This window comes from Bufo gargarizans, chromosome 2 (assembly GCF_014858855.1).
Source record: "Bufo gargarizans isolate SCDJY-AF-19 chromosome 2, ASM1485885v1, whole genome shotgun sequence".
NCBI lineage: Eukaryota > Metazoa > Chordata > Amphibia > Anura > Bufonidae > Bufo > Bufo gargarizans.
In genome coordinates, this window is record NC_058081.1 from 362262797 (window position 1) to 362334885 (window position 72089).

The 72089-nt window shown below is 42.9% G+C and overlaps 1 protein-coding gene across 1 annotated transcript; it reads right to left on the bottom strand.

The window, feature by feature from the left end:
- Positions 1-29741: 29741 nt before the first annotated feature.
- On the bottom strand, positions 29742-49349 carry STC2 (stanniocalcin 2). The gene is made up of 4 exons (XM_044277515.1): positions 49066-49349; positions 37775-37917; positions 35108-35319; positions 29742-31453 (listed from the first exon to the last, which is right to left on the bottom strand). Exons 1-4 carry the CDS (start codon positions 49220-49222, stop codon positions 31057-31059), a joined length of 909 nt encoding a protein of 302 aa, XP_044133450.1. The 5' UTR covers positions 49223-49349; the 3' UTR covers positions 29742-31056.
- Positions 49350-72089: the final 22740 nt, after the last annotated feature.

The window sequence follows — 72089 nt, forward strand, 5'->3', positions numbered from 1 at the left end:
TATTTCCTGATCAAGCAGGTTTTGAAAGGATACAGGCGAGGTAATTGTTTTCCTGATAATAGATGCCCTATTTCACCAGTATTGTTGGAGGCTTTGTGTCACGCTACTTCTAGGGTTTGCGTGGATGATTTTGAAGCATTGCTTTTTTCCACAGCGTTTTGTTGTATGTTTTTTGGTGCATTTAGAATTGGGGAGTTGTTTCCCAAGAATGGAAGGTCAGGTTTGGGCTTAGAGGCTCAGCACGTTAATATTCATGTTAATTATGTTTTAATTTTTCTTCCATCATCCAAAGTAGATCAATTGGGTAAGGGTACCTGGATTCGTATGGACAAGATCAGGTCGGTTTCTATTTGTCCGGTGAGTATGTTATCTCGGTATGGGCATGTCAGACCGGTGGGTGGTAGCAGGTTTTTTATTCATGCGAATGCTTCTCCAGTGACTCAGTATCAGTTCAGGTCTGTTCTTTCAAAATGCTTAAGGGATTTGGGACTTGAGAGTTTCCGCCTCACATCGCATTCCTTTCGGATCGGTGCTGCCACGTCGGCAGCGGAGTCTGGTTTGAGTACGTCCATAATAAAGAATATCGGTAGATGGTCATCTAATCGTTTTAAGCTATATGTGCGTCCTGATTTTATCATTGTTTAATGTGTTTTTGTTTATAGCTTTTACAGGACTGACCGTATGGATCGTCGGCCATTCGTTCGTGCATTGGGCACATAGAAGAGCTTTGGAAAGGTCATACGGTGACAACCTGTCCTGGTCTACAGACATCGTTAGAGTGTATTGGAACGGGGTCAGGGCTTGCGTTGGGATGGTTTGTTGGATGTAGTTTTGGAAATGTGTTCTTTATACCCTGATCCTGATGTTATTATTTTTCATGCGGGAGGCAATGATGTGGGAAAGTTCAGTACTATTGAATTGGCCTTCTGCATGAAAAGTACTATGGTCAGAACAAGACGGTTGTTTCCTGACGCCCGTCTTGTTTTTTTCTGAAATGATTCCTCGTTTGCTATGGTTGTCTTGTCCAAATTTTAAGTATTTGGATAAGATCAGAATTAGGATTAATCGGATCATGGCTCGTTTTATGCCGCTAGTATGGGGATTTTCCTTTCGCCATGTGGACCTTGAAGGTGGTTTGCCCGGCCTCTATTTTTCGGATAGAATCCATTTGTCAGCAATTGGTTTGGATATTTTCAACCTAAACTTGCAGGCGATGATTGAATTAGCAGTTGGTGGGGTGGGGCCCATGCCGCCTGTTTAGTCGGCATGCTCCGGTGGGTAAAAGTCGCTCACTGATAAGGTGAGCGGACGAGTTGAGTCAGTAGTTTAGGCCGAGCTTATGGCTGGTCTAATGATTGGTTTGTTAATAAGATATTGATGATGAGTTAATTCATTGGTAATTTATTTTATGATGATTTATTGTTAATTAAATTTTAAGCTAATCTTTAATAAAGTGGCCGTGGCCTTATTTATTCCACCCATTCAAGGTGTCCGCGTGTATTTTGTATTATTTAAGGTATTGTATAGCTTGTTTTAGGTTCTGGGTATGATTTGTAATCCCATGTTGGGATCCCGAAAATGAAATATGGAGGGATCCTCATGGGATTATAATCATCCCAGAGGTTTTACTTAGGTGATTTTGGCGGGAAGTTTTCCCGCCGAAAAGATAAGGTTTATGGCTAAGAATAGGAAGGTTGCTGGGCAGAGTATGGGAGGTCAGTGATTGGGTCAGGAAGGGACCTATGGGATTGGTTGCTGGGCAGAATTGTGTAGGGATACCCAGCAACAGATTCGGGATTGGGTGGAAGTTTTGGGGCTGGGACCAGGTTGGGGTGATAAAAAGAGGAGTTGGACAGCTGAGGGCTGTCAGAACAAGTACCTGAGGGAAGTTTTGCTGCCCCACCCGCCCTTCCCTCTTTTATTTTGTTTTCTGTCACGGCCGCTTTGTTAGAAGGAGGGTAAAAGTCGCTCACTGATAAGGTGAGCGGACGAGTTGAGTCAGTAGTTTAGGCCGAGCTTATGGCTGGTCTAATGATTGGTTTGTTAATAAGATATTGATGATGAGTTAATTCATTGGTAATTTATTTTATGATGATTTATTGTTAATTAAATTTTAAGCTAATCTTTAATAAAGTGGCCGTGGCCTTATTTATTCCACCCATTCAAGGTGTCCGCGTGTATTTTGTATTATTTAAGGTATTGTATAGCTTGTTTTAGGTTCTGGGTATGATTTGTAATCCCATGGTTGATTACAAAGGGTAAGACTGTTCCTGTTATTAACTATGTGGCAGACCCAGTGACAGTGAGCCGGCGGCAGGGGATATCTGCTGGGCCGGTAGGTGATAAGTCACACAGAGAAAAGACTGTGTCTGAACAGGCGGATAAGCCTGCTGTGATGGCTCCCTCGCAGAAACCCGCAGGGGAGAAGGTTTCTGGGTTTCCTCAGTTGCCCATGACCAAAGCTAGTTTTGGGATGACAAGGATCCGGGATCCCATGCTAGCCCGGGTAAGAGGTAGCACAATATTGAAACCAGAGACTGATAAAATAATAAAGGTGCTGGACAGTCGTGCGGATAAGGACTATCCACTGATTTTCACTGAGCGTGAGACTCCAATGAGAACAGAGACTGATGAACTTGATGTTACAGATACACTCATGCATGAGGGAGTGTTGGGCCGTGATATCTGTTTATTGCTGTGGGGTAAGGTAGACACTTCTGCAGATAGTGACGAAACTCCTGCAGAACCTGTACCTGTCCCTTTTAGTGAGGATCTAAGGGAGCTGCACTTTGACCTGCATGGGGAAAGAATATTGACCATTGGAAACAATGGTGCTGGTCAAGTGCAAGGTGATGGTGACAAAAGTGCGGAAATGCATAAGGAAAATATGATGTCATATGAAATATGTGGTGACAGTGATATAACTTTTCCGTTGCAGGTTGTGGTCAGGGGAGAAGCGCCCCCTGGTGGTAAAAATGTAAATGATGATGAAACTTTATTTTCTGCATCTGCTATGTTTCATGAAGCGCGATATGACGTAATCAAAAGGTTTGAAGACATGCATATAAGTAGTGTGGAGCAAAGCCCAGCTCCAGCTCAGTGTTTGAAGGTGCAGGAAAATATGATCGGGTTAGAGGGTGTACCGCACGTACCAGAGGTGGAAATGCAGTCTCCACAATGTTGGTCAATTACTAAGGAAGTGTCCCAGGTGGGGATTAGCTCATCGGTGCCCCTAGAGGTCAGAATTAATAATGACACGAGCGGTATAGGTGACGTATGTGCTGTGACCGACTCAGAGAGTGAAGCTACCATGTCAAGGTCCTGCGAAACAAAGGTGGTTACTAGTAGCGACCAGACAGTTATATCTGACGAGATGGGAATTAAGTCGGGTGACATCAGCCTAGGTTCTGAAGCCCATATCCAGACAGTTGTAGGTGACCTGACACGACAGTACAGCTGCAAACAGGAGGATGATCTCTCTCTCTCCTCACGCTACCTAGAAACGTTAGAGACGGGACTAGCTGTCTTCACAGAGCAACTGAAGAAAATTTCAGAAAGGGCAAAGAAAGAGAATGGTGATACTCCTACATCTGCTGCAGCAGAGCCAAGCAAGGAGCAGCTGGAACCGGAGGCCAAAAAGCGGGGCACTTCCCACAAGCTTGTGCAAAAAGCTGAAAAGAAACTGCTGAAAAACATGGAGTTGGTGGTTCAGCGCCTGGAGAAACAGGGTGTGACTTACAAAAAGGTGGAGAAAACAAAGAACAAACTTCAGCGAGGATTGGGTGATCTGATGGTGGACCTGGACCACCAGAAGCAAGTTATGTCTAATCCAGCGAATAAACAGGAGAAGTGTGACTGGCTCCTAGCTGAAGAGAAATGCATCTCTGCTCGATATGGTGAAAAAAGTGACCAGAGACTGATGCTTGGGAAAAGGAGACCAAGGCCCTCTCCTTGGCTAAAGCCCTGGAAGAAGCGCTTGAGGAGCATGCTGAATTGGAGAGGCGGAACAAGCAACTCAGAGCAGAGAATGAAAATCTCATGAGCTTAAAAGATGAGTTGGAGAAATCTAAGTGTGCTCTCGAGCAGCAGGTAGAAGGTGAGAAACCTGAAGAGGAGAGTTCTCTGGAAGACGTCAAGAAGCCAGAGCCTGTTAAAAATGGGACTGGAGAGGGTGGCACTGTGGTGCTGGCTGTGGCAGAGAAGATGGAAGATGCTTCTGCTAAACCAGTTGATGGGGCTGATGTGGATGCCGAAGACCACAGACCCGTGGTAGCGTGTAGCCTAGGCCTGGAAGATGTCCCCTCTGCATACAAGGTCTTCCAAATAGCCAGCAGGCTGCTGGGGAAGAAGTACAAGGAGGTGAACGATCAGTTTTTGGATCCAGGCTATTACAATGGCCTGTATCTCCTGACTCCTCCACAAAATGAGAACAGGGTCCTGGGTGAGCCTCTGGAGAAAATAAAAGAAGACGAGGAGTCTGCTGAAGACCCTGGTGCCTCCTGCCTCAATAAGAAAGAGGGGGAGGGGTTAACAGGGCAAGTGTATGGTGCCATGTCCGAGAAGGATGAGAAGGCGGTCAAAGAGACTGGAGACTTCAAGAAGACAAAGACTGAAAAAGTTAAGGCCGATATGTTGGTTGATATGAAGTCCCCAGGTTCTACAGAGGACAAAGTTAAGCCAAAAGAAGCAGAGGTCTCTAAAAATGCCATAGTAGCTGGGGTAACTACTGTTGGAAAGAAGGAAGAAGTGACCCAGATGCAGTTAAAAGAAGCGAGTAGGGGCAAGCATGCTCTGCTGAAGGAGCCCTGCAAAGCAAAGGAGAAAGTCTCGGGATATGACCATGACTGGGAACAGTTCAGGCAAGAGCTGCAGCAGTCCTAGAAAGGATGTGAGGCGCATGTACAGGAGCCAGAGGATCTAAAAAGAGAGAGAGAGATCAAAATATACGACAGCGCATCATCACTCAGGAAAGAGTAAGAAAAGAGTATCTGGCCATGAGATGGGCACATGAGGCCTTTAGGCAGTTTCGGTTAGGCAAGATGTTGGTTTTGGTGATAAACCAAGCTCTGATGGCGTGGGTCTGGCAGAACAAAGGGAAGGTACGTGTCACCGAGGTTCCTGGCCTCGGTGAAATAAGAACCGGTAATTTTCTGTGTCAGCGGCAGCTAGTGCTCGCTGAAACTGGGTTACTTAGTGTGGCTGTAAAGCCAATCTGGGCCGGTTCTTATTGGGAGCAGCCAAAGAGCAGGGTGGGTGGCTATTCCCCACGTCCAGGCCAGGTCGATACCCTCTCACCAGCCTCCCGTGGTTATGCAGGTGTTCACCCTCACGGGCTTGAACAAAGGGGGGGGGGATATGTGAGACGGTGACAGGTCTCACTCAGGTTAGAGGCAAGGAAGGGGTGGATAGTTCGGTCCACACCCCTGTTCCACCACAGGTGAGAGAAGCTGGAGGTAATCAGCCTAGCACAAAGCACCTCCCAGTGTCAGAAAGGGGGGAGTGTGGTACCTGTGGACAGAGGCCTGGAGGCTCTGTCTGTGTGGTCTCAGCTGGGCAAGGCTGAGGGACCACCAAAGCTGGGCGATAGCCTGGAGTTGGGGGATGCAGCGACGCCTGGGAGGGTCGCAGGGCCATAGTCAGGCAGACTACTGAGCCCCAATCCCCCACAAGAAATACTGAACTGGAGACAGTGGGCGTACTGTGCTCTGTACAGCCAGGAGGCTGTGGGACATTGGCTGACAAAGCCGCACGAGTTCACAGGGTGTGAACTGGGCCCTAGGTGAGTCAGGAAACTTTATGTTTAGTTAGAGCCTGGACGAGCGAGTGTTTATTATTTTGTCATTTTATTGTTGCTGGTGTTGAACAATAAATACACTGTTTGGACCTGAAACTTGGTGTCCTAAAGGCGTATCTGTGAGAATGACCCCCGGAGAAGAGCTAACCCCCCACAATATATATATATATAGAATATCACAGGCAAGGATAAATGGGATAGATCAGGAATTAAGTCCAAAGACTGATCTATCCCATTTATCCTTTCCTGTGATATTCTCTCTCTCTCTCTCTCTCTCTCTATATCTATATATCTATCTATATATATATATATATATATATATATATTTCTATCTTTTTAACCCTATATTCATTTCTGATAAAGGAGAAATAGACAAAGATATAGTACATGTGCATAATTAGAGAAAAAACAAACATAATGATCCACACACAAGTCCAAAGACATGCGCAGAAAGCAGGCAAGTAAATATAACAAAGATCTAATAAATGTGCTGAAGCACAGCAAGAATCCCGTCTTCAAAGTTGTAACGCAAGCGCAAGGTAGATAAAGCTGATAGGCTTGGAACATAGAAACTTGCGCTTCTGATAGGAGCACAGACATAGCAAGCTGTCTCTGATAGGCTTTGCATCACAGTCAATATAAACCTCCTCTATAAAGATCTGAGAATTTGAGCACTCTTGTTAGATGCTCCTAACCCCTGAAAATTCCACACAGGTGGGAGCCCCTATTTTGCTGTTTTAAATAAAAAGCACGTGAGTGATTTACAATGGAACGGACTGCAGACGCCCCCTTAAAGAGGATTGATAGAATATGAGACTAACTAAGGAAACAGAGACAGTGAATGCTGTTAGAAGTCCTGTTGAGCAAGTGATATTACTTCACAATAGATACATTGGTACTAACTTATGATCCAGGAAGTGTTTATTTGCATCAGATACTAATGTTGCAAATGAAAATGAACAAGGTGATATGATTAAGAAAGAAAACTAAGACTACTTTCACACTAGCATTTTGCTGGAGCCGGCAGGGTCCAGCAAAAACTCTTCCGTTACTGATAATACAACCATCTGCATCCGTTATGAACGGATACGGTTGTATTATCTTTATCATAGCCAAGACGGATCCATCAATAACTCCATTGAAAGTCAATGGGGGACGGATCCATTTTCTATTGTGGCAGAATTAATATAGACTCTGGCTATTGAAATATGATGACATATTACTGGGGGGCACAATGTAGGCATATTACTGGGGGCACAGCTGGGCATATTATTGGGGGCACAGCTGGGCATATTATTGGGGGCACAGCTGGGCCCAATTCTGTGAAGACACAATGTGGGCATAAATACTGTGCAGTGGCATGAAGGGGGAATAATTACTATGTGGGGGCATAAAGTGGACTGGGTGGGATTAGGTGTATAGTTATGTTTTGGGTGGAGTTAGAGGCGTAGCCTAGTGTGGAAAAAATTTGCTGCGGGACGCTTTGCACGCCGCACTATATGTCCATCTTTATTCGTTTACAAAGTGGGAAGGTATCTAGCTACTGATAATTGGACACTATCATGAGGATATCCTTGGGACACTTTAAAGACAGGATCCACACTTTTTTTTAAATGTAATTTTACTTGGCACCCCCGCCCCTTCCCCCAGGAGATTGTGTTACTTGTTTCATATCAAAGAATCACAGAAGTAAAGTACCCATTTATTTCTCTTGTTGGTCTGCGGTGGAGTAGCGTTATGTGTACAACATAGATGGCTCATTTACTACATTTCCCTTGATCTGGACACTATCGCACAGCATATCTTATTTGATAGTGTTGTCTATAGTCAGCCACTGTATGTTTTGCACAGGTGTATATGTATGGAGATGGATACACTGTCCCTCTAGTTGTTACCAGTGCTCTGATTAATCTGAAGTAGTGTGGAAACCCATTGGGACAGTTACAGTAATGATATGATACATAATACTATCTTCCCCTGGTGAATTGCATATTTGTTGGGGCATCTTGTTCTATAACTAATGTTCAATGTACAAGGTGGCCCACAAACAAGTACATGACAAGATGAACGAGCAATTAGATTTTTTTTTTAATTACCCACAAGTTACAAAAGTTGGTAAAAGTGGTCTCAATTCACATCTATGCATCTTTGGGCACGTCGGATTATGTTGGCTGATACTGCTAGTAGCTCTTCAGCAGTGATGCTGCGGATAGTGTCTGTGATGTTTTCCTTGAGTTCATCCAGGGGATGTGGATTATTAGCAGAAACTTTCTGTTTTAAATTTCCACACAGATAAAAATCGCATAGGGACAAGTATGGGGAATGTGGTGGCCATAACCTCTTGGTCACAGTTCGCTCCTCTGTAAAGAGTTCATGAACCCGTGCCAGTGAGTTCTGTGAGGTGTGGCATGTTGCCCCATCTTGTTGGAAAGAACAGGACCTTTTTTCTTCTGCTGTTAGTTGATTGCAAAACTGTTCAAAGATGTCCAGGTGAATTGCGGTATTCACAGTTGATCTGAAGAAAATTGGGCCCACTATTTGTGTTCCTGCACCAAACACCAATTTTCTGGTCATGAAGTGGTGTTTCGTGAGTCCAATGGAAATTTTCAGCAGACCAGTACCTCATATTCTAGGAATTTACATGACCTGATAAATAAACCAAGCTCCGTCCGTCATGAAGTACAGCAATGGGTCCAAATGTCTGTCAGCATATTCAGCAACCAAGTCCAGTAATTTACGTATTTAGCTTTGTCAGACTCTTTGAGTTCCTCTACACACGTTATTCGTTATGGTTTCAGGTGCAGGATACAAGACCGTTCTTTTTTTTTTCAAACGTATACATAAAACGGAGGCATAAAATGTGATGTGAACCCACCCTTAGTTGCCTTTAGCAACCAACCAAAGCTCAGCTTTCAGTTCCTACAGGGCTCTCGAAAAATGAAAGCTGAGCTCCGATTGGTTGCTATGATCAACTAAGGCTACTTTCACACTAGCGTTCGGGGCTCCGCTTGTGAGTTCCGTTTGAAGGTTCTCACGCATCCGTACGGCCCCAATGCATTCTGAGTGGATGCCAATGTAACACAATATGGCTCAATTTCAAACGGCTCCATCCCACATTGACTTTCAATGTAAAGTCTGGACGGATCCGTCTGACTAACTTTCACACTCAGACGGATCCTTTCTGAACGGATCCCATCGTCTGCATTATAGGAGCGGATCCCTCTGTGCAGACACCAGACGGATCCGCTCCGAACACAAGTGTGAAAGTAGCCTTAACACCACCCTGAATAATAATAATAATAATCATAATAATGATCATTTATAGAGCGCCAACATATTTGTAGATTGTAAACTCTTGCCAGTCTGTTAATACTTGTATTTTTATATTTGTGTAACGCCGCCTGTATGCACAATGCCATGGAATTAATGGCGCTTTCAAATAAATAATAATAATATTCTGCAATAATATTCTTTACAATCAGGAGGTTCACGTTCAAACAGTCATAACATAACAACAAACAAGTTAACAATTAAACAAGAGAAATGTTGGTCCTGCTAGCAAGAGCTTACAATCTGTGCTGCAAATTATGACAAATGTAGCTATTTATACCATATTGTACGTACAATATGAGGTAGAGTATATGTGTGTATTTTAGCTTTGTTCTGACCACTTGGTGGCAGGTGTATATTGTCTCATTGTAAATGTATCTGTGCATATTGGATCTATACTGACTCCATAGATGACCAAGATCAAACCTTTTTTCAGGGTGCCCATTCTGTCCAACATAGGGTTGAGAGTAGAGTACATTAGGATCAGTACATATGGACTTGTCACATAATTATATTTTGTTATACATTGTAATTTAATAAAATACAATTTTTTATGGGTACTTTGTGAGCTTTATTTTTTGTTTTTGTTGTTTGGTATACGTGGGAGTTTGTACCAGGTTAGTTGAATTTTTTAATCCCTTTACCAGCCACAGCAATTCGTTGATACACTAGGCTTTGGCAATACGGACATCTATGGTCGTTTTATGCTATTGATTTACATAATCATCACACTGGACATGTTTCTTCATTATTAATGGCATTGTGGGTTTTTAACATTGGTATGTCATATTTTCATATAGGTATTTTGTAGTACTCAATTACTCTATGGGTATTTTAAGGATCAATTAAAAGTGAAGTTTTAATGTTAAGTGATTAGTTTAGAATAATTTGATACATGTGTCTCAGTGATATACAGTATGTGTTTCTACTTCAATGGTATTGATCTTGTAAGATTCCTTTTTATGCCACTGTAGCTGGATGGATGATAGGTAAGTTTGTTAGATCCCTTACACTTTTGACAGAGGACAGTTATGAAAGAGAAAGGGTACAATCAAATTTGCATTAGACTGCCAGCTTTTTTCAGTTTATGGTTTACATTTAGTTTCAAACTAAGTCCCAGCATCAAACCAACAGAGTTAACAGAGCTTTTGATTTGTAAATCACTTCTGCAGATGACACTTTTCATTGGTGGCTTAATAGAAGCCAAAGACCTTTATAACAGGTCATACCCTTGAAGTAGCAATGCCTGCATTATAAACACTTCTGTTGGCTGAATTTACAGTACGTACTAAATATCTTCCCTAAGGAGGAGAGGTTACTGTTTAGTAATTGGTAACGTCAATCTCTTCTGACTTGCCAAATTGTGAATCACATACTAAAGTATCTGGTGTATCTATTGCATCATTAGGAGATGTTTCTCATATGTTGTTCAAGGCGTACTTATTCCTTCCATAATTTACTTTCAAACAACACTGCAGTTACCTTGAAAATCAATGATTAATTTCTGTTAACCTTAGTGAACAGTCAGGTATTTACTTTCACTGTGTATTATACTAAAGAAAAAAAAAAAGCCATGGTGCAGTGATTATATACAATGCATTTGGAAAGTCTTCAGACCCTTTCACTTTTTTCACACTTTTCACATTTGTTTTAAAAAAATAAAAAAATAAGTATCCCCCCTTCAATCTAGACTCAATACCCCATAATTAGGGATGAGCGAACTCGAACTGTATAGTTCGGGTTCGTACCGAATTTTGGGGTGTCCGTGACACGGACCCGAACCCGGACATTTTCGTAAAAGTCCGGGTTCGGGTTCGGTGTTCGTCGCTTTCTTCGCGCTTTTGTGACGCTTTCTTGGCGCTTTTTGAAAGGCTGCAAAGCAGCCAATCAACAAGCGTCATACTACTTGCCCCAAGAGGCCATCACAGCCATGCCTACTATTGGCATGGCTGTGATTGGCCAGAGCACCATGTGACCCAGCCTCTATTTAAGCTGGAGTCACATAGCGCCGCCCGTCACTCTGCTCTGATTAGCGTAGGGAGAGGTTGCGGCTGCGACAGTAGGGCGAGATTAGGCAGATTAACTCCTCCAAAGGACTTGATTAACTGATCGATCTGCAGCTGTGGATCATTGAGCTGCTGATCCTCAATTGCTCACTGTTTTTAGGCTGCCCAGACCGTTTGTCAGTCACATTTTTCTGGGGTGATCGGCGGCCATTTTGTGTCTTGTGGTGCGCCAGCACAAGCTGCGACCAAGTGCATTTAACCCTCAATGGTGTGGTTGTTTTTTGGCTAAAGCCTACATCAGGGTGAAGCTGTCACACCAAGTGCATTTAACCAGCAATAGTCTGTTTATTTTTTGGCCATATACTACATCAGGGGCAAGCTGCGCCTGTCACCAAGTGCATTTAACCCTCAATGGTGCGTTTGTTTTTTGGCTAAAGCCTACATCAGGGTGAAGCTGTCACACCAAGTGCATTTAACCAGCAATAGTCTGTTAATTTTTTGGCCATATACTACATCAGGGGCAAGCTGCGCCCGTCACCAAGTGCATTTAACCCTCAGTAGTGTGGTTGGTCAAGCTATCACACCAAGTGCATTTAACCAGCAATAGTCTGTTCATTTTTTGGCCATATACTAAATCAGGGGCAAGCTGCGCCCGTCACCAAGTGCATTTAACCAGCAATAGTCTGTTCATTTTTTGGCCATATACTACATCAGGGGCAAGCTGCGCCCATCACCAAGTGCATTTAACCAGCAATAGTGTGGTTATTTTTTGGCCATATCCCAGTCTAATTCTGTCACTAAATCCATACCGGTCACCCAGCGCCTAAATACTAGGCCTCAAATTTATATCCCGCTAAATCTCTCGTTACCCCTGTCCTGTTGTGGCTGGGAAAGTTATTTAGTGTCCGTCAAAGCACATTTTTTGTTCTGGGTTGAAATACAATTCCCAATTTAGCAATTTAAAAATTTAGTGGTTTCTGCTGTATCAGAGCTATTTGAAATCTATCCCTAAAAGGGTATATAATATTCAAGGTGCACATAGGGTCATTCAGAATAACTTCACACACCCGCTACTGTGCATTTCCAAGTCTAATTCTGTCACTAAACCCATACCTGTCACCCAGCGCCTAAATACTAGGCCTCAAATTTATATCCAGCTAAATCTGTCCTTAGTGCTGTAGCTGGGCGAGTTATTTAGTGTCCGTTCAAGCACATTTCTTGTTCTGGGTTGAAATACAATTCCCAATTTAGCAATTTCATAATTTAGTGGTTTCTGCTATATCAGAGCTATTTGAAATCTATCCCTAAAAGGGTAGATCATATTGAAGGTGCACATAGGGACATTCAGAATAACTTCACACACCCGCTACTGTGCATTTCCAAGTCTAATTCTGTCACTAAACCCATACCTGTCACCCAGCGCCTAAATACTAGGCCTCAAATTTATATCCAGCTAAATCTGTCCTTAGTGCTGTAGCTGGGCGAGTTATTTAGTGTCCGTTCAAGCACATTTCTTGTTCTGGGTTGAAATACAATTCCCAATTTAGCAATTTCATAATTTAGTGGTTTCTGCTATATCAGAGCTATTTGAAATCTATCCCTAAAAGGGTATATAATATTCAAGGTGCACATTGGGTCATTCAGAATAACTTCACAAACACCCGCTACTGTGTATTTCCAAGTCTAATTCTGTCACTAAATCCATACCGGTCACCCAGCGCCTAAATACTAGGCCTCAAATTTATATCCAGCTAAATCTGTCCTTAGTGCTGTAGCTGGGCGAGTTATTTAGTGTCCGTTCAAGCACATTTCTTGTTCTGGGTTGAAATACAATTCCCAATTTAGCAATTTCATAATTTAGTGGTTTCTGCTATATCAGAGCTATTTGAAATCTATCCCTAAAAGGGTATATAATATTCAAGGTGCACATTGGGTCATTCAGAATAACTTCACACACACCCGCTACTGTGTATTTCCAAGTCTAATTCTGTCACTAAACCCATACCTGTCACCCAGCGCCTAAATACTAGGCCTCAAATTTATATCCTGCTAAATCTCTCGTTAACGCTGTCCTGTTGTGGCTGGGAAAGTTATTTAGTGTCCGTCAAAGCACATTTTTTGTTCTGGGTTGAAATACAATTCCCAATTTAGCAATTTCATAATTTAGTGGTTTCTGCTATATCAGAGCTATTTGAAATCTATCCCTAAAAGGGTAGATCATATTGAAGGTGCACATAGGGACATTCAGAATAACTTCACACACCCGCTACTGTGCATTTCCAAGTCTAATTCTGTCACTAAACCCATACCTGTCACCCAGCGCCTAAATACTAGGCCTCAAATTTATATCCAGCTAAATCTGTCCTTAGTGCTGTAGCTGGGCGAGTTATTTAGTGTCCGTTCAAGCACATTTCTTGTTCTGGGTTGAAATACAATTCCCAATTTAGCAATTTCATAATTTAGTGGTTTCTGCTATATCAGAGCTATTTGAAATCTATCCCTAAAAGGGTATATAATATTCAAGGTGCACATTGGGTCATTCAGAATAACTTCACACACACACGCTTCTGTGCATTTCCAAGTCTAATTCTGTCACTAAATCCATACCGGTCACCCAGCGCCTAAATACTAGGCCTCAAATTTATATCCCGCTGAATTTGAATACAATACATTGGGCCAAAAAATATTTTTGTTGTTGTGGTGAACCATAACAATGAGAAAAACATCTAGTAAGGGACGCGGACGTGGACATGGTCGTGGTGGTGTTAGTGGACCCTCTGGTGCTGGGAGAGGACGTGGCCGTTCTGCCACATCCACACGTCCTAGTGTACCAACTACCTCAGGTCCCAGTAGCCGCCAGAATTTACAGCGATATATGGTGGGGCCCAATGCCGTTCTAAGGATGGTAAGGCCTGAGCAGGTACAGGCATTAGTCAATTGGGTGGCCGACAGTGGATCCAGCACGTTCACATTATCTCCCACCCAGTCTTCTGCAGAAAGCGCACAGATGGCGCCTGAAAACCAACCCCATCAGTCTGTCACATCACCCCCATGCATACCAGGGAAACTGTCTCAGCCTCAAGTTATGCAGCAGTCTCTTATGCTGTTTGAAGACTCCGCTGGCAGGGTTTCCCAAGGGCATCCACCTAGCCCTTCCCCAGCGGTGAAAGACATAGAATGCACTGACGCACAACCACTTATGTTTCCTGATGATGAGGACATGGGAATACCACCTCAGCATGTCTCTGATGATGACGAAACACAGGTGCCAACTGCTGCGTCTTTCTGCAGTGTGCAGACTGAACAGGAGGTCAGGGATCAAGACTGGGTGGAAGACGATGCAGGGGACGATGAGGTCCTAGACCCCACATGGAATGAAGGTCGTGCCACTGACTTTCACAGTTCGGAGGAAGAGGCAGTGGTGAGACCGAGCCAACAGCGTAGCAAAAGAGGGAGCAGTGGGCAAAAGCAGAACACCCGCCGCCAAGAGACTCCGCCTGCTACTGACCGCCGCCATCTGGGACCGAGCACCCCAAAGGCAGCTTCAAGGAGTTCCCTGGCATGGCACTTCTTCAAACAATGTGCTGACGACAAGACCCGAGTGGTTTGCACGCTGTGCCATCAGAGCCTGAAGCGAGGCATTAACGTTCTGAACCTGAGCACAACCTGCATGACCAGGCACCTGCATGCAAAGCATGAACTGCAGTGGAGTAAACACCTTAAAACCAAGGAAGTCACTCAGGCTCCCCCTGCTACCTCTTCTGCTGCTGCCGCCTTGGCCTTTTCTGCTGCTGCCGCCTCGGCCTCTTCCTCCGCCTCTGGAGGAACGTTGGCACCTGCCGCCCAGCAAACAGGGGATGTACCACCAACACCACCACCACCACCTCCGTCACCAAGCGTCTCAACCATGTCACACGCCAGCGTTCAGCTCTCCATCTCACAAACATTTGATAGAAAGCGTAAATTCCCACCTAGCCACCCTCGATCCCTGGCCCTGAATGCCAGCATTTCTAAACTACTGGCCTATGAAATGCTGTCATTTAGGCTGGTGGACACAGACAGCTTCAAACAGCTCATGTCGCTTGCTGTCCCACAGTATGTTGTTCCCAGCCGGCACTACTTCTCCAAGAGAGCCGTGCCTTCCCTGCACAACCAAGTATCCGATAAAATCAAGTGTGCACTGCGCAACGCCATCTGTGGCAAGGTCCACCTAACCACAGATACGTGGACCAGTAAGCACGGCCAGGGACGCTATATCTCCCTAACTGCACACTGGGTAAATGTAGTGGCAGCTGGGCCCCAGGCGGAGAGCTGTTTGGCGCACGTCCTTCCGCCGCCAAGGATCGCAGGGCAACATTCTTTGCCTCCTGTTGCCACCTCCTCCTTCTCGGCTTCCTCCTCCTCTTCTTCCACCTGCTCATCCAGTCAGCCACACACCTTCACCACCAACTTCAGCACAGCCCGGGGTAAACGTCAGCAGGCCATTCTGAAACTCATATGTTTGGGGGACAGGCCCCACACCGCACAGGAGTTGTGGCGGGGTATTGAACAACAGACCGACGAGTGGTTGCTGCCGGTGAGCCTCAAGCCCGGCCTGGTGGTGTGTGATAATGGGCGAAATCTCGTTGCAGCTCTGGGACTAGCCAATTTGACGCACATCCCTTGCTTGGCGCATGTGCTGAATTTGGTGGTGCAGAAGTTCATTCACAACTACCCCGACATGTCAGAGCTGCTGCATAAAGTGCGGGCCGTCTGTTCGCGCTTCCGGCGTTCACATCCTGCTGCTGCTCGCCTGTCTGCGCTACAGCGTAACTTCGGCCTTCCCGCTCACCGCCTCATATGCGACGTGCCCACCAGGTGGAACTCCACCTTGCACATGCTGGACAGACTGTGCGAGCAGCAGCAGGCCATAGTGGAGTTTCAGCTGCAGCACGCACGGGTCAGTCGCACTACAGAACAGCACCACTTCACCACCAATGACTGGGCCTCCATGCGAGACCTGTGTGCCCTGTTGCGCTGTTTCGAGTACTCCACCAACATGGCCAGTGGCGATGACACCGTTATCAGCGTTACAATACCACTTCTATGTCTCCTTGAGAAAACACTTAGGGCGATGATGGAAGAGGAGGTGGCCCAGGAGGAGGAGGAGGAGGAGGAGGAAGAGGGGTCATTTTTAGCACTTTCAGGCCAGTCTCTTCGAAGTGACTCAGAGGGAGGTTTTTGGCAACAGCAGAGGCCAGGTACAAATGTGGCCAGCCAGGGCCCACTACTGGAGGACGAGGAGGACGAGGATGAGGAGGAGGTGGAGGAGGATGAGGATGAAGCATGGTCACAGCGGGGTGGCACCCAACGCAGCTCGGGTCCATCACTGGTGCGTGGCTGGGGGGAAAGGCAGGACGATGACGATACGCCTCCCACAGAGGACAGCTTGTCCTTATCCCTGGGCAGCCTGGCACACATGAGCGACTACATGCTGCAGTGCCTGCGCAACGACAGCAGAGTTGCCCACATTTTAACCTGTGCGGACTACTGGGTTGCCACCCTGCTGGATCCACGCTACAAAGACAATGTGCCCACCTTACTTCCTGCACTGGAGCGTGATAGGAAGATGCGCGAGTACAAGCGCACGTTGGTAGACGCGCTACTGAGAGCATTCCCAAATGTCACAGGGGAACAAGTGGAAGCCCAAGGCCAAGGCAGAGGAGGAGCAAGAGGTCGCCAAGGCAGCTGTGTCACGGCCAGCTCCTCTGAGGGCAGGGTTAGCATGGCAGAGATGTGGAAAACTTTTGTCAACACGCCACAGCTAACTGCACCACCACCTGATACGCAACGTGTTAGCAGGAGGCAACATTTCACTAACATGGTGGAACAGTACGTGTGCACACCCCTCCACGTACTGACTGATGGTTCGGCCCCATTCAACTTCTGGGTCTCTAAATTGTCCACGTGGCCAGAGCTAGCCTTTTATGCCTTGGAGGTGCTGGCCTGCCCGGCATCCAGCGTTTTGTCTGAACGTGTATTCAGCACGGCAGGGGGCGTCATTACAGACAAACGCAGCCGCCTGTCTACAGCCAATGTGGACAAGCTGACGTTCATAAAAATGAACCAGGCATGGATCCCACAGGACCTGTCCGTCCCTTGTCCAGATTAGACATTAACTACCTCCCCATAACCATATATTATTGGACTCCAGGGCACTTCCTCATTCAATCCTATTTTTATTTTCATTTTACCATTATATTGCGAGGCTACCCAAAGTTGAATGAACCTCTCCTCTGCCTGTGTGCTAGGCCTAAATATATGCCAATGGACTGTTGCAGTGGTGGCTGACATGAAGCCTGATTCTCTGCTATGACATGCAGACTAATTCTCTGCTGACATGAAGCCAGATTGTCTGTTACGGGACCTCTCTCCTCTGCCTGGGTGCTGGGCCTAAATTTATGACAATGGACTGTTGCAGTGGTGGCTGACGTGAAGCCTGATTCTCTGCTATGACATGCAGACTGATTCTCTGCTGACATGAAGCCAGATTGTCTGTTACGGGACCTCTCTGCTCTGCCTGTGTGCTAGGCCTAAATATATGCCAATGGACTGTTGCAGTGGTGGGTGACGTGAAGCCTCATTCTCTGCTATGACATGCAGACTGATTCTCTGCTGTCATGAAGCCAGATTGTCTGTTACGGGACCTCTCTGCTCTGCCTGTGTGCTAGGCCTAAATATATGCCAATGGACTGTTGCAGTGGTGGGTGACGTGAAGCCTGATTCTCTGCTATGACATGCAGACTGATTCTCTGCTGACATGAAGCCAGATTGTCTGTTACGGGACCTCTCTCCTCTGCCTGTGTGCTAGGCCTAAATATATGCCAATGGACTGTTGCAGTGGTGGCTGACGTGAAGCCTGATTCTCTGCTATGACATGCAGACTGATTCTCTGCTGACATGAAGCCAGATTGTCTGTTACGGGACCTCTCTGCTCTGCCTGTGTGCTAGGCCTAAATATATGCCAATGGACTGTTGCAGTGGTGGGTGACGTGAAGCCTCATTCTCTGCTATGACATGCAGACTGATTCTCTGCTGTCATGAAGCCAGATTGTCTGTTACGGGACCTCTCTGCTCTGCCTGTGTGCTAGGCCTAAATATATGCCAATGGACTGTTGCAGTGGTGGGTGACGTGAAGCCTCATTCTCTGCTATGACATGCAGACTGATTCTCTGCTGACATGAAGCCAGATTGTCTGTTACGGGACCTCTCTCCTCTGCTTGTGTGCTAGGCCTAAATATATGCCAATGGACTGTTGCAGTGGTGGCTGACGTGAAGCCTCATTCTCTGCTATGACATGCAGACTAATTCTCTGCTGACATGAAGCCAGATTGTCTGTTACGGGACCTCTCTCCTCTGCCTGGGTGCTGGGCCTAAATTTATGACAATAGACTGTTGCAGTGGTGGCTGACGTGAAGCCTCATTCTCTGCTATGACATGCAGACTGATTCTCTGCTGACATGAAGCCAGATCCTCTGTTACGGGACCTCTCTCCTCTGCCTGGGTGCTGGGCCTAAATTTATGACAATGGACTGTTGCAGTGGTGGCTGACGTGAAGCCTCATTCTCTGCTATGACATGCAGACTGATTCTCTGCTGACATGAAGCCAGATCCTCTGTTACGGGACCTCTCTCCTCTGCCTGGGTGCTGGGCCTAAATTTATGACAATGGACTGTTGCAGTGGTGGCTGACGTGAAGCCTCATTCTCTGCTATGACATGCAGACTGATTCTCTGCTGACATGAAGCCAGATCCTCTTTTACGGGACCTCTCTCCTCTGCCTGGGTGCTGGGCCTAAATTTATGACAATGGACTGTTGCAGTGGTGGCTGACGTGAAGCCTCATTCTCTGCTATGACATGCAGACTGATTCTCTGCTGACATGAAGCCAGATCCTCTGTTACGGGACCTCTCTCCTCTGCCTGGGTGCTGGGCCTAAATTTATGACAATGGACTGTTGCAGTGGTGGCTGACGTGAAGCCTGATTCTCTGCTATGACATGCAGACTGATTCTCTGCTGTCATGAAGCCAGATTGTCTGTTACGGGACCTCTCTGCTCTGCCTGTGTGCTAGGCCTAAATATATGCCAATGGACTGTTGCAGTGGTGGGTGACGTGAAGCCTGATTCTCTGCTATGATATGAAGACTGATTCTCTGCTGACATGAAGCCAGATTGTCTGTTACGGGACCTTTCTCCTCTGCCTGGGTTCTGGGCCTAAATTTATGAAAATTGACTCTTACAGTGGTGGGTGACGTGAAGCCTGATTCTCTGCTATGATATGAAGACTGATTCTCTGCTGACATGAAGCCAGATTCTCTGTTACGGGACCTCTCTCCTCTGCCTGGGTGCTGGGCCTAAATTTATGACAATGGACTGTTGCAGTGGTGGCTGACGTGAAGCCTGATTCTCTGCTATGACATGCAGACTGATTCTCTGCTGACATGAAGCCAGATCCTCTGTTACGGGACCTCTCTCCTCTGCCTGTGTGTGTGCTGGGCCTAAATATATGCCAATGGACTGTTGCAGTGGTGGCTGACGTGAAGCCTCATTCTCTGCTATGACATGCAGACTGATTCTCTGCTGACATGAAGCCAGATTCTCTGTTACGGGACCTCTCTCCTCTGCCTGTGTGTGTGCTGGGCCTAAATATATGCCAATGGACTGTTGCAGTGGTGGCTGACGTGAAGCCTCATTCTCTGCTATGACATGCAGACTAATTCTCTGCTGACATGAAGACAGATTCTCTGTTACGGGACCTCCCTCCTCTGCCTGGGTGCTGGGCCTAAATATATGCCAATGGACTGTTGCAGTGGTGGCTGACGTGAAGCCTCATTCTCTGCTATGACATGCAGACTAATTCTCTGCTGACATGAAGACAGATTCTCTGTTACGGGACCTCCCTCCTCTGCCTGGGTGCTGGGCCTAAATATATGCCAATGGACTGTTGCAGTGGTGGCTGACGTGAAGCCTCATTCTCTGCTATGACATGCAGACTAATTCTCTGCTGACATGAAGCCAGATTCTCTGTTACGGGACCTCTCTCCTCTGCCTGTGTGTGTGCTGGGCCTAAATATATGCCAATGGACTGTTGCAGTGGTGGCTGACGTGAAGCCTCATTCTCTGCTATGACATGCAGACTAATTCTCTGCTGACATGAAGACAGATTCTCTGTTACGGGACCTCCCTCCTCTGCCTGGGTGCTGGGCCTAAATATATGCCAATGGACTGTTGCAGTGGTGGCTGACGTGAAGCCTCATTCTCTGCTATGACATGCAGACTGATTCTCTGCTGACATGAAGCCAGATTGTCTGTTACGGGACCTCTCTCCTCTGCCTGGGTGCTGGGTAGTGTTGAGCGCGAATATTCGAAAAGCAAATTTTTTTCGCGAATATCGCAACTTCGCGATTTCGCGAATATTTCGAATATAGTGCTATATATTCGTAAAAACGAATATTCGTTTTTTGTTTTCCCCCCCCCCCCCACAAAATTACAGTACACATATAATTGATTGTTTCCCAAAGGTCCAACAGCTCAGATCTTACTCACATTGCCTAGAAAGTGATTGAGGCGCGAATCTTCGTAAGGCGATTTTATTAGCGCACATGCGAATATCTACACTTGTCCCAGAACAGAGGCAAAGGGCTTTGCATTCATACATTAGTGATTGAATTGAGCTGCGAATCTTCGTAAGGCGATTTTATTAACGCAAATGCAAATATCTACACTTGTCCCCAGAACAGAGAGGCAAAGGCCTGTGCATTCATATAGTATAGCACCATATTCGCGAATACGTAGAACTTCGTAAAATTCGATTAACGAAAATTCGTATTTTTTATTTTACTTTCCACCTTACAGATTACATTGATCTGTACTCTGTCAACTACTGTCATCACCCCCCACTGTATCTCGATTGATTCCCAAAAGTCTCACATTCCCTAGAAAGTGATTGAGGTGCGAATCTTCGTAAGGCGATTTTATTAGCGCACATGCGAATATCTACACTTGTCCCAGAACAGAGGCAAAGGGCATTGCATTCATACATTAGTGATTGAATTGAGTTGCGAATCTTCGTAAGGCGATTTCATTAGCGCACATGTGAATTTTGCATAGCATATGTATTATGCGATGCGAAAATTCGAATTATCGCATATGCGAAATAATAACGAATTTGAATAATCGCGAATATTTTACGAATATTCTTTCGAATATTCACAAAATTTCGCGAATTCGAATATGGGACATGCCGCTCAACACTAGTGCTGGGCCTAAATTTATGACAATGGACTGTTGCAGTGGTGGGTGACGTGAAGCCTGATTCTCTGCTATGACATGCAGACTGATTCTCTGCTGACATGAAGCCAGATTGTCTGTTACGGGACCTCTCTCCTCTGCCTGGGTGCTGGGCCTAAATATATGCCAATGGACTGTTGCAGTGGTGGCTGACGTGAAGCCTCATTCTCTGCTATGACATGCAGACTAATTCTCTGCTGACATGAAGACAGATTCTCTGTTACGGGACCTCTCTCCTCTGCCTGGGTGCCGGGGCCTAAATATCTGAGAATGGACTGTTCCAGTGGTGGGTGACGGGAAGCCAGATTCTCTGCTATGGAACCTCTCTCCAATTGATTTTGGTTAATTTTTATTTATTTAATTTTTATTTTAATTCATTTCCCTATCCACATTTGTTTGCAGGGGATTTACCTACATGTTGCTGCCTTTTGCAGCCCTCTAGCTCTTTCCTGGGCTGTTTTACAGCCTTTTTAGTGCCGAAAAGTTCGGGTCCCCATTGACTTCAATGGGGTTCGGGTTCGGGACGAAGTTCGGATCGGGTTCGGATCCCGAACCCGAACATTTCCGGGATGTTCGGCCGAACTTCTCGAACCCGAACATCCAGGTGTTCGCTCAACTCTACCCATAATAAGAAACTGAAATTTGGCTAAAAATGCTAAAATGCTTTGACACTTGAAATGCAGCCCTGGGGGCTTCCCATTTCACTTGACCACTTTTGAGATGTTTCTACAACTTCATTTAGTTGACTGGACATGATTTGGAAAGACACACCCCGGTCTATATAAGGGTTTACAGTTGACAATGCATATGAGAGCAAAAAAAAAAAAGCAAGCAATGAGGAGTAAATAACTTTTTGTAGAGCCCAAAGACAGGATTGTGTTTAGGCACAGACCTGGAGAAGGGTACAAAAACATTTCTGCTGCATTGAAAGTTACCAAGAGCACAGCGACCTCCATAATTCTTGAATGAAAGACATTTGGAACAACGAGAACTCTTCCTAGAGCTGGCTGCCCCACCAAACTAAGTTATTGGGGTAAAGGGGCCTTGGTAAGAGAGGTGACCAAGAACCCAAATGGTCACTCTGGCTGAGCTCCTGTGTATAAATGGGAGAAACTTCCACAAGGTCAAATTTCATTGCAACACTCCATCAATCTGTGCTTTATCAGTAAAAGACACATAAAAGGCCGCTTACAGTTTGCAAAAAAGCACCTAAAGGACTCTCAGACTATGAAAAACATGATTCTCTGGTCTAGTGAAACCAAGATCTTTTTGGCCTCAGTTCTAAATGTCACGTCTAGAGTCAACCAGGCACTGTCCAATACCATCCCTACAGTGACGCATGGTGGTGGCAGCAGTGCTGGTTTCTGGGGATGGGACAGGAAAATTGGTCAGGGTTGAGAGAAAGCATAATGGAACAAAGTACAGATATATTCTTAATAAAACCTGATTGGACTGGAGGACTGGAAGACTGGAGGCTGTAATTTATGCCAAAGGTGCTTCAACTAAATACTGAGTAAAGGGTCTGAATACGTATGTCAATTGAATATTTTAGTTTTCCCTTTTCAATAAATTAACAAAGGGTCAGAAGAATTTCCGAATGCATTGTATAACCTAAAAGTTGTGGTTGATTAATTCAAATTTATACTCATTAAAAGGGTTGGCCACTTTCTGGCGACTGTTGACCAATGTGTTTGTGAGATGATTATATGGCACTTACTAATAGTATTTGTTGAAATTCTGCACCATTTTCTATAATTCATAAGGTATGCCCCAGAAGCGGACTGGGAACTTAAAGTAGACCTGGAAAAAATACTAAAAGTGGCCCCGTTTTGTTGTAGGGTTCAAATTGATGGAAGGCAGGGCCAACACAAATAGGGCGGCCAGCAATACCATGTTATGGCACATTATACCACCCCAACAACTGGCGACTGTTGACCAATGTGTTTGTGAGATGATTGTATGGCACTTACTAATGTAGTATTTGTTGAAATTCTGCACCATTTTCTATAATTCATAAGGTATGCCCCAGGAGCGGACTGGGAACTTAAAGTAGCCCTGGAAAAAATACTAAAAGTGGCCCCGTTTTGTTGTAGGGTTCAAATTGATGGAAGGCATGGCCAACACAAATAGGGGGGCCAGCAATACCATGTTATGGCACATTATACCACCCCAACAGAGCCAAATACCATAGTCCATCACAAAATACTGCCCCCATCAGCACAAAATACATTGCCAAAAACTTCCACTGGCCGGCCGTGAGGACGGCTTAGGTGGCCTCCTGGGCATCGGTCCACCGGGAAATTTACATGTAAGGTCTATGGCCAATCCACCCCTGGTATGACCACTTGTTTACTTTTGTGCTGTCCACACAGAGGTTCTGTCCATAAAATGGTCTCTGATGGAAAGTCATGTGACCAGGCAAATCACCTCCATGTGGTGTCCTCTATTCACACACTGCACCCACACTAAACTACCAACAGAACAAGTGCAGATGGCAGGTACAGTGTATTTGAATGGAGGATACATCACGTGAAGATGATTTGCCTGGTCATATGACCCTCCATCAGCATCCATCTTATGGACAAGACTTGCTGTGTGGACAGCCCAACAAACTTTGTAAACAGGCAGGCATACCTTATAAAATGCAGAAAATGGTGCAGAATTTCAAAAAAGTTTATACCGTATTAGTAAGTGCCATATAGTCATCTCACAAAGACATTGTTCAACAGTAACCAGAAAGTGTCCAACCCCTTTAAACTATATGAAACATATGGGCAAGTGCAACAGACATTCAATGAAGGATAGTCCTGGTTAAGAAATCGTATTTACAGGTTTTCGAATTCCCTAGAAAGGGAGTCCCATGTTCAGGACCCTAAAATATTAGCTGGTGTGAAGAGTGACTACAAAGAAACCATCAGGAGCGTCTCTCACTCTGGAGGGCCTTAACTGTCCATGCATTGTAAGGACAGCCCATTGATTTCAATGGGAATGTGTAGGGAGATAGTAGCACCTACCCTATAAAGTAATGTGGCAGTTTGTGTTCAGCTTACTCAGTTAAATCGACCCACATGGTGACCTCTGTTTCATAATTTTAGCTACAGGTCCGCTATGATAACTGTTTGCCTCCAGCAGAGAGAGAATAATTTCAGTTCACGTCTATTTCATTTCAAATTTATTCTGCTGCAATTTCTGTATTCCTATAGTTATTAGTTAGGTAACAACACCATCTAGCGGTGGTAAAAATTTATTGCACTTTGCTTTCTTGTTAATAAAGATTATTGCTTTGTGGGAGGTGCTAGGCATTGTGGGTAGTGCAAGGCATTCTGGGAAGGAGAAGCCCAGTCTTCAGTCTACATACAGACTACAGGACATCAGCAGAGATGTTCCATGCAGTTCTCCTTCTTAAACTCCACCATCTTTGTGCAAGTACAGTACAGACCAAAAGTTTGGACACACCTTCTCATTCAAAGAGTTTTCTTTATTTTCATGACTATGGAAATTGTAGATTCACACTGAAGGCATCCAAACTATGAATTAACACATGTGAAATTATATACTTATCAAAAAAGTATGAAACAACTGAAAATATGTCATATTCTAGGTTCTTCAAAGTAGCCACCTTTTGCTTTGATTACTGCTTTGCACACTCTTGGCATTCTCTTGATGAGCTTCAAGAGGTAGTCACCTGAAATGGTCTTCCAACAGTCTTGAAGAAGTTACCAGAGATGCTTAGCACTTGTTGGCCCTTTTGCCTTCACTCTGCGGTCCAGCTCACCCCAAACCATCTCAATTGGGTTCAGGTCCGGTGACTATGGAGGCCAGGTCATCTGGCGCAGCACCCCATCATTCTCCTTCATGGTCAAATAGCCCTTACACAACCTGGAGGTGTGTTTGGGGTCATTGTCCTGTTGAAAAATAAATGATGGTCCAACTAAACGCAAACCGGATGGAATAGCATGCCGCTGCAAGATGCTGTGGTAGCCATGCTGGTCCAGTATGCTTTCAATTTTGAATAAATCCCCAACAGTGTTACCAGCAAAGCACCCCCACACCATCACACCTACTCCTCCATGCTTCAGGGTGGGAACCAGGCATGTAGAGTCTATCCGTTCACCTTTTCAGCGTCGCACAAAGACACGGTGGTTGGAACCAAAGATCTCAAATTTGGACTCATCAGACCAAAGCACAGATTTCCACTGGTCTAATGTCCATTACATGTGTTCTTTAGCCCAAACAAGTCTCTTCTGCTTGTTGCCTAACCTTAGCAGTGGTTTCCTAGCAGATATTCTACCATGAAGGCCTGATTCACACAGTCTCCTCTTAACAGTTGTTCTAGAGATGTGTCTGCTGCTAGAACTCTGTGTGGCATTGACCTGGTCTCTAATCTGAGCTGCTGTTAACCTGCGATTTCTGAGGCTGGTGACTCGGATGAACTTATCCTCCGCAGCAGAGGTGACTCTTGGTCTTCCTTTCCTGGGGTGGTCCGCATGTGAGCCAGTTTCTTTGTAGCGCTTGATGGTTTTTGTGACTGCACTTGGGGACACTTTCAAAGTTTTCCCAATTTTTCGGACTGACTGACATTCATTTCTTAAAGTAATGATGGCCACTCGTTTTTCTTTACTTAGCTGTTTTTTTCTTGCCATAATACAAATTCTAACAGTCTATTCAGTAGAAGTATCAGCTGTGTATCCACCTGACTTCTCCACAACGCAACTGATGGTCCCAACCCCATTTATAAGGCAAGAAATCCCACTTATTAAACCTGACAGGGCACACCTGTGAAGTGAAAACCATTTCAGGTGACTACCTCTTGAAGCTTATCAAGAGAATGCCAAGAGTGTACAAAACAGAATTCAAAGCAAAAGGTGGCTACTTTGAAGAACCTAGAATATGACATATTTTCAATTGTTTCATACTTTTTTGATAAGTATATAATTCCACGTGTGTTAATTCATAGTTTTGATGCCTTCAGTGTTAATCTACAATTTTCATAGTCATGAAAATAAAGAAAACTCTTTGAATGAGAAGATGTGTCCAAACTTTTGGTCTGTACTGTATATCTGGTGAGTGAGATCTACCCTGTTTCAGGGACATTATGTTATGCAGAGCTGTTTAGCTAGGTATAAATGTCACTCAGGGAGTTACTTTTGTTAGTGAGACATGCAGTTCTATGTATCGGCAGCCATTTTGGACATTTGCTTTCTCTGTCAATGTATTATTGTACATGCTATTCTATATGTTTTACTTACACAAGCCATTTGTATTCTTGTAGTTTTACCAATTGACAATCCTGTTGACCAATAAACAAGTTAGACTACAGAAAACAGACCTCTAATTTGGAAGACAGGAATGGTTTATACTGAATGTCAGACTGCTTCTTCAGAGCCATATGAGCAGCTCCTACCCTCACCTACTGTCTACTTCTGCAGTAACCCAGAGTACGAATGAAAAGGTTTAATTATTGCCAAGTAAAATTGATTCAGGGTCCATTCACACAACTATAATTCTGGGTCTGCATCCGTTCTGCTATTTTGCGTAACGGGTGCAGACCCATTAACTTCAATGGGGTCACAAAAGTTGGCCATGCTCTATATTTTTTTTGGGGGGGCATAGAAAGGAACAATGGATGCGGACAGCACATGGTGTGCTGTCGCCATCTTTTGTGGCCACATTGAAATGAATGGGTCCGCACCCGTTCTGCAAAACTCCAGAATGAATGCATACCCAAAATTACGTCGTGTGAATGGACCCTTACTGTTAAAAGCACTTATATGAGAGAGTTCCTCCAGACCAAGCCTGTCCAGGAAACCTGTCTCTGAGACTACAGCTACCAATGAACCAACTCTACTACTAGGGTAACCCTGAAAGAAATAAACCATACTTTATAGAAGGTCCAGAACCATCCAGGCTATACAGAATTCCAACAGTAAGGTATGTGCTTGTTTATAGCTAGGAACTTCTGCTTTGTGGAGAGAGTATGATGCCCACCAAGGGAGTAGCAACCATAGTGGCAGACCATGTGACTGCTAGGGCAAGAGGGGGCCCAGTCTTAGTTGGGATTATCTACTCTTCTACTGGAGGTGAAAACTTGGTCAGGACTTTACACTCTAAAGAAACAACTTTTAGAAAATGAAACAGTGGAAAAAATGGCCCAGGGGTCTTTCGAAAGGGTTTAGGCAGAAACCCTTCTGTCCTGTGTGTGTGTGTGGGGGGGAGGCTGGTTTAATCCTTGCTATGGGGCCCTTATTTTTCTATGTACACAACTAATGCCCACTACATTTATTTAACAGATTGGCCATCCATTTGCTCATCTTCACCTCTCAGCCTGGGAACTGCAGTACTGATTCTAAAAGTTTTCCACGTGTGTGGTCAATTTGGAAAGATTGCAAAGTGTTGAGAGAGAGAGAGAGAGAGAGACTCAGGAACTACTATTACCACCAGCATTGCTGTCTATACACAGCTGTTGGGAGAAGAAAACTGTGAAATATGTCAGAATTGGGCACATCACCCATCATCCACAGAAAAAAGGATGATGGGCCTGTTCATTGTCTCCATCACCCACAATCCCCTGCTTCTCACCTCTTGGCTTACAACCTGCCAACTATTCACCATCAAAGGCACCCCACTCAACATCAGGCAAGAGCCCAGAAAGTCAGGGAGTGCCCCGAGAGAGAAAAAAGGGTCTGCCCTCCATTCACTGTTCATGACTTAGGGAGAGCCAGGGTGAAGTTTGCTATTTACTTCAAAATGTACATATGTTTCACTAGTTATCTTCTATGGCCTTTTGTAAAAGCCTCAAGGATACAACCAAGCTGCATAACCATTCCACATTTGTGATGATCTAGCTCAGCAGAGCGGTATTGGCCCCACCAGGCTCCAATTAACTAATTAGGACCACACTATTGCATGGCTGATCCCTGTGGTCTTGCCATTACTGTTCACAGAGACTTAATTGGTCAAATCTGATACCTTCTGTTGCATCCATTTTAAAGTTTACTACTAGTGCTCTGAAACTTCCTAGACCTTTGTAGTAAATCTAGTCAAGGCAAAATCATCTCAACATATATTATCAAATGTAAGTCAATTTTAATCTTTGATAGAAATTCTATGAAAAATTGCTATGAATGAACTCTTGGAAATTGTTTCCATAAAGTTATAAATATCTAATACTTATTTTTAGGTTTGCTAAAATACTGTTCAAAGTAACATTCATTATCCTAAAAATCTTGAAGACACTTCAGAAGTAACACCAGATTTTAAGAAATCTCAGTGCATAAAACTCATATCTTTGCTGTATCATAAATAAGAAAGCATAAATAATGAAAACAATAACTTAAAGGCTAGGTTCACAATGCATTTGTGCATACTTTCAAAAAGTGCCCACAAAACATAATGCTGTAGGTGGCACCAATTGTTTTCTATATTATGGACCTTGTGAAAACATAAGCAAACAACAATTAGTATATACCCACAACTCTGATTAAACATGGAATTTTTATTAATAATAAAATAATTATAGCAATAAATAATGTGTTATCACATTAATAACATTACAGATCTGCATAAAATTATATTAAGTTGCTTAACAAAATATACTACTAGTGGCGTAAAATATGTACAACACAAGGTGGGATAGACGTTGAATGTTAAATTAGCTGCACCAGAGACAGTGGGGGAGATCAAAATTGATTCAAAGGAAAGAGGGAGCAGTTGCTTTCATATTCTAAATGGCTACTGAAAAATGAGAACTGGATCTGATTGGTTGCTGTAGGCAACTCTCACTTTCTCCCTTGTACTGGTTGTAATAAATCTCCCCCAGTGTACTGTGTTTGTACATGTGTATAGTAAGAAATGTGTGTGCACAAAGTGCATGTATATAGATATATGTATGTATTAGGCTACTTTCACACTGGCGTTTTGGCTTCCGTTTGTGAGATCTGTTCAGGGCTCTCACAAGCGGTCCAAAACACATCAGTTTTGCCCTTAATGCATTCTGAATGGATAAGGATCCGCTCAGAATGCATCAGTTTGGCTCCGTTCAGTTTCCATTCCTCTTTGGAGGCGGACACCAAAACACTGCTTGCAGTGTTTTGGTGTCCGTCTGACGAAACGGAGCCATACGGATCCGTCCTGACTTACAATGCAAGTCAATGAGAAAGGATCAGTTTTCACTGACACAATATGGCACAATAGAAAACGGATTTGTCCCCCATTGACTTTCAATGCTGTTCAAGACGGATCAGTTTTGGCTATGTTAAAGATAATACAAACGTTTACGTTCTGAATGGATGCAAGCGGTTGTATTATCTGAACGGATACGTTTGAGCAGATCCATGACGGATCCGCACCAAACGCGAGTGTGAAAGTAGCCTTACTGTGTTCATAAGGAAATACAATACAATAAATAGAAGCAAGAAATATATACAATATGAAAGACTGAACCAGTAGATATACATGTAAACATACATTTAACTTCATCCGGACCTTCATTCAATCCTAACCATTCTAATGTGTGAGTTTAAAGACATATATAAGCTCACATACAGATAGACATGTATACACACACACACACACACACACACACACACACCATGGCAGCAATATTCATTATATAAAGATAAGGAAATATATCCTCATAATATGAAATAATAATTTTATATGATGCATGCTGAGGTGATCTGTTGAACAAGACATTCAATGCTTTGCATGGACTCTGTTGGTTGTGTGTTGTACCCGATTATTACCACTGACAATAATAACAACTGGCTATTAGGCTAGGTAATCAAGGCATTTGGTTATGTTCTAGTAAAAAACTGAAAACTCTAAAGTTTTGGCGATATCTCCCCCCAAAAACCTGGTCAAAACCTTACTTTCCTGGAGTTAGTCATTTTTAACAAACAACCATGTTTTGTGGTAGACAGATGATGAAAAGATTGGTCTTGGTCTCTGCAGATGCAGCAATGTTCCCAGTATTGATGAGCAGGGCACATGAAGTTGGGGGCTAATCTGTGTATACTAGTATGGGCAAACAGTAAAGATTTGGGGTATGGTTGTGAGGGTAGATCTTCATAAAATGTTTTAACTTCACATACTGCTATTGTGAATAGTAAAAGTAGGTAATAGACTAAAGAGTATAATGGTTGGATCTTCTCATATTATGAGTGAATGTGAAGTCGACAAATCCAGAATTATAGCTTATGACAAGGTTAGTTATAAGTTATATCTCTAATATAAATGTTCTTTACATCAGAAGGGCTTTAGAGTTGAAACATATCGAATATAGCTTAAAATCTGAGCCTAAGTTTACCATTGACACCATAGCTTATTAAGGAACTAAACGACTAAAAGTTGTTTGATCTCATATAATCTTATTTAACATCATAAATCCGTACAGGTGAAATTAGCTGAAGAAGGATCAAATTCTGAACGTCTGCTCCATCTTCTCCATAGGAGCTTGGGGTAATGCTTCAGGAAATGAGAATGAACTGCAGGCAAAGCATTGCCCTCATATATAATAAATGCCTTGGAATGTCCATACTGGGTGATATGATCAATTTTTCAATGAAGGAGAATGGAAAAGGCTGGGGATAAGACAGTTTCACCTCCGAATATCTGATAAACCGATCGGTTTATCAGAGCTCTCTGTGGCACTGAACATCATTTTATTGAAACTTATCTTTCCACGATTATTTGGTTGTAGCTTGTTAACTTTTTCACTTTTCGTGGCTTTGGTATCTTTTTCCAGATCAGACAGAGATGAAGAATCACTGCGAGTGGACTTTCCTGTGTCTCCTTTCACTAAATCTCCTTGTTTTCTTGCTGGGCTGGCACTCGACCCTACTGAAGCATCTCCTTGTATAGCACTGGTGCAAAAGCTAAGTATATAACAAAGGCTTCCCCAGTTCTGCGCACATTGGGCTTGAACGCTACGAGTAATTGCATCTTTCACCTCATCCCCACAGGTCAACAAAATGTTGACCAAGTCAACATAAGGCCTGTAAGAAGAAAAAAAATGTCAGTTGAATAATTTATATAATTAAAAAAAATACTATCATATATTACTCAACTATTACTATATATTACTACTATTTTGCTCTAATATTTAATGCTCATTGGTTAGGATTTATTGTAATCTATCTATCTATTTATTGTATAACTTGCAAGGACTCCCTTTAATTTTCAGAGACAGTCCTGGGCCAAAATGGGCACGGTTTGTGTCCTAGGCAGGGTTGTGGGCATGTCCAAAAGGGCATTTACATGCCTGAATACACCAACTACAATGTTGGTAACTACCGTATGATATAGTACATTGACTTTGTAAAGTACTCTAAAGATGCAGCCTTTAGATCTTCCTGAAGAAGAATGTCTACTTTCTTCTTGGCCTCCTATTCAAAAGCATCCAATAGGAAAGGGAAATATTATGAGACAGCTTTAGTACGTGTAAGAAGAGCATTACTTAAGAGCATTCCTTTTGAGTTGTTTGTAGGACAGAAATGTGAGTTGGGGCACACTAAAAGGGGGAATGTATCAAGTTAATACAAAGCTATGATAAAAAAGTTTGTAGCCATCTCACCCTTACTTGTGCTCCCAGGATCTGTGCTGCATGGACTCTGCTTGTAAACATAGAAAACTAAAATAGCTTTTCTAAAGTTGGCACAGTGGCATGGTGGCTCAGTGGTTTTCACTGGTGTCTTGTAGTGATCCTAGGTTTAAATCTAACCAAGGACAACTTCTGCTTATAGTTTTTATATACTCCCCATGTTTGCGGGGGATTCCTCCTACACATACTGATAGGAAACTTAGATTGTGAGCTCCACTGGGGACAGCAATACGTTGTGAAAAAAATAAAAAATAAACAGAAAATAGTCCAGTATTTTGGATAGCTTAAGTGTCCTTACTTAGCAGTGTGCCACGAGTAAGGGCACGGAAGCAATCCAAAACGTATAAGAGTTATTTTTTACGTTTTTTTCAACCACTGTATGGATTTTCTGGTTTGTGGAGTGAAACAGTCTAAAAAAAATTGCAAATCCTCATTAGGTAGGGAAGTGGTATAGGAAAAGTGGAGTAGAATTTCTTGACAGTTTTAAGATTTGCCAAATTGATTATCCACGCTGTTTTGATAAATTTAGCACGCACAACTCTGTCTAAACCAGTAAGGACAAGACAAAAAAAAATGCTATGGAAAAAATTACACATTTTCCTTAAAGACTGCATCTCTAATTACTATTTAAGCCCACAACATGAGCGTGGTAATATTGTAGTGCCTACTGGGATGTCTTCCCCAGGACGACAAAGTATTTTTAAGGTAACCGTTCACGTTGATGTCTGTAGTATGTCGTTTTATGGGAAAATGTTCAGCATAACTTGTATTTTAGTTATCTAAATCCCTGCCCTTTCTATACTTAGGAGTACAGATAAGTGAATCAATTAATTCATCAGAGTTCTTGAGCAGCGAGGGGTTGTCCCCGTTGATCAAGTGGCTCCCCCTTGATTGACAGGACCAGACATCTCACCCAGCCCTGTCAATCTTGCCCTTGCACTTTTGGTCCAAGTAGCAACAGAAGTGCAGAGGCTCTGCTGATGCTACCAGAGCAGAGACTGTGCAGTTCCTAACTGCTCAAGAACTGTTTAATGAATGGATGGATTCATACAAATTGATTCACTTGTTTCTTCTTAGGAGCCCAGTTGGTGGTTCTTCTCAGATGGAACAGCTATGTCAGTATGAAGACAGATACCTATCAATTGCTAAGTACGACCAGTGGGGGAGCCACATTGCCTTTTTCCTCATTACTGGCTAAGGGACTGAATTACAACTAAACACATATTACAACTAGTGATGTGCGGCAGGGGCAATATTCGAATTTGCTATATTTTGCAAATAGTTGATAGAATATTCGTCATATATTTGCAAAGTTGAGATCATTTTCTTGATCGCGAATAAACGGCAATGTAATATTCGAGTACTGCGTGCGAAATACAGGCGTTGGTCACTATAGCTACATTTTTCAAGCTGCTAAAAGTTTCCTGAGACTGGAGAAAATGGTTGGCACGGCAGAATATTACAATAACTTTATATGTAGATAGAGTGCTCCAATATATTCACGATTGCGAAATCAGCACTAATGATGCTAATATTTTGGTGCAATACGTGCAATTTCACATTTTAACAGGTCTAACTACTTATTACTGATTGGTGCACTAAGTATTGTTGTAAACTTGTGACATCACAGCACTATGTATGTATGTAGCATACATACATACAGCACTATGTATGTAGCATGTATGTATGGACAGCAGAACCTATCAGCTACACTATATCACTATCTAACCTACACTGACTATCTCACTAACTATCTGTAATATATATATAGGCTTACTAACTAACTATCTAATGTAACACTGCTGTCTCTCTCAGATCTGCAAAATACTGCATACAAGGCAGGGGTGTATCTATCACGAGGCAAACAATGCATTTGCCTAGGGCGGCACTTCCTAATGGGGTGGCAGCATGAGAGGATGCTGCTCCCAGTACATGCGACGCTCCCTGTTCTCACCATAGAGACAACGTAACCTCTTCCTGTCACGTGACCCCTCCTTGTCAAAGACCTCAAGACTTGCCGTTGCCCTGTGAGACACGGACGCAGCGCAGCATGGACACTCGGCAGCGGGCACAGCGGCAAAATGAAGGTGGGCCGGAGACGGTGAGCTGGTGGAGTGGAGGAGGGGGGCTCGGGGCTGCCTGCTGATGTTGTCTCAGCAATCCTACTGGATCGACATCTGGGTCTTTCTCCTGTTTGACCTGATCCTGTCCGTGTTCTTCTACCTGCTGCCCTGAGTCAGGTGAGTGGTGGCTGTAATGCCCTGTCTGCTCACTGCAGTGTATGGACCACATAGGTTGGTGCCCCTACATTACAGTGGATCATGCCCTGTCTGCCCCCTGCAGTGTATGGGCCACATAGGTGGGTGCCCCTACATTACGGTAGATCATGCCCTGTCTGCCCCATGCAGTGTATGGGCCACATAGGTGGATGCCCCTACATTACAGGTGGATGCCCCTACATTAATTGGCGATAAATCTGGCGACTGGATGATCACAGGGGGCAGTTAGGGCTGTGTGTCTTTCCACAGCAAAGGCAATGGCCCACAAGCAAGAAGGGAAGTTACTGATGAAAAAAATCTAGAATATTAGAAATTACGAATACATATCACTATATTTTAAATATTTGTGATTTCTCGAAGTGTCGATATTCACGATTAATATTTGCTATTTGAATATTCGCGCCCAACACTAATTACAACCATTATAACCTGAAATGTGCCAAGTTAGGATTTATGGAGAACCTATTTAATAAATTGTATGGTGTTGAGAAATGTGTTGGGAGTAATAATAGTGGAAACGATTCTAATAATACATTATGTTCAGCAAATGATGTATGGCTGGTTAAAGGTTCTTTAGTTTCAAAACAACAAAAAATTAATTCATGACTGTTCAACTTTCATTAATAAAAGTGTCAGTTCTGCAAATGACTTGTACTTCAAATGTCGGTTTTATGCTACTAGCTACAATCCTTAAAAGAAGGAAATCCAGAAAAAATGGGCACAAAATGCTCCTGGCAGAACTGCAATGCTTTCTGACCATCATCACTTACTCATGTAACAGGAGGTCTTTGAAGTGAATCATCTCCACAATCACTTGGACATTTTCCTTGGCAGCAGAGCAGAGGTCATGCTTGGCATAGCATTCCTTTTGGAGCTGGTACACCATTTCTTTAATGGCAGGGCATTTACGACTAATACAACTAAATTTATGTCTCAGTCCATGAGCTTTGCATTTAAGGGCATCCTTGATGAATGATTTTCCCTGAAATACAGATAAAATAACAAGATTTAGAAATTTCTCTTTTGTGGCTGTGTAATACAATAAGAAATATCTGCATAGCTAGGTCTCGTGTATCTTTCTTCAATATGAAAACAATTCTTCATTTTGTTCTGCGAAGGGCATTCTGAAACAATGTTGGATCATCAGACTCCAAATTGCTACTGCTGCAGTCATCACTACCAACTACAGCTTTATGTGGTAATGCCACACTCTCATGATTGACAAACATACCGTTTACTTTAGGACAGCACACTACAGATGTAATTCAATGTGTCGATTTATTGATCCAGCCCAAAAAAGTGCATTATGTACAAACCGGATTCCAAAAAAGTTGGGACACTAAACAAATTGTGAATAAAAACGGAATGCAATGATGTGGAGATGGCAAATGTCAATATTTTATTTGTAATAGAACGTAGATGACAGATCAAATGCTTAATCCAAGTAAATGTATCATTTTAAAGGAAAGATACGTTGATTCAAATTTTCACGGTGTCAACAAATCCCCAAAAAGTTGGGACAAGTAGCAATAAGAGGCTGGATATAACGAAGAGCTGGAAGATCAATTAACACTAATTAGGTGAATTGGCAACATGATTGGGTATAAAAAGAGCTTCTCAGAGTGGCAGTGTCTCTCAGAAGCCAAGATGGGTAGAGGATCACCAATTCCCACAATGTTGCGCAGAAAGATAGTGGAGCAATATCAGAAAGGTGTTACCCAGCGAAAAATTGCAAAGACTTTGCATCTATCTTCATCAACTGTGCATAACATCATCCGAAGATTCAGAGAATCTGGAACAATCTCTGTGCGTAAGGGTCAAGGCCGTAAAACCATACTGGATGCCCGTGATCTCCGGGCCCTTAAACGACATTGCACCACAAACAGGAATGCTACTGTAAAGGAAATCACAGAATGGGCTCAGGAATACTTCCAGAAACCATTCAGTGAACACAATCCACCGTGCCATCCGCCGTTGCCAGCTGAAACTCTACAGTGCAAAGAAGAAGCCATTTCTAAGCAAGATCCACAAGCTCAGGCGTTTTCACTGGGCCAGGGATCATTTAAAATGGAGTGTGGCAAAATGGAAGACTGTTCTGTGGTCAGATGAGTCACGATTCGAAGTTCTTTTTGGAAATCTGGGACGCCATGTCATCCGGACCAAAGAGGACAAGGACAGCCCAAGTTGTTATCAATGCTCAGTTCAGAAGCCTGCATCTCTGATGTATGGGGTTGCATGAGTGCGTGTGGCATGGGCAGCTTGCATGTCTGGAAAGGCACCATCAATGCAGAAAAATATATTCAGGTTCTAGAACAACATATGCTCCCATCCAGACGTCATCTCTTTCAGGGAAGACCCTGCATTTTTCTACAAGATAATGCCAGACCACATTCTGCATCAATCACAACATCATGGCTGCGTAGGAGAAGGATCCGGGTACTGAAATGGCCAGTCTGCAGTCCAGATCTTTCACCTATAGAGAACATTTGGCGCATCATAAAGAGGAAGGTGCAACAAAGAAGGCCCAAGACGATTGAAAAGTTAGAGGCCTGTATTAGACAAGAATGGGAGAGCATTCCTATTTCTAAACTTGAGAAACTGGTCTCCTCGGTCCCCAGACGTCTGTTGAGTGTTGTAAGAAGAAGGGGAGATGCCACACAGTTGTGAAAATGGCCTTGTCCCAACTTTTTGGGGATTTGTTGACACCATGAAATTCTGATTCAACATATTTTTCCCTTAAAATGGTACATTTTCTAAGTTTAAACTTTTGTTCCGTGATTTATGTTCTATTCTGAATAAAATATTAGAAGTTGGCACCTCCACATCATTGCATTCAGTTTTTATTCATGATTTGTATAGTGTCCCAACTTTTTTGGAATCCAGTTTGTATCATTACAGCAACGTCTCGGGACTTAAGGCAGATTGGCCCTTTATCAAGCAGGACGCGATGCACAGAGTGTCTGATGGTGTGGAGATATACAGATTGGCAGATTGATTCTTCCAGAAGTGGCAGTCTTCTACATATGGAACTAACCAGAGCTAAGGCCCTGTCTCCAAGATCATAACAGCTACAGGGTCTTCCTCTACAGAATGTATGAATATACTGCATATTGTATATCTTTGGACATGTACTTCTGGTGCAGGAGTAGAAATCAAATACCACAAATCTCAAGATGAGACATCCAATTGAATTTGAGAACCTCATACACATTAGAATATTAGCATTTTTTTCAAGAAATGAAAGAAATATCAGTAAATCTGAGCATGGGCTGAGCAGTCATTTCATGTGTGTAAAGAGGGACCAGGAAGTGGTAAACAGGGAGTGGTGGGAGAGTGTTAAGATTTTTATGGCATTCTAAGTCTTTGTTTCTAAAAAGAGAAAAATTCCATCCAACCAACCCCTTTAACATGAATTATTCAGTAACGTTTTACAATACCTGGGCATCAAATCTACCGGCATTGTGTAGGAAGGTCATGCAGATTTCATGTAGACCTCGGATCTCACAGGAATTGTTTTCAAAGCATTCAAAGACTCCACATCCCACATCTCCAGCGTTGACCAAACAATGTTGAATTTCAGCTGAAATCATGTAACAAACTATGTGAAACTGTACTGATATACTGAGTGCACAGTAAAACATTAGACAGACCATTTATTAAATGTGCATAAAGTAATAAGAACATAGGGGATAATTTCGTTCAAAACTTCATTTGAATGCTGTACGAAGACCCGTCTCCGTACAACATTCAAAAGTATGGCTGCGCGAAGGTGAAATGTGTTACAAGACTTCTGTAAAGAACTTCGGCATTCAATAGTACAACTTAAAAACCATTTTAAAACTGCAATCCAAAGCTGGCGTCAGTACTGAGGTACCAATCACTACCCAAGCCGACTTCGGATTGCTGTTTTAAAATGGTTTTAAAGTTGTACAATCGAAGACCGAAGCTCTTCACCGAAGTCTTGCGAGACATTGGACTTAATGAATTTAACCTCCGCGCAGCCCATATATTTGAATGCTGTATGGAGATGGGTCTCCGTAAACGACCTTGGATCTATGTTCCGAATCACACTTCGCTCAACCCTAGTCACAAAAATAGTTAAAGTCTTACTCAAGTAACGTGGTGGTGTATAATGTTATGTAACATCTAAAGACAGACATGTTAGAGTTAAAGATGCTGCAAATTTATCATAAAATGTGTAAAATATCATTAATTTGTCAAAAATTTCATTAATTAAGCCTCTTGCAAAACTGAATATCAAAATTACCCTTATGATAAAGCCATATCCATAAGTCCTAACAATGTATATGAATTATTGGCCAGATACAAGAAGTGGAGAAATGGGTAAGATCTAACCTCTTCAGGTGGATGGTGGAACCAGTATGGAAACAGCAGTTGAGGCAGACTCTAAGCTAGGCTATATACTTGTAGAAAAAAGTTGAGCTTTCAGGGTGTGTTTTGGAGTAGTTAGATACTTATTCCAGCTGAAAGTCTAAGCCAGACTGAGAATTATCTGACCCCAGAGCATAACATTTTATGGACCCCTAACCAAGCCATTAGAGCAATGGGTTAACTAAATATAGTTCATTAATGATTAGGCAAAGTGCTGCATACATTTGCACATGAGTTGTCCCACCTGCTGTTTGTAGCTGGGTTCTTCCAAGTTCAAAGGCACAACAGAAACTGAGAAACCACCGTTCTTCGAGGGAGGGCCCATATACTAGACATTTAGGGCACATGAATGTACCAAGCTCAAGGTGCATATTTCAGGTATGTGATAGATAGTCTTCCTTTTTGTCTCTGTTGGTATTGTTGTATTGCTTCCCCTGACTGCAGCATATACTTGTACTTTGTCAATAACAGTTAATATTATTATTCCAATATTTGCCTCCAGTTTTTTTTACTATAAATTATGATTCCTCTTCAGCTGATCCCCAGCACCCCCACCAATCAGCTGTTTGAAGAGGCCGTGGCACTCCAGTGAGCTCTACAGTCTCTTCCTAGGCCAGTGACCTTACGTCCAATTGGAGCTACATAACTACAACTGAAGTGAGCACCTGTAGTGGCGGCTGTTGGCAGACAGACTTTTATCCTTCATGGCTATGTGAAGGCAAGCCTTGGATTTGAAATTCAGAAATTGTATGTATCATTTAAAAACCATCCAAAACCACCAGGAATATTAAGTGTTGACCTTTAGGCCTTTAGGAATATTAAATTCAAACTTTAAGGTATTAGCAGAAATGTTGTCACTAAATCCTTAATCTTAAGCTTATGTCATAAAATGCGTCATATACATTTGCAAGAAAAAGTATGTGAACCCTTTGGAATGATATAGATTTCTGCACAAATTTGTCATAAAATGTGATCTGATCTTCATCTAAGTCACAACAATAGATAATCACAGTCTGCTTAAACTAATAACACACAAAGAATTAAATGTTACCATGTTTTTATTGAACACACCATGTAAACATTCACAGTGCAGGTGGAAAAAGTATGTGAACCCTTGGATTTAATAACTGGTCGAACCTCCTTTGGCAGCAATAACTTCAACCAAACGTTTCCTGTAGTTGCAGATCAGACGTGCACAGTGGTCAGGAGTAATTCTTGACCATTCCTCTTTACCGAACTGTTTCAGTTCAGCAATATTCTTGGGATGTCTGGTGTGAATCGTTTTCTTGAGGTCATGCCACAGCATCTCAATAGAGTTGAGGTCAGGACTCTGACTAGGCCACTCCAAAAGGCGTATTTTCTTCTGTTTAATCCACTCTGTTGTTGATTTACATTTATGCTTTGGGTCATTGTTCTGTTGCAACACCCATCTTCTGTTGAGCTTCAGCTTGTGGACAGATGGCCTTAATGGTTCTCCTGCAAAATGTCTTGATAAACTTGGGAATTCATTTTTCCTTCGATGATAGCAATCCATCCAGGCACTGGGATGAGGTTTTGATGTTGGTGTGCTGTGCCTCTTTTTCTCCACACATAGTGTTGTGTTTTCTTCCAAACAACTCAACTTGGTTTCATCTGTCCACAAAATATTTTGCCAGTACTGCTGTGAAACATCCAGGTGCTCTTGTGCAAACTGTAACTGTGCAGCAATGTTTTTTTGGGACAGCAGTGGCTTCCTCTGTGGTATCCTCCCATGAAATTCATTCTTGTTTAGTGTTTTACGTATCGTAGATTCGCTAACAAGGATGTAAGTCTTTAGCTGACACTCTAGGATTCTTCTTCACCTCATTGAGCAGTCTGCGCTGTGCTCTTGCAGTCATCTTTACAGGACAGCCACTCCTAGGGAGAGTAGCAGCAGTGCTTAACTTTCTCCATTTATAGACAATTTGTCTTACCATGGACTGATGAACAGCAAGGCTTTTGGAGATACTTTTATAACCCTTTCCAGCTTTATGCAAGTCAACAAATTTGCAGTAGAGGACCATTTTCTTAACCCTGCTATGATTCTGAATTTTTACGGAGTTAACTTAAAATGTAATTGAAAACTGCTTTGACTTGCTTAGTTTACAGTTGCAAAATATAAAAAGATATAAAAATGTGCAAAAGAAGTAATTTTTTCATGCATTCTGGCTAAAAAATTTAAACCGTTTAAAAAAGTATGAAATCAATTTTCAGAAGTTTTGATTTGGACCTGAAGACTTTGGTTCCACTGTCCACGCTACGGAAGTGGGTGCCAGTTCATTCCTCATTCACGTCACACAAGTGAATGAGCATCTAAGTAACTTAGTAACATATTTGGAAAACATCCCTCTTGCCCCATCCATGGTTATTAAGTGGACTAGGAGTTGTAAATCGAGGATATCAAATACTCTACAAAATGCTGACCCTATGACTTATGGGAGCAGTGTATGTTTTAAACATCTGCTGGAGAAGCCAGGAAGTGTGACTCGACTTGTACTTCACTTGGCTTTCCTTCTTAGCAAACATTTCCTTACTAAGAAAAAACATACTGCTGAGAATTGACTGTTCTCACAAGGTACCAAGCCATGTTCTACTCTCCAAAATACGCTTCTTTGTCTGGACAGTGACTTAAGCCTCAATCTGCGTACCCAAGAGTGTAAGGTTATGACTTTACAGAAGGTGTGAAATCTAAGTGTAATTTGGCAAATATGTTAATTCATTCTTCTCATATTCTTTTTTCTATTAACATCCAAATCTGCGTTCAAAATTTTGCAATTGTCTTTTGCAATGCCAGACACTGCGCAAGTTTGACACCTTAGCTGAGACTCCTCAATGTGCTGTTCATAGGAATATGTTTTTTACCGCCTGCTATGAACACAGCAGAGCATGCTTTAAATGCACACATATCCAGCAGGGACTACAGAACCCATTTAAACAGGCTGAAATTACTGAATAAGGATCAGGAACTTTCATTCACATTTACACAGGACGCTTATTGGAAATGAAGGTCCATACAAATAATTGATCATTAGCCTGCCCATCTTCCCATGTAGAAGTGAGGACTTGCTGCTTGAGTTTGGAAATAAAACCAACAGAACATTGTATACAGCTTTGGAGGTGAAAATGAGTATAAACCATGCACGGTGATATAGCTGTTGGCACTATTGGCATACAGTCCTGAGTTAAAATACAGCCAAGGCGAGAACTTCATTAGGTTGGATGTTTATGTGGACCCCACTCCTATCTTAAAAACTAGGCCCTACTGTGTCAAATACCGCACCTCACGTCGAGGTGTGGTACAGTTTACGTAAGTTGCCTCCAGTCCATGCAAGCACAGCGAGGCAAAGGGTTAGAGACACTCGCTCACAAACCTGACATACTGAGAGAGCCTTTTCACTGCTCCAGTGCAACAGCGCTTCCATAGCCCGGGTATACTGCCACTAGTTTCTCGTTTGATATAAGCCCGGTCCGGTAACTGGATTATATAGGGTGAGAAACCAACCAGCAGTAGCGTATAACTATGCTGAAACACGGACGTGGGGATTCGTGATCGAGATATAGGGCAGCACAAGATTAAATTATATATTTAATCGCCTTAAGGGCTCACTAGACAGTACACATATAACAGAGAATATATACAGTGGTTCGATGTGCAGCATACAGGTGGTATACTACAAACAGAGAAAAAAGTCAGTTACCACCCAACTACGAGCAGGAGCCGGTTCATCTTGGCCACAGGATCGCAAAAAAAAAAAAATCTGGTTTATGCCTGTAATGGACAGTAGATTCATAATTCCTTATAGTTGATTTTGTTCCAAACAATGACTTAGACCCCCTGCACGGAAGTTTTCCTGCAGGATTCGTGCTGTCTGAATGGAGGTGTGAAATATAACCAAATGTGACCTGCTAGGAGTTTTCTGCTATCTGGCTTTGCTTTGAAGGAAGGCCCCCCTTTGGAGTTTGATGTCCTCTGCCACTCCTGGAGCAAATGGCAGAAATTAAATCATACTCCATATTCCTCACACCTCCCCTGTTTAGAGGCAGCACATTCCTGTGTTCCCCCGTGCACCCATCCGCCCTGTGTTCCCCCTTGCCAAGATAACGTATCGGCGTTCCCGTGGTCACGGCCCTTCATGTGGCGAATGGTAAAGTGATACTGCTGGAGAGCGAGGCTCCAGCGTAGCAACCTCCCATTCGTCCCTGACACAGTGTTCAACCAGCTGAGGGGGTTGTGGTCCGTCTCCATGGTGACGTGTGGCCCGTATAAATACTGCAGCAACCGGTGCAGTGCCCAGACAATTACCAGGCACTCATTCTCCATCTTGGAGTAGGCCACCTCTCCCAGCAGGAGCTTCCAATTCAGGTGCAAAACGGGGTGTTCCAAGCCCGTCATGTCGACCTGGCTGAGCACGGCACCGAGGCCAAAATCAATGGCGCTGGTGCACAAGGTACGGACCTTCCTAGGCCGCTTAAAGCTTGTCCTGAGGTACGGGGACCAGTACCCATACATTTTGACCAACCTGGTAGGTCCTCTCTAAAGTGTCATGGTCGTACCATCGCTTTTGGTCAGCCTGGGCTCGCTCCATATTATCGTGCACCAGCTGTGACAAGGCCTGCATCTTGTCCCGGAAACACATACTCGACGACCGACACCCAAGGGGGTGGCTCCATCTCCCTCCCAGGCCTTTTTCCCCATAGCCAGAGGCCCCCGCACACATCACCCGTACAGGAGCTCGAAGGGGGAGAACCCCGTGGAGGCCTGTGAGACCTCCCGGTAGGCGAAAAGCAGGTGTGGGAGGTACCACTCCCAGTCACGCCCGTGGGAGTTGACCAACATATTAAGCATCTGCTTCAAGGTGCTATTAAACCGTTCGCACAGGCCGTTGGTCTGTGGGTGGTACGGGCTGGTGACCAGATGTTGCACCTGCATCTGCCTACAGAGGGACTCCATCAATTGCGACATGAACTGGGTCCCCCGGTCGGTGAGCATTTCCTGGGGAAAGCCCACTATGGAGAAAATCTCCAGCCACCTTGTCGGCCCGAATGGGCCGCTTCCGGGTAACGGGTGGCACAATCTACTACTGTCAATATGAAGCGTTTCCCGGAACTGCTGGGGATGGGCAGCAGTCCAATCAGATCCACTGCCACCCTCCTGAAAGGCTCTTCAATTATGGGCAGCATTACCAGTGGGGCTTTGGGGCGTGGTCCCGCCTTCCCCAGCCGCTGGCAGGTTTCACATGAACGGCAGTAGGCCACCACATTGACCATCATCTTTGACCATTAGAAATGCTTGGCTAATCTGGTCTTTGTCTTAGTGACCCCTAGGTATCCAGCCATTGGAATCTCATGCGTAGCCCGCAACAACTCCATACTGAATGGATAGTGTACCACTAGCTGTCAGTCCCAAGGCCACACCTCTGGTGAGCCCTGATGGACCGTGATCCGGTACAGCCGCCCTTGGTCCCAGACCACCCGCTCGAAGTCTGAGTCCAAGGGAGGCTGTGCGCCCGCTCCTTAAGAGCGTTCAAGCTGGAGTCTGCCACTAACGTCACCTGCGGCTGTCTGCCCCCTGCTTGTCCCCTCAGTACCTACACCTGAGGATAACAGGTTCCAGCATGCTTGCTGGCCACACCCTGGGGCCTCAGCACAGCTGGTGTTAATGACCCCCTCCCCACTGAGAGGAGAGGCACACATTATATCCCCCACCCCCACATTCCCATCAACAGACATGTCATGTACATTATCAGTACCTACAGTGGTGGACAGTTTACCAGATGGATGAGTTCTTTGGGTTGATTAATAATGGTTCCTGTAATACTTGGCTGTCGTCACATGAGAGGCAGTGATGTCAGCAGTTTTAAAGGTCCCTCCAAACATGATGCTCAGTGTGAGCCCCCTTCAGAGAAATGAAGGTGGACTCTGCCTGTATGGGTCTTTTCACCTGTAGTCGGCCACGCCTCTCCCTGCCTCTGGGAGGGTTCCCCCCTCCCTCCTGGTCCTGGTAGCCAAATGACCCACAAAACCCATTAGGGCCCATAGCTGCAGACCAGAAGGTCACAGAGAGATGGTTCTGAGACCAACGGGTCCGCTACAGGTAGAGTCCACACATGGTACTGTTATTAGGTTTCTGTGGGGAGATCTCCGTATCTCCCCTCCCTGGCATCCTACCACCCAACTACGAGCAGAAGACGGTCCATCTTGGCCACAGGGTCGCAAAAATATATCTGGTTTATGCCTGTGATGGATGGGAGATTCATAATTCCTTATGAATCGTCGGTTCCATGATATCTAATAATATCCATGATATCTAATTTTTCTGCAGGATCTATGCTGTCTGAATGGAGGTGTGAAATGCGGCCTTCTAGGAGTTTTCTGCTATCTGGCTGCACTTTGAAGCAGGGTTCCCCTGTGGAGTTTGATTTCCTCTGTTACTCCTGGAGCAAATGGCAGGAATCAAATCCTACTCTATATTCCTCACACCTGCAATGAATAGAGAGCGCAAAACATAGGTATGGCTTTCTCTCCATTCACTGTTATGGGACATCTGAAAACAGTCAAGTTAGTGGGCTTGGTTATTTTTTCTTTCCATTCACCATTCTTGAGATAGGAGGGCAGTGTGGGGGAAATTACTGTGTGGGGGCAATGTGGGGAAAATTACTATATGGGGCAGTGTGGGGGAAATTACTATATGAGGCAGTGTGGGGGAAATTACTGTGTGGGGGCAGTGTGGGGGAAATTACTATGGGGGCAGTGTGGGGGAAATTACTGTAGGGGCAATTCTATTATTTCTAGAGACACTATACAGGGATAGAACACAATATAGGGTGTTATTATTACTAATGGCACTCTAGAGGACATTATAGCTGCTGTGGACACTATAGGGACATTTGAGGTAATTTATCAAACTGCTGTAAAGTAGGACTGGCTTAGTTGCCCATAGCAACCAATCAGATTCCACCTTTCATATTTGACAACTCTTTTGGAAATCCAGTTCTACTTTACACCAGTTTGATAAATGACCCCAATTATGTCTACTGGGTCACAATTTTTTCAGTAATACAGTACCTGGGGCATTGGGGGTCACAGCAGGCACAGTATTGGGGGTGGCAGCAGGATGACACTGTGGGGACACCAGGATGGGGAGGTTAATGGAAAAATTTAGAAATCAAACGTGTCTGTATTGCAAACTCTGTAGAGACGAGATGCGGCTAAAAAAATTTGTCATGGTGTCTAATGGAGGAGAAGACGATAGAGAAGGTCTACATGACAGGAGATGTCCCTGGATGTAAGAGGTATGTGATCAAGTATTGGGGGACGGGAGGTGCCAGAGAAAGGACCCGCCCCGGGTACCAAACACTCTAGACATGCCACTGTGGACCCTTCCTCCTCTCCGCTATGCATCATTATGAATGCTATTGCCATACACATAAAGTAATAATGAAACTATATTCACTATGCCGCAGCACCATCCTAAAGTATGACAATTACAAATCCTAGACTTCTCTGATCACTTGAGATGATGTCCAGTTTTCTCCTCATAGAACAGAATATATTGTTCCTTAAAACTAAAGTTTCCCACACTCGGATGAGGGAAGAACTTCAGATCAATGGCGAAGATTTATTATCTCCCTACGGCATTTTCTTGGCGTATAAAAGCCCCAGTCACCATGTTTGTGACTTTTTAAGTGCCATTGTAACATTTTGTTGCAATGGGCATTTCTATGCCACCCTCACTACTTTCCAAAAAGGGGGTGTGGTGAGGGCAGGGGGGGGGGGGGGGGGGCGGACAGCAAGCCCAATGCATTTATCTTCATTTACCCCGATTTACTAGTGCAAATAAAGACAGAAATCTACTTCAGCTCTTAGCACACAGAGCACACATTAGGCATACAGACTACCAAAGGAGGCTCCTAATTTGTGATGAGACTTATTCATATAATAGGCACATCCACTAGCAGTGCAGGGAATATCAAAACCGGCATAGACAACATCAGTCCCCCATTATCTCAGAGAATTTGTCATATTTTCTTCCTTAAAAAAATATCTGGCGCACACTTTCTGTGATTTTATATTTTACCCCATGGAGACTAGAGTCCTCATGTGGCTTTTATATAGATTATTAAGAACCCCAAATAGTGCACATTATAAAGAGACCCAAATAAGAATTGTTCAAAAAAAATTAACTGACGAGCTATTCTTCGAGCCTCTCTAAACATTACCATAAGGGTTAGAAACAAGACTTTTTTGATCTTGTATTCATTTTCTGTATGTACTAACTGGGAGAACAATAGAGAAGAAGCAAGCAAGGCATGTTCCAATCTTATAGAGCCAATCTAGTTTTCTAATGATTAATAGGTAGAGAATGTTCGATAGGTGGACACTGGACAGGTAATGATAGATTGATAGAAAGATGATGATAGATAAGATACATAAATAGGTGATAGATAGATGATAGATATTTGATAGATAGATAATAGAAAGATAGAATGGCGGACAGATAGGTAGATTGATAAATAAATAGACAGATATTAGATAGAAACAGTAGATAGATGATAGAGAGATAGACCAAATGATGGACAGATAGACAATAGACTGTAGACTATAAATAAATAATTACACATGTTGTCACAGTTTATATATAGATTTATTAACATTGTTACTTGATCCCCATTTGTTAAATATTTTGAAACAGAGGAGTAAAGATTGTCAGTTGTGTGGAGAAAGAACAGGAACTTTCCCACTCAATGCTATCCACTTGGCACAGTGTAAGCCAGTGGCTTGTAAACAGAATAAATCATTATCAAGCCTAGCTTGCTAGGAATGTAACTATGCCTGACAGAGGCACAATCAGGCTTGGTTTTGTAGACCACAGAGGCAATGCAATGTTCCCCTAAGGGAAAACTGCAAAGAAATGCATAGTGTAAAGTGAAAATGAAAAGCACATTACATGTTTAAAGCCGTGCTTTTAATCTGTAAGAAATGGGTTATGTAAATATGCAAATTATAATTCTGAAAATCAGCACATAGCGCATTACACTCAGAATAGTCTTTACAGTACAAGCTTTCTGTGTAGAATGGTTTCTTGGGCATCTCCCAATCACCTCAAAGTACTAGTGTTACCCAAATTGGCAAACTGGATCTCACTGAGATGTTTGCTAAGTATCAGACAGGACATTTCTTGTAAAAGATCTCTGCCTTGGTCTTTTCAGACAAAACACCCAGCTATTTACTACAGCAGCCTGTCTGGAGATGTGTGTTTTTTCATCCTCTGGGTTGAAGACATTAACTCTGCAATCCCCATGTGACTGGAGTAACATTCCAGCCCTGCTATGCACTCTTAGCACGTGGTTTTACACAAGCATTGAAGATAGGATCTGGTGCTGGCACACTACAAATCACAGCACTTGTCATCCAGCAAGATTTGATTACTACAGATGTCTTATTCAAGCAGCACTTCTTTTACAGGACCTCTGAAATAGTGTGCTTTCTATGGTTATTATGCCTGCTCCTTGGATAAAATCTGTATCTTTTATATACAGTGATATGTCACACCAATCTGGACACTATGCCAAATGACAAACCCAGATCAGTTACATTTGAAATCTCAACTTTGCTAAATCTGTAGAGATTAAATTGTGAGCCCCATTGGGGACAGCGTGATGCTAATGTCTGTAAAGTGCTGCAGAATATAGTCACCTTATATAAGTGTTTAAATAAATAAATAAACATAAATAAATTAACATAAATAAATTAACATAAATAAATAAATATTCCATATTAATTAACAAACAGGGGGACCAAATCTGCAAAAAAAGGCAAACATGGCAACTCTAGCCTCTGTAGCTCACATGTACAGCATGTTTGTCCCAGCTGTGTGATGCTCTCATAGACTGGGACAACCCATGTTCTAGACAGTCCTGGCTGCAGCAGCGCAGCCAAGTCGTAGTTAACTGTATCTTGGCTGTAACGCTTTGACAAAGTCAAATCTAGTCTAATGTCATTCAATTTTACTGACTCACCAATGAAATGTGACTGCAGCCATGTTTCTAGCATTAGAGCTAGCAATCTAATTAAATTATATAAACTATGTATAGAATTTAAACTGGCCTTTGAAAAGTTGATAAAAATGAGCACATGTAGAGGACAAACTAAATCCCTTAGGAGAGCTGAGTTTGTCATTTGGCACCACTTACCAATGGGAGGTCAGTAGTTTCAGATTAGTACTGCAGTGCTAATGAGAACGTTAAATGAGAAATGTGACAAATTCCTCTCTGCTATACCTGCCAGTGGTTCAGCAGGATTCCTGTGCCATAAATACCTGTGTTCTGCAGGGAGAGCCTTCCTTTCTGATTAGCCAGCTTGTCTCTGTCCTGGTTACTCTCGGGCAGGTCAGTAGCATCTGTCCCATAAGCTGCATCAAGGCTTGTGAACACCAGCCCCAGTGTAAGTAGCCTTCTGAGGAGTTCCCTGCACATGGTCCTGTCTTACTGAAGTGAGAGGCTGAGAAGAGAGATCAGCCTGCTGTGCTCTGTAGCCCTGTGCTTAGCCAGCCCCTTCCACTGGCAGTACAACTGGAGCTGGGAATGATGAGGAGCTGGGAGGGATGGTGCCTCAAATATCCCCTGGAAGCTCTGGTGTCACTTGAATGAAGGAGTCAAGCAGGTGTTGTCTTCATTGGGAACCAATAGCTGCATGCAGCCACTTTGACAACACACTCGGTGGGAGGGAGATCCAGCCCACATACTACTACCGAGAGGGACATGCATGGAGTGTCAACTTGCCCCATCACTCAGGGCTTCCTTCATTTTTCTCAAGAGGCTGAACATCTTATTCTTCCAATTTCTCATGCATTGCTGCGGCTTTCGTTGCTCCTGATTCAGGTCCATTCAACTCTCTCTACATACAATGATTCTTAAATGGCTATTATCTCATGTATCCTTCTATCTATCTATTCAATATCTATCTATTCCATATCTATCTATCTATCTATCTATCTAGTATTATCTATCTATTCCATATCTATCTATCTATTCCATATCTATCTATCTATCCTTCTATCTATTTATCTATCTATTTCTATTATCTATCTATTCCATATCTATCTATCTATCTATCTATCTATCCTTCTATCTACTATCTATTTATCTATCTATTCCATATCTATCTATCTATCTATCTATCTATCTATCTATCTATCTCTCTCTCTCTCTCTCTCTCTCTCTCTCTCATATCTATCTATCTATCTATCTATCTATCTATCTCTCTCTCTCTCTCTCTCTCTCTCTCTCTCTCTCATATCTATCTATCTATCTATCTATCTATCTATCTATCTTCTATTATGTATCTATCTATCTATCTATCTATCTATCTATCTATCTATCTATCTATCCATCTATCTTTCCATACATCTATCTCTTATATCTATCAAATCAAATAAGCTTTATTGGCAGGACTAAATACATTTTAGCATTGCCAAAGCAAGTAGGAAATAATTTGGTAGGGTTGCGGGATGGGGACATATACAGGGTGGGGGTATAGGAGTCCATGGTATATCAGGCTCCTCTCAGTCTATGGCAGGCAGTAATATATTGTGCTGCTGTGGCCGCTGTGTTCTCCTCTTCCCCCAGCAGTATAGAGAGTCTCTCTTCCTCCTCCATGGAGATGAAGTCTGGGCAGAGATCAGACAGTCTCCTGAAGTCAGTCTCCCTCACTGCTGAGTATTTGGGGCACCGTAGCAGGAAATGAGCCTTATCCTCCACGGCCTCCTGGTCACACTGCTGGCACAGTCTGCTCTCCCAGGGCATGTACCTCTGTCGGTGACGCCCAGATTCAATGAGCAGGCTGTGGGCGCTCAGTCTGTACCGGCTCAGGATCTGTCGGTCTTTTGGATTGGGGAGTTTCTCCAGATATCTATCTCAAATCTATCTATATATTATCTATCTATCTATCTATCTATCTATCTATTATGTATCTATTCCATAGCTATCTATCTATCTATCTATCTATCTATCTATCTACCTATCTATCTATCTATCCATTATCTATCCTTCTGTCATCTATCATCTAGCTCATATCTATCTACCCTACTATCATCTATCTCATATCTATCTATCTATCTATCTATCTATCTATCCTATTATCTATCTCATATCTACTCTCTCTCTCCCTCCCCTTGCTCCCAGTGTCTTTCAAATCTCTCACTCGCTTCCCCTGCTCCTCGTATCTATAAATCTATCTATCTATCTATCTGTCTATCATATATCCATCCATCCATGTCTAGTAAAGAGAGATCCATGTCTAGTAAAGAGAGAGATAGAGAGAAAGCCAGTGGTTCAGATAACATTTTAGACCTAGTGAGGGGCATTTATGAAGTCTGGTGTATCCTGCACTAGAGTGAGATGAGCCCAGAGGCAGAATTGCCTCTTAATAAATAAGTTGGATCTCTGCCAGTCTATGCCAGCTAGGGGCTGGCACATTCTTGAGCTATACCTTCTGTCAGTTTCTGACACAAGTTGTAGTAAGTCCGGTTGGCCACACTAAGCCCCTTCCCTCCTGCTAAGCCGTGCCCTCTTTATCACCACTTCAGAAAAGTGAAACTTAAAAGTCACAAATTATGACACAACTATGATGTGCACCACAATCGGCAACTTTTTAAAGCCACAATTGTGGTGTAAAGGCTATAATAAACATGCGCTATTGTCTCATTTCCTTACAGAATAAGTGATACAGTATATCAGACTATACAACATTACATAGTTACACAGTGTGGCTGAAATAGGATGTATGTCCATCACGTTGAAGGACACATTGGGGTGAACACCAGCCTTTTTCTTTGCATAAATCCACTTTATTACCTTGGTCTAAAATTATTATTGACATAAAAAAGTGAAGGAAAAATGACAGAAAAAAAAGCAAGATGGCGATTACCACGTGAAAGATATTCATAACATTATTGAATGGGTAATTGAATACTTACTGTGAAATTGCATATTGTGCCTAAATAGAGCTTTGCTGCCCCCCCACAGAACCCTACTTTGCCAAGGTATATAGTGTATTAGGCCTCATGCACACCACCATTGTTTTGGTCCGCATGCAGACCTATTCACTTCAATGGGGCTGCAAAAGATACAGCACACAGTGTTGGTGCCACCGCAGAAAAAATAGAGCATGTCCTATTCTTGTCCGTTTTGTGGACAAGAATAGGCATTTCTATAAAGGGGAGCCCATTCAGTTCCGCAAATTGAAAAATGCACACAGCCGGCATCCATGTTTAGCAGATCCGCAATTTGCGGACCACAAAACACAGCTCCGTTGTGTGCATGTAGCCTTATAGTGTACGTTTACAGATCACATGTATGGGGCCAGGTATAGGAGGTGGTAGGTACTGCCAGTCTGCCACTACAGTGCTTCTTGTGCTTCTTGCTGTGAAGAAACGTTAGGCTACTTTTACACTTGTGTTGTGAGGATCCGGCAGGCAGTTCCGTTGCCGAAACTGCCTGCCGGATCCGGAGATCCAGATGCAAACAGCTATCATTTGTAGACAGATCAGGATGTGGATCCGTCTGACAAATGCATTGAAATACCGGATCCGTCTCTCCAGTGTCATCTGGAAAAACGGATCCGGTATTTATTATTTTCACATTTTTAAAGGTCTGCGCATCGATCCTTCAATGCGGCACTAATACATTTCAATGGAAATCCAGCATTCCGGCAAGTATTCCGGAATTTTGTACGGAGAAAATACCGCAACATGCAAGAGGGACTGAACTGAAGACATCCTGATGCATCCTGAACGGATTGCTCTCCATTCAGAATGCATTAGGATAAAACTGATCAGTTATTTTTTCGGTATTGAGCCCCTAGCAGCTACACCACTTCACTACACTGTCTATTTGGTCAGAGACATTCCCTTTTAACAGCCCCAAATTTCAGCTCCACCTCAAGCAGTTCATGGCCACTAGGCGTCCCCGCTCCTTATGTTTCCAAATCTGTCATGTACCCAGGGAAGAACCACCAATTAAGTAAACATTAAGTGGCATAGTCAGTCCGTTAACCCTTCCCAACCCAGACAGTCTGCCCTAAAATGGAAAAAAAAAACATAGAAAACATGGTTACACATTTCATCCTATTAAACAAAACATTAAATTTTAAGTTGGGTGATGGCACTCCTTACATACAGTCTTATAGTTTTCCTATCACTTACAAGCTCCTGCCTACCTGTATTCTCCTCATTCCCTTGATCTGAATGACTAGTCCTCACTATGTCACAGACATATTCTGCCCTCTGCTGGAATCAGCTGGTAAAAGCTGGTAGTATAAAGATGCAATGTAGCAAAACTGGCTAAACTTTAACCCCTTAACTACCGCGCCCAATTTCATTTTTGCATTTTTGCCCCCCTCCCTCCTCATTTCAATAGCAATAACATTTTAATTTTCTATTCATATAAGGGCTTATTTTTTGCCAAATAAGCAGCATTTTTTATGGCACCATTTCATCTACCATGTTTTGTATTGGAAAACGGGAAGAAAATTATTTGTGGGGTAAAATTGAAAAGAACCTCACAATTCCAAGTTTTTTGGGGGGTTTTGATATTACAATACTCACTGTGCACAAAAAATGACATGACGTCCTTATTCTGTGGCTCAATAGTATTACAGTGATACCAAACTTGTACAGTTTTTTTTAACTTTTTTGTTTTAGTACTTAAAAAAAAAAATTTGAAAAAAATCTAAATTTTCTTTGCATTGACATTTTCTCACAGCCATAACTTATTTATATTTCTGTCTACAGATGAGCTATATGAGGGCTTGCTTTTTGCAAGACGAACTGTAGTTTGCATTGGTACAATTTTTGGGGTGCATACAACTTTACGATCACTGTTATTCAATTTTGGGGTGAAATAAGGTGACCAAAAAATGTTGAATTGTGTATTTTTTTTTTTTCCTATTACGGTGTGCACTGTACAGGAAAAATATTTTAATATTTTAATACTTGAGACATTTTTGGACATGGAGATACCTGTTATGTCTAATTGTTTTATTGTTTATACATTTTAATAAATAAAATTGGAAAAGGAGGTGATTTAAACTTTTAATCCTTTTTTTTATTTACAATAACTTTTAGCCCCCTTGTCTGATTCACCCTAATAGAGATCTATTAGGGTGAATGGGATTCAGATGCACTCCCTGCTGAGCTGTGCCTCATGCCCACCTTAGCAGGAAGCTTACCATGGCAGGCCTAGAAAGCTTCAGCAGTGCCCAGGGTGTCATGGGAACAGATCGGAACCCCACAATTTCACTGCTCGTGTCAAGCTACAATTCTGAAAATACTCATCTACACACTTTCCTAAATGCCACAGTTGTATGTAGGTCGATCTACGGCACACCAAAATATTTTTTCAATGCTGTTTTCACATCATTTTGTACATTTTTTGTCCAGATTATATAGTAATCTTAACAGGTCATACAAGGTCCTTTGTATGAGCACCCACCTTCTGAGGGTGTGCAGATCTCATCCTACCCTTCACATTTGTAAAAGTGGTGTGTCAGTGTTTAACTAAAAAAATAGTTTTTTTATCCTGGTATTAATCCTTTTATTAAATATTTGGTACCTTTAAAAGTATTCAACCATCTGAACATTCACTTCATTCATGCAATTATGCTTCTTAAAGGTTGTGTTTTATTATTGCATTTTACTAATTTTGGCTAACAATCATTTTTTCTTTTCCAGTCTTTATTAAAAATGTTCAGCAATTTTTTTTTAACGAAACAAGGGTTAAACAATCAGTCTGTTTGCATGTACTCATTATTAAATAATATATGCTTAAATAAGTGTTTATGAGGGCAGGATATCTGAGATATGAGCTCTACCTAAGCCATCAGATGATGGGATTCAAAGAAATCAGAAAGCCATAGCTTGCAAACAGACTGATTTTTCAACCCTTGTAAACAACTGTACATTTTTTATAAAGACCAATTGAAAAAAAATATTTTTAATGATTATTTTTCAATTGGTCTTTATTAAAGATGTTCAGACATTTCTAAGATACAAAGGTTGAAAAATCAGTCAGTTTGCAATCTGTGACTTTCTGTTTTCTTAGAATCCTGTCATCTGATGCTTCATGTAGAGCTCATATCCCAGCTCAAATCTGCAAACAAACTGATTTTTTTAACCCTTAAGAAATAGCTAAACATTTATAATAAAGACCGGAAAGGAAAAAATGATTGTTAGCCCAAAATGAGTAAAATCCATAGGATAGGTCATCAGTATTAACATATCCGAAAACCTCCTTAACTTTTAAGAGACTTAACATCTGAAATACGTGAATAAGTGTACCTATATCATTTTGTAATGTCATTACATTTATTAAACACCATATTTCATGCATATTGGGCAGTAATTAAAGCCCTCCATCTCTTTTGATGTTTGATGGCTCTTCACTGACATTGCACATATAAAAACTACAGCTGTTCTCAATTTTTCCCTATATATACAAATGGAAGAAATGGCAGCACCAATTATCAAATGATACGCTGGGTGCTATGTCCTAGGGTGTGACTTCTTAACAAAAAAATATTCCAGAAAACTCTTTAATAAGAGTTTTTTTGTAAAAGGTTGACCTCCAGTTATACAAGTTTTCAGCACATGAATATAAAGAACTTTCTAATATAGCTTATTATAGAATTATGCTTCCTCCGGGGCTTCTCAGAATGCTTTCCTCCTCTATCCCTTCTCTCATCTTTTTATTTCTAACAGCTCCCATCTCTCTTTCCAGCCTCACAACAAAGGGTTATGGAGAGAGAAGGATGGACAAGGAAGCAGCTTCCAGCTGGTATGTGATTTATTACCTCACTTTGAACACTGGTAGAGCCTTACCTCACTAGATATAGCAGGGTCAAAAATGCTAAGTGTAGCAGAGCAAAGAAATTGCAGGTTGTATGTCAATGTTAAAGACAGGAAAGCGCAAAGCAGCCTAGGTAGAAGTTTATTACAAAGTTTGTTATATTCAACTGTACTACTGATCGAGTTGTTTTATAACTGAAGGTATACTTTAAGAGTACTTTCACACTAGCGTTTTTGTTTTCCGGTATTGAGCTCCGTCACAGTAGCTCAATACCGGAAAAAAACTGATCGGTTTTATCCTAATGCATTCTGAACCGAGAGCGTCAGTTCAGTCCCTCTTATGTTTTTTGGCTGGAGAAATACCGCAGCATGCTGCAGTTTTCTCTCTGGCCAAAAATACTGATCACTCGTATCCTGCTCCGAATCCGGCATTAATTTAAGTGTATTAGTGCCAGATCTGGCATTAAGTTTCCCGGCAAAAGGGATCTGGCTTTCCGGTCTGCGCATGCGCAGACCTTCAAAAATGCAAATTTTTTTTTATAATGGATCAGTTTTTCAGGATGACACCAGACGGATCTGGTATTTCAATGGATTTGTCAGACGGATCCGTATCTGTATTCGTCTGACAAATGCCATCAGTTTGATTCCGGATTGCCGACGATGGAACTGTCAGAATCCTCTGCCGCAAGTGTAAAAGTACCCTAATACACTCAGCAAAAAGAAAAAAAGACTGTCACCAGGACATATTACAATTAGTTAAAAAAATGTCCCCAAATCCCACCCTCCCATCGCTTCTAGACACATTTTGTCAACATTCTGCCAGATGCTGCTCTATATATCACTTTTTACTCCACAATCATGCCAAAAAACTATTTTGTAGATGTTCTTATAAATGTGCCTCATGTTGCAATGTTGTAACACATATGAAAAAAATCCATTGATTGAATACTTTAAATAAATATTGTCTTCCAGTGTTTACAACAATATGTGTTCCCAGTGAACAGAGTAGGGAGTGGTGATGCTGTCTTCTCTATTTTTAACTCATTGTATTATAGCATTAGTCTTTAAATGCGCCAGAATTATCATAGTGGATCAGGTTATACAGTGAATTTCAGACCCATTCACATTTTGTTATGTTGCCCACTTGTGCTAAAATAAAAATAAAAAGTTTTTTCCCCATCATTCTGCACTCAGTTCCCCATAATGAGAAAGTGAAAACAGAATGTTCAAAATCTTTGCTAATTTATTGAAAAGGAAAAACTAAAATATTGAATTGACATAAGTATTCAATTCAGACCCATTACTAGTATTTAGTTGAAGCACCTTTGGCAGTGATTACACCCTCTAGTCTTCTTGGGTATGATGCCACAAGTTTTACACACCTGGATTTGTGGATTTATGTCATTCTTCTCTGCAGATCCTCTCATGCTCTGTCAGGTTGGATGGGGAGCATCGATGGACAGCCATCTCAGGAGATGTTCAATTGGGTTTAAATCAGGGCTTTTGCTGGGCCACTAAACAACATTCACAGGGTTGTTCATTAGCACTCCTATGTTTTCTTAGCTGTGCACTCACTGTCTTGTAGGAAGGCAAACCTTCTATCCAGTTTGAGGTTTAGAGCACACTGGATAAGGTTTTCATTAAGAATATTTCAGTATTTTGCTCCATTCAACTTCCCTCAAACTCTGACTATTCTCCCTGTCCCAGGCGCTGAAAACACCCCACAGCATGATGCTGCCATCACCAAGGTGAGACTTTGTTCTGGCCACTCTGCCACAAAACCCAGACTGATGAAATGCTGTAGTTCTCCCATCTGCACACAGGATCTTTGGAGCTCAGTCAGAGTGAGCATTGTGTTCTTGGTCACTTCTCTCATAAAGGCCTTTTCTCCCCTTTACTTGCGGTAGTTTGGGTCAGCCTGGTTGTTCCAAACTATTTCCATTTAAGAATAATGGAGGCCATTGTGCTCTTGGGAACTCTAGTGCTGCATACATTTATTGTACGCTACCCTTTCCAGATCTTTCAATCCTATCCAATCCTGTCTCTGATCTCTACAGACATTAATTTCCTCCTCATGGATTCGTTTTGCAGTGATATACAGTACAGACCAAAAGTTTGGACACACCTTCTCATTCAAAGAGTTTTCTTTATTTTCATGACTATGAAAATTGTAGATTCACACTGAAGGCATCAAAACTATGAATTACCACAATTAATGTGGAATTATATACATAACAAAAAAGTGTGAAACAACTGAAAATATGTCATATTCTAGGTTCTTCAAAGTAGCCACCTTTTGCTTTGATTACTGCTTTGCACACTCTTGGCATTCTCTTGATGAGCTTCAATCCCATTATAAAAAATGCTCCCATTTTTGTCCAGTAGCGAGGGTCTAACAATGTGGATAGCCAGTAGTCATCCCTCCATAAACATGACAGCATGCATCACACTATTTGCACAAGGGGCTCAGAGGGCCTCTCTGCCTCCATCTCCACTGCATACGTCCATGGCCTGTAGAGGTCATCTGCATCCTCTTTCTTGTCACCCTCCAGATCTTCCTGCGCCTCTGCTTTTACTTGGGCAGATAAATCACCTAGTTGTGTATAAAATTCCTGGGCGTTTATGTCCTCTGTAACGGACCGTTTCAGCAGACAAGGGGTTAAAATCTGTTTAGGCGATATGCCCATTTCTGAGAGACAGGCACAGCTACTGCAGAACACCAAACTCCCGAACTGGATGCAAAATAGCACTCCAAACTGGAACCTCGCGAATAGCTGCTAGCAGACGAATCAGCTTACACTCCTGGCAATCAGTCTCTAACAGCATACAGGGAATCCCCCCAATAACGAGACAAGGCTCCGTGTTGAGGGTCAAGCAGTGGTCTGACGTGCTGGCACACCCAGCCTGGTTTTTATTACAGTTGTTGCAAATACAGGACAGATACAACACATCCCCACAATGCATCATGGTTTCCTCCTCTCTGTCCCGGAGACAACCGAGAGCAATCCAATTATCTCTCAGGACAAAGAGAAGTCGCCAATACACATGTGGAGACAACAGGACAGACATCACCATTTAAACACACAATGGGACAATAGAAACACACACACACAAAATCCTCCCCTCTGCCTGTGATGATTATTGAACACAAGGGCGAATATAATTATCAAAGGCAGAGAAATACAGTTTTATAAAAACATATCACAGGAACCCCAAAACATGCAATAACCCCATAACCAATATATCCTCAGAACTGGGGGATCTGGGTGAACCACATATCCAAAATTCACCCACATCCGTTCAGTAGTTTGGAAGATACAGTTTTATGCCAGTTACACCGAAAATATACAAGTTATACAGAAAATAGTCACTAATAAATGTGTCCCCTGTTTGGTAGTTTCAAACTACTGAATGATGTCTCTGTGCACCAAATACAGGCAAGATAGCACCGTGTTGAAAAGTCAGAACAGTTCTGTGAGTTAAAATGGCCTCTATCTATTGTTCTCACCATGTGCTTCATCCATTATTCTCACCATGGGAATAGTAAAATCCAAGCAAGTAAGGCAAATTATGCAATCCAGGGACAGGGGGCTCAGTCCCAAGTGCCTTAAGACCCAATAACTTAAGGGACCATAATCCCAGGGCAGGAGGCTGGCAAACAGCCCCCTCCAAAACACTGTGGCGAGGTTGGTTTCGCCACACATCTCCCCCCCCCCCCCGGGAAGACTAACCAGATACCTGACCTCATGCCAGTCGGTACCTGAGTTAGTCTGGCAGCCCACCCACAACCCCAATACTGGACCTGCTGAATTTAGTAGCCTGTCTCTGTCCAGTGAATCCACCAAGATTATATTGGTAGCTGGTACTCCCGGTCTCTGTGTTGCTCCCTGGCTTGGAGTGGAGGTTGCTTTGTGGGCAGGTATCAGCGGTACTCTGCCCTGGTGCCAGCGTTACCATGGAAGAAGCCTGGTTGGAGCCTGGTTGTTGGAGGGGGAGACTGACTGTCTCTTCTCCCAATACAGTGTCCTGCTGCTGTGGAAAGGAGACTGGGCTCTCTATTCCCTGCTGGACACTCTGCCGCTGGGGGACAGGACCGACTGTCTCTGCCCCCTGTAACTCCGCCTGCCGCTGGGGAATGGAGACTGGGCTCCCAATTCCCTGTACAACACACGGCTGCTGGGGAATGGAGACTGGGCTCCCAATTCCAAAAAAATCATGCTGCTGCTGGGGGGCAGGAACAACTACCTCTGCCCCCTCTAACTCAGCCTGCTGCTGGGGAGGGAGGACGTTGCTCTCCTCTCCCTGCATTTCACACTGCCTTCCCGGCATATCACTCTGCTGCTGGGGGGCAGGAACAACTACCTCTGCCCCCTGTAACTCAGCCTGCCGCTGGGGAGGGAGGACGCTGCTCTCCTCTCCCTGCACTTCACACTGCCGCTGGGGAATGGAGACTGGGCTCCCAATTCCATGCAATTCACACTGCCGCTGGGGAATGGAGACTGGGCTCCCTCTGTCCCGCAACTGTAACTTCCGATGGAGGTCTACTAAACGAGATAGACGAGGCGGCAAATCATAATGAGGTGGTTATTATGGGGGACTTCAACTACCCAGATATAGACTGGGAAACTGAAACTTTTATATCTCATAAAGGAAACAGGTTCTTGGCAATAACCAAAGACAATTACCTCTCCCAACTGGTTCAGGACCCGACTAGAGGGATGGCCATACTGGACTTAGTATTAACCAATAGGCCTGACAGAACAACAGACGTGCAGGTCGGGGGACACCTGGGAAATAGTGACCACAAAGTAATAACCTTCCAATTATCATTCAAGAGAGCGTTTGTACAGGGAGGAATAAAAATACCAAACTTCAAAAAAGCTAAATTTAGCCAACTAAGAGAGGCCATAGGCCTAACTAACTGGGATAAAGTCCTCACAAATAAAAATACAGCCACAAAATGGGATATCTTTAAAAGCATCCTAAAATCTCATTGTGAGAGGTACATACCGTATGGGAATAAAAGGTTAAGGAACAAAAATAAACCAATGTGGATAAACAGAACTGTAAAGAAAGCAATAAATGACAAAAAGAAAGCATACAAAACACTAAAACAGGAAGGTAGCACGGAAGCATTGAAAAACTATAAGGAAAAAAATAGAACATGTAAAAAACAAAAAAAAGCGGCCAAACTAGAGACTGAGAGATTAATTGCCAAAGAGAGTAAAACTAACCCTAAAATGTTCTTCAATTATATAAATGTTAAAAAGTATAAATCTGAAGGTGTCGGCCCGTTAAAGAGTAATGAGGGGGGAGTCGCAGAGAGCGACGAGGAGAAAGCAAAGCTGTTAAATATTTTTTTCTCCAATGTATTCACTGAGGAAAATAAACTGTCAGATGGCATGCCGAATTTTGAAATAAATTCCCCATTAAAAGTGTCCTGTCTGACCCAGGAAGAAGTACATCAGCGACTTAAAAAGATTAAAATAGACAAATCACCAGGACCGGATGGCATACACCCTCGTATCCTAAGGGAATTAAGTAATGTCATAGCCAGACCCTTATTTCTGATATTTGCAGATTCTATATTGACAGGGAATGTCCCACAGGATTGGCGCATGGCAAATGTGGTGCCAATATTCAAAAAGGGTCCAAAAACAGAGCCTGGAAACTATAGGCCGGTAAGTTTAACATCTGTTGTGGGTAAACTGTTTGAAGGTTTTCTGAGAGATGCTATGTTAGAGCATCTAAACGGAAATAAGCAAATAACGCCATATCAGCATGGCTTCGTGAGGGATCGATCATGTCAAACAAATTTAATCAGTTTCTATGAGGAGGTAAGTTCTAGACTTGACAGCGGCGAATCAATGGATGTCGTGTATCTTGACTTCTCCAAAGCATTTGACACTGTACCACATAAAAGGTTAGTATATAAAATGAGAATGCTCGGACTGGGAGAAAACGTCTGTAAGTGGGTAAGTAACTGGCTCAGTGATAGAAAACAGAGGGTGGTTATTAACGGTACACACTCAGATTGGGTCACTGTCACTAGTGGAGTACCTCAGGGGTCAGTATTGGGCCCTATTCTCTTCAATATATTTATTAATGATCTTGTAGAAGGCTTGCATAGTAAAATATCAATTTTTGCAGATGACACTAAACTGTGTAAAGTAATTAACACTGAAGAGGACAGTATACTACTACAGAGTGATCTGGATAGATTGGAGGCTTGGGCAGATAAGTGGCAGATGAGGTTTAACACTGACAAATGTAAAGTTATGCACTTGGGAAGGAATAATGCAAGTCACCCGTACTTATTAAATGGTAAAACACTCGGTAACACTGACATGGAAAAAGATCTAGGAATTTTAATAAACAGCAAACTAAGCTGCAAAAAACAGTGTCAGGCAGCTGCTGCCAAGGCAAATAAGATAATGGGTTGCATCAAAAGGGGCATAGATGCCCGTGATGAGAACATAGTCCTACCACTTTACAAATCATTAGTCAGACCACACATGGAGTACTGTGTACAGTTCTGGGCTCCAGTGAACAAAGCAGACATAGCAGAGCTGGAGAGGGTCCAGAGGAGGGCAACTAAAGTAATAACTGGAATGGGGCAACTACAGTACCCTGAAAGATTATCAAAATTAGGGTTATTCACTTTAGAAAAAAGACGACTGAGAGGAGATCTAATTAATATGTATAAATATATCAGGGGTCAGTACAGAGATCTATCCCATCATCTATTCATTCCCAGGACGGTGACTGTGACGAGGGGACATCCTATGCGTCTGGAGGAAAGAAGGTTTGTACACAAACATAGAAGAGGATTCTTTACGGTAAGAGCAGTGAGACTATGGAACTCTCTGCCTGAGGAGGTGGTGATGGTGAGTACAATAAAGGAATTCAAGAGGGGCCTGGATGTATTTCTGGAGCGTAATAATATTACAGGCTATAGCTACTAGAGAGATATCGTTGATCCAGGGATTTATTCTGATTGCCTGATTGGAGTCGGGAAGGAATTTTTATTCCCCTAAAGTGAGGAAAATTGGCTTCTACCTCACAGGTTTTTTTTGCCTTCCTCTGGATCAACTTGCAGGATGACAGGTCGAACTGGATGGACAAATGTCTTTTTTCGGCCTTATGTACTATGTTACTATGTAGGTCCACCCAACGTGGCAGCTGACCGTCACCTTCTGCCCTGTATAGTAGGGTCTTGAACACTAGACTCCTCACGAACTTCATGGATTTCTCAGCTGGATTGGGTCCGAAAAAGTTCAGCCGCAACCACATCATACGGTCAAATTCCTCAACAGAGTATCTGTACTCCACTGCTGGTTCCATCCTGGTGCTTTTAGGGTCGCTGTACTGAGACATGCGTTGCCCTTAAGTTGTAAAATCCAAAGAAATGGTATCTCCTGTAGCTGACCTTCTGGCTGTAGGAACGATCCCGCTGCTTGCCACCAATTGTAACGGACCGTTTCAGCAGACAAGGGGTTAAAATCCGTTTAGGCGATATGCCCCTTTCTGAGAGACAGGCACAGCTACTGCAGAACACCAAACTCCCGAACTGGATGCAAAATAGCACTCCAAACTGGAACCTCGCGAATAGCTGCTAGCAGACGAATCAGCTTACACTCCTGGCAATCAGTCTCTAACAGCATACAGGGAATCCCCCCAATAACGAGACAAGGCTCCGTGTTGAGGGTCAAGCAGTGGTCTGACGTGCTGGCACACCCAGCCTGGTTTTTATTACAGTTGTTGCAAATACAGGACAGATACAACACATCCCCACAATGCATCATGGTTTCCTCCTCTCTGTCCCGGAGACAACCGAGAGCAATCCAATTATCTCTCAGGACAAAGAGAAGTCGCCAATACACATGTGGAGACAACAGGACAGACATCACCATTTAAACACACAATGGGACAATAGAAACACACACACACAAAATCCTCCCCTCTGCCGCTGATGATTATTGAACACAAGGGCGAATATAATTATCAAAGGCAGAGAAATACAGTTTTATAAAACATATCACAGGAACCCCAAAACATGCAATAACCCCATAACCAATATATCCTCGGAACTGGGGGATCTGGGTGAACCACATATCCAAAATTCACCCACATCCATTCAGTAGTTTGGAAGATACAGTTTTATGCCAGTTACACTGAAAATATACAAGTTATACAGGAAATAGTCACTAATAAATGTGTCCCCTGTTTGGTAGTTTCAAACTACTGAATGATGTCTCCCAAATACAGGCAAGATAGCACCGTGTTGAAAAGTCAGAACAGTGTCTGTGAGTTAAAATGTCCGCTATCTATTGTTCTCACCATGTGCTCCATCCATTGTTCTCACCATGGGAATAGTAAAATCCAAGCAAGTAAGGCAAATGATGCAATCCAGGGAGAGAGGGCTCAGTCCCAAGTGCCTTAAGACCCAATAACTTAAGGGACCATAATCCCAGGGCAGGAGGCTGGCAAACAGCCCCCTCCAAAACACCGTGGCGAGGTTGGTTTCGCCACATCCTCCTCCTTATCCTCATCCTCTTCAGGGCTCAGGTCGCCGTGAGATATAGGCGCCACGTCTTCTGTCCCCTTGCCAGTCATATTTCTCAACATCACCTCTAGCGTGTGAAGCAGTGGAATGACTTCATTCATCCCGTAGTTCTTGCCAACTGACAAATAAAGTGGCTTCCTCAAAGGGCATGAGCAAATGGCATGCTCACACATGAGCTGTGAAATTATGACGGGGAATAGACCAGAATTTGTTGACCACCTTCCTCTTCTCATACAGGTGGTCTGACATATGGAGCGTGGAGTTCCAATGAATGGAAATGCTGCATATCAGCAGCTATGTAGGGCGTGTTTTGAATGGTAAGAGTGGCTGAAGTGCATGTACAGTTTCCTGGACATTTTTAACAGCTCTTGCAGTTCTGTGGAACGCTTAAGAAACAGGGTGCCAATGAGATTAAAGATGTGCGCCATGACGCATGGGGAGACAACATTTCCGCTATCAGTAACCATAGTTCCTATCTCCAGTTGGCAACGAGACAGCCAGTGTTCAATTTCTTTATTGATGACCCCAAGCAGTTCTTTCCTAGTATGGCTCTATTTAACAAGGCTAAAGAGGGGCAAAACCACGTAGCTTTGCATAGGTGATATGATGGAGGACCACTGTGAATGATTCCTAGAGGGAAGGGTGAGGACAAGGTGGAAGTTGAGGAGGCAGAGGAAGACATTGGCTCAGAAATCCCACAATTACAACGCAGAGGCAGCATAGCCATCACCTTGCCAAGTTGCTAGTGTGCCTGGGCTGGAACGACATTTACCCAGTGGACTGTGAATGACATATATTGTCTTTGACCATTGTTATAACTCCATGCATCAGCGCTGGCATGAACTCTAACAGGTACGGAGAGGCCCAAGGATTGGCTAACTTTCTGGTCAACGTGTGCAAGGCTTTTACAGCTTTTTTGGAAAAGTAATGTTGGCTTGGGACTCTCCACCTTGAGTGGGCACAAGCCATCAGTTCCCTGAAATGTGCAGAGTTGAATTTTGAGTCTGAATGTCGATGCACAGTGATGCACACAGTGATATATTAGACCCGCCTTTAATACTGACGCACACTAACTGTTTTGCTAACAGAACTGATTAGCTCTGAATATCGGTACACTGCACAGTGATTCACACGACATTATCGTAGATCTGCCTTTAATAGTGATGTGCCATAACTGTTTCGCTAATAGAACACATTAGCTATGAATGTCGGAGCACTGCACAGTGATGCATATGGCAATATCTTAGGTCTGCCTTAAATAGTGATGCACAGTAAGTGTTTCGCTAACAGAACGGATTATCTCTGAATGTTGGTGCACTGCATAGTGATGCACACATGCTCTTCCTGAACCCGCTATTAATAGTTTTCACTTTGCAGCGTCTCATTACATCTCTCCCTATGCTCAGCTCACAGGACAAGGGCGGGGACCACTCGGGATCAGGGTTTTATAGTGCTCTGCCTAGCTGTAAAATAACGGGGGTGGCTACTTGCGGATTAGCTGGCATTATGGGTGATGTGGCATTCCAGGGCATGTCTCCTCTACACTTATTTTCATTTTCTAATACGCGTAGCCACCATTTTACATTGTTCTTTATCTTCTGGTGTTGTTGCATCACCCAATGTCTTTTCAGCTAGAGGCCATGTATTGCTGACCTTACATTCTCCTGTAAAATCTTTTCATACCTTAGAATTCATTAGAATTCATTGTTCTCCCAATGATCAGAAACCATGATGCTCTCCCCACCATGCTTCACAGTTGGGATGAAACATTTTTTTGAAGAAATTCACAATATTATATTTGAAGAAGAAAGAACAGAGTACACCAACACCAAAACCTTATCCCAGTTTCAGCAACGACAATCATAAATAAAATAAGAGTGAAACATAAACTTAACTTATGAATCTCGAAACTAAAACTTTTAGGAAGGGCTTCCAAGTACCCATATGGGAAGTAATGTATCTCTTTAACTGAAAATATAAGACTACATTCCCACTTTTTTTCTGGAAATGTTTGATGCATTCTTTAAACTAAACACAGGGGTGGATATAAAAGAGGCAAAGTCTTCGCAGAAGTGTATAAATATAATGTAGAATGTATTTACCAAAACATATCCAAAGTTTCCATTCATAAATTATAAAATATACTGTACATAAAACTGCAATGATGAGTTCTAAAGAGCCTATAGAATTGTGCTCAGTCTGGTATCTTCCTCTAAAGCATATCACCTCCTATTTACGTTAAATAAGCAGAATTGAAGTTTCTGTTGCTGTTTTAAAAAATTAGACTGTGCATTTGTTCTATAGGAATGACAAGAACACATGTACGTGTAATAAAACCCACTGACCCTATGAAAAAGAAACAAAGTTGTGTTTTTATACTCTTTTTATAGTTACATAAACTATTTGACTATTTTACATAAACTATTTGGCTCAGATGAATAACTATCTAAATATTTGCGATACGATAAAAAAGTAGGAAGGAATATTTACAACACTTTTACTTTCTATAATTTCAAGAGAGTCTTTGACCTTAAATGTTCTCTACGCATCCTTCTTTTCTAAAGCCTATACTTTAGTCAACTCCAATTTTCAGTCTTGGCCTGTTTTCCATTTATATTCAACACATTTCTATAACATAGTGTTGTGAGGTTTATCCTGCTAGATACCTACAGACAGTGACTGGTTGATACTGTATTGACTTTGGCATGAAGCAAATAGCTTGCTTCAATAGGTAAGAAGGAAATGAAAACATGCAATACTACTATGTGAACTACATTTTTATTGGTAAGGCTGTAATGTTCCCATCTAAGGTCATTTTGAGGACCACAATCATATAGATCCTCTTGATGCAGATAGGAAACAGCACACGGAGAAGAATGTTTATAAAAAGTAACAGTTGATTTATAATCTTGATACCGCATGGACTTAAATTGGGAATACCATGGGGGTCTTCTGCTGAGATTGGTCTTTCCTTTATTCTCAACCTGGTTCTACCTCCCAGTAAGCAAAGAGGAGCTCAAGGGACTTAAGAGTCACCTCACATTTTTTCCTCCAAGGGATAGTAAGGTTATAGGAGCAGTTGATCCTTCTGCTTTAAGATGTTGTCCTAAAGCATTATGAGGGTCATTTAAAAACAGATATACACCACTTTTTGCTGTGTATCTGCGACTTTTCCCCGCTCACGCCTGGTCTAAAAAGGGGTGTGGTGTGGGTGGGGAATGGTAATGATGTGTGCTGGGAAAGGGATGGGCCAACAGGTCTGTCTCATTTATCATTTTCTATACCTAAAACTGGCATAGAAAAAGGCCTAACTCTACACCAGTAAGGATGCTGGCAGGAGGTGGATATGTTGAAGTTATGTAGAGTCTGGTATCGCTACATAAATTCGATGCATCCACTGCCAGCTAAAGGGATTTCAAGACCAGTGTCTAAAATGCCAGTTTTAATAAATTACCCACTATGTTTATATTTCTTTACTAAGGATTCGACTTTCCTCTTTGTTCCCCTCATTTAACGCAGTATCATTAGGGTACTTTTACACTTGCGGCAGAGGATTCCAGCAGGCAGTTCCATCACCGGAACTGCCTGCTGGATCTGGCAATCTGGACGTAAATGGATGCATTGCAATACCGGATCCGTCTTTCCGGTTGTAATCCAGAAAAACGGATCCGGCATTAATTTTTTTCACAGATTTAATGGTCTGCGCATGTGCGGACGGAAAGAACGTATCCGTTTTGCCTGAAAACTTGGGGCCGGATGCTCTGCATTCAGAATGCATTAGTATAAAATAGATCATTTTTTTTCCGGTATTAAGCCCCTAGGACGGAACTCAATACCGGAAAACAAAAACGCTAGTGTGAAAGTACCCTAACATAAACATTTTAAAGCAATTCTAGTCTAATCAGTTTGGGAAAATAGTACAGGTTTCAGTTTATAGTTTACAGTATACCGTATTTTTCGCCGTATAAGACGCACCGGCGTAGGTTTTTGGGGAGGAAAATAAGAAAAAAAATATTTTTAACCAAAAGGTGTGCTGTGGGTTTGGAACTAGGTGGTCTGTGGATGGCACTATTACTGGGGATCTGTGGATGACGGACACTGTTATGGGGGGATCTGTGGATGACGGACACTGTTATGGGGGGATCTGTGGATGACGGACACTGTTATGGGGGGATCTGTGGATGACGGACACTGTTATGGGGGGATCTGTGGATGACGGACACTGTTATGGGGGGATCTGTGGATGACGGACACTGTTATGGGGGCAACTGTGGATGACGGACACTGTTATGGGGGCAACTGTGGATGACGGACACTGTTATGGGGGAACTGTGGATGACAGACACTGTTATGGGGGGATCTGTGGCTGGCACTGTTACAGGGGGGGATCTGTGGATGGCACTGTTATACATGTGTCATCCACAGACCCTCCCAGCCCATAACTGTGCCATCCACAGATCCCCCGCCGCTCCAGTATACTAATATAATATGTCTGATTTAATTAATGGTTATTAAATATGCATCTTTATTCCTAATAGTACCTTAAATCCTAAGCGCTTCAGTACAATGCCGGCAGGCCGGGCAGCCGGCGCGGCGCGTCACTCACTGACGTCACTTGCCTGCGCCGCCTGCTTCATTCATAAAGTAGGCGGCGCAGGCACGTGACATCAGGGAGTTACGCTGCCGCCCGCCCGGCCTGCATTGTACGGATGCGCTTAGGATTTAAGGTACTATTAGGCATAAAGGGGCATATTTAATAACCATTAATTGAATATGACATATTTTATTAGTACACCGGAGCGGCGGGCCTTTAGTACAGTGACTGCACCGCCCCGCCGCTATTGCCGGCCCCAGCTCCTCCTCCCAGTCCCTCCCAGAGTCCCCGCTCGCTTTACATCGCTGCCAGCGATGTAAAACTGACTGCATTCGCCGTATAAGACGCAGGGGCATTTTCCCCCCATTTTGGGGGAAGAAAAAGTGCGTCTTATACGGCGAAAAATACGGTAATTCTTTATTTGAGCAAATTTCTTTCTGGTTTACTTGGGTTTAAGAGGACATTGGTGCAAATGAAAATGGTTAATGTACCCCATAATGTCTTCTGAGTTTCTTCTAATCTGCTCCATTGTTTGTGATGCCTGTATTGTAATGCTATATCCACAATGTAATAGCAGGGTTCCTGTACAGGAAGGGAGCAAGACGTTATTCCTTCAGTGGTTTATCTCTTGTATATACAGATATTTAATGTTTTTCCCCCAGTTATATATTGATCACCTGCCCTTAGGATAAGAAGCATGTAGCCAGCATCTCCACCTTGCGTCTTTTATTCAAAATCTGTCAGTACATACAGGAACAGGCTGTTCTTATGTATGATGGATTTGGAAAAGCAAGGTGAACATGCTAGCTACATGTTTCTTATTCTTTACAGATTGAGCGGTGATTAGTCCTTCTACTGGTAGCTGTGCAGCTGTGGATTAACTATTGGGCATTGGTGCTGTCCCCACATATTTACTTTGCTCTACCCTTAGGGTCCATTCACACGTCCGCAAATGGGTCCGCATCCGTTCCACAATTTTACGGAACGGGTGCGGACCCATTTATTCTCTATGGGGATGGAATGGATGCGGACAGCGGAGCACAGCCCCGATCTTCCGGTCCGCAGCACCACAAAAGATAGAACATGTCATATTCTTGTCCGCAGCTGCGGACAAGAACAGGCATTTCTATACGGGGTGCCGGCTGGGTGTGTTGCGGATCCGCTATTTGCGGGTCCGCAACACACCACAGACGTGTGAATGGACGCTTAGGCCTCTTGCACATGAACGTTTTTTTTTTCCATTTACGTTCCGTTTTTTGCTTTCCGTTTATGGACCATATACAGAACCATTCATTTCAATGGATCTGCAAAAAAAAGGAAGGTACTCCGTATGCCTTCGTTTCCGTATTTCCGTTTTTCCATTCCAAAGATAGAGCATGTTCTATTATTGTCCGCATAACGGACAAGGATAGTACTGTCACATCAGGGGCCAGCTGTTCAGTTCCGCAGAAAACGGAATGCACACGGATGTCATCAGTATTTTTTGCGGGCCGCAAAATACTGAAAAATCCATACGGTCGTGTGCAAGAGGCTTTAGGATAAGTCATCTCTATCCCACCACTCCCATCGTTTAGCTGTCCACAGCAGCTGACTGTGCTGGAACTAACACAGAGATCAAAGCCGGAAACACAGCTCCTTCCATAGTGTCATGGGTCTACTGGGTTACTATAGCTCAACTCCCATTCACTTGAACCTGGCACAGCCACAGCACAGTGGACGGTGCTCCCGCTCTGTCCTCTATTTTAATTCCAGCACAAGTGGCTGCTGCTGTGAATGGACCCCTACCAATCTGATACTGATGTCCTATCCTAAGTATAGTCCATCAACATCTGTAACCCAGAAACCCCCTTAAATATGTCCACATCCCTGATGTCCCTAGATGAAGTGACTGCAAATGGCCATGATAGGGAATACGATAGGGATGTCCAATATACGATATGTGAATATATAGGCACCATATAATATAACTACACTGCAAGGACATTACCCTATATGCATTCGGCTTTGGTTACATAATGTATTGCAGTTGCATTGCATCAGACCAACTGAAAGTGATGCAATATTTTAGCTCATTTCAATAGTGGTGCTACAGTACAATGTGGCTTTAGTGATGGTGAAGTGACCACTTCTATGTTTTTGCATATGCAGGGAATGCTTAGTTTTCCAGTTACATCTGCATTCATTGTGAGCCTAAACTGTCCTAGGATGTATACGTGCTAATCACACTGATGTATTTCATCATCCTGCAGCTCAAGCCTGCACATTCAGTCAGCAAAAGCCTCCTCCCCTCATATGAAAAAAGCCCCTTTTCACATCTGCCCATATTTTACTTCATTCTTTCTTCTCCCTTTCTTTCTTTTTGCTGCACATATCCCCCTTCCTTCTCGGACATGCCAGTGCTATGCAGCTGGAGAGGCATACACAGTGACAGTGCAGACTCCTCTCCACAGCTGTCACAAGTAATTCAGGAAATCCAATTACACCTCATGAAATCCAGGGCTTACTGCAATGTCTCTGTGCCAAGAATTCCTGAACCAGCATAAGCTACTGTACTGGTTACACATCCTTATATATACTGTCATACTAAAAGAACCTTAACTTAGATCACCTAGAAACTGACTGTAAAGGTAAATTACTACAACTAAGAGTGACCCAACAAGTGTTACATGGAAATAGTGGTATCTTTGTATTGTGAACACATCCTCTTTTCAAAGAAATGGATGAGCATTTGAAATGTATAAAAAGGGTTGGATAAAATATTAGAAGCAAGTACTTTGTGGATACTATTAAAAATATCCAACTTAAAGTCAACTAAACTTTCATAGAAATTTGTATAAGTAAAAAAGAGGAGGAAACTACTATGGTTCACAAAAGAAGAAAGCAAAATAGTAAAATAAAAGAAACTTGCATAAAAGAGGTATAAAGAAACTAGAAAAGTAACTTCACTAAAGCATTAAAGGAGAAAGAAATGACAAAAATTGGTAAAGGCGCGAATACAACCACTCCAAGTTAGTGAAAGAAATAAAAAGTGTTGACATACAGAAAATAGAAAATAACTATAATGATCAGAATAAAGCTGTCACTGAACATTTGAATAGCAACATTTGTTTAATATTGTCTTTCAGAGACATAATGGGGCACATGCAATGAGCCGGACCGTGGGTAAAGTTATACGGATGCCAAATTATGCAGTGGGTCAGGATATGGGTATAATAGTCTATAGTTTGTTCATGACGCCAATTGCAGCGTGCGCAGGGTGCTGTTACAGGGACCTCCAAGATGCTATAACTCACGCCCCAGGTTAGGAATGTCAGAGTGGTGTAATGTCTCTGTATGATA

Excerpts from the sequence above, each read along its gene's own strand:
- STC2 (XM_044277515.1), bottom strand. The coding sequence starts at position 49,222 with ATGTGCAGGGAACTCCTCAGAAGGCTACTTACACTGGGGCTGGTGTTC. Across the intron at positions 37,918-49,065 it reads GCTCTCCCTGCAGAACACAG|CTGAAATTCAACATTGTTTG; the intron begins GTATTTATGGCA and ends ACATGATTTCAG. Across the intron at positions 31,454-35,107 it reads AAAGACCTCCTGTTACATGA|GCCTTATGTTGACTTGGTCA; the intron begins GTAAGTGATGAT and ends TTCTTCTTACAG.